The sequence below is a fragment of the Olea europaea genome, unplaced genomic scaffold (assembly GCF_002742605.1).
Source record: "Olea europaea var. sylvestris unplaced genomic scaffold, O_europaea_v1 scaffold809, whole genome shotgun sequence".
NCBI classification, from domain to species: Eukaryota; Viridiplantae; Streptophyta; class Magnoliopsida; order Lamiales; family Oleaceae; genus Olea; species Olea europaea.
Window position 1 is genome coordinate 112740 of NW_019266527.1, and position 72089 is coordinate 184828.

General features: G+C 34.5%; 2 protein-coding genes and 2 pseudogenes across 2 annotated transcripts; 2 read left to right on the plus strand and 2 right to left on the minus strand.

The window, feature by feature from the left end:
* Positions 1 to 20568: 20568 nt before the first annotated feature.
* On the minus strand, positions 20569 to 25998 carry LOC111391617 (annotated as a pseudogene).
* A 4886-nt stretch (positions 25999 to 30884) lies between these two features.
* On the plus strand, positions 30885 to 31847 carry LOC111391618 (pentatricopeptide repeat-containing protein At2g35030, mitochondrial-like). Its single transcript, XM_023016866.1, has 3 exons — positions 30885 to 31067; positions 31167 to 31319; positions 31506 to 31847. Exons 1-3 carry the CDS (start codon positions 30885 to 30887, stop codon positions 31845 to 31847), a joined length of 678 nt encoding a protein of 225 aa, XP_022872634.1.
* An 11999-nt stretch (positions 31848 to 43846) lies between these two features.
* On the minus strand, positions 43847 to 44401 carry LOC111391619 (DEAD-box ATP-dependent RNA helicase 9-like). The gene has a single exon (XM_023016868.1). It carries the CDS (start codon positions 44399 to 44401, stop codon positions 43847 to 43849), a length of 555 nt encoding a protein of 184 aa, XP_022872636.1.
* Positions 44402 to 49503: 5102 nt separating this feature from the next.
* Positions 49504 to 56858, plus strand: LOC111391620 (annotated as a pseudogene).
* Positions 56859 to 72089: the final 15231 nt, after the last annotated feature.

Below are 72089 nucleotides of genomic sequence, written 5' to 3' on the forward strand. Positions count from 1 at the left end.
AATAGAAAGGGAGTTGAAGCTTTGTTAAGTTTAAATTTTTGCTAGTGACACTTTCACGAGCGTTAGGATTAATGGTTCATAACGTAACTCTATGGGAAGGAAGTGGTTCATCAGCTTGTGCACTCTGCTTATACATTGGAAATATGGCCCATCCGACTATTTTATTAATACTAGTTATTGTCACGTGCGTTGCACAAGTTTTGTATTTATTCTGTTTTTATTAGTATATAAATTGTAGAGTTTTGAATATTGTTGAAGAAGTCGAAGCTAGCAGCATTTAGGAATATTGACTAAAATTTATATAATTAACTAAAAATACCAAGTTGTATAAAAGAAGAGATGCTGAAAGTAAACAAATTATTATATAGAAAAGATAACATATTTATGTCAATTTTTAGATGATATAACAAAAAATTCACAACATGTTAAAACTTTTTAAAACCTCACAACAATATTATGTCACTTCCAAATTAATACAAATTATACATAAATAAGATATGAATGAGCTTACATCGATGTTTTATTGGCATAGTTTGACGCGTTTGATACTGATTAACTAATTTCTACACGCTTCATATGATTGAACTCAACTTTAAGATTATGTTTGGAAAATAGGTAGAAGATATCCAAACTTGAGCACAAGTCCTAATAACCCAAGAGGTTCTTCAAACCCTAGCCAAACACATGAGCACCATCTTTCCCCTAACCACATAACACATTGTCGACTGCTCCTATGACAAATGGAAGTGGTAGAACATAATTATTAATATAGTAGCAGCAAATACTCTAGTTAAAAATTTGGGAACTTTATAAAGTCACAAATCATTTGCTGGTTGTCAAAACGGGCCATTACAAAATTATGATTAATTAATTAAAGTTATATAACAACGAAGAAAATACATATCATCCAGTCTTTGTGGCCTTAGAAACCCTCAGGCTTTAACTTCTTTATGGCAATGACCAGTCCGAATCACGGTTTTGCTACAGTAAGGGTGTTTTCATCAATCCATCATTTGAAACCATAACCAAATCCTCCCTCCCCAAGACGACTATCAAGTTGAAATTTCCTGATTGCATTCTTTAACTCATTATATGAGAAGGGCTTAACATTTGGGGATGACAGAATTTCAACTTCAGATCTCGGAGTAGGGAGGCTTTGAACACTACTTTTGCCACTGTAAGAGAGAACGCTCATTCTAGATGGAGCTAATGAACTTCAGGGAAATTTTGAAGCTTCGGCAACTCGCAGAAGAGATAATGAGGTCATAGCATTAATTCATCACCACTGAATTATTTTATACAATCATTTCACAAACGACTTCTCAATCTTAAATTGTAAAACTTGAAGCAATTGATTGAATCTTGATAACAATATAGAAATATATTTACTCCTTAGAAAGAATATCATTCAAGGTAGTCTAGTCCATTCCTTGTGGAGACCAAAACGCATAGACAAATTAGCATATTTTCGAGAAATTTTAACACTAACCAGCATAACTTCAACCACTTCAACTGATTTTTAATAATGCTTCTTTGATATGACATCTAATTAATTGAAGTCCTCCATTGACTTGAAACAAAATAATCAGAACTAAAATTCGAAATATCTATCATGAAAAACTGTGGGTGTAGAATTTGTTATTAGTGACTATTATTGTTATAATTTTTATTGTTTCACTTAAATTTAAAAATGAAAAAGAAATAATCAACTAAAATAATTAATTCCTCAATTTCATAATAAAACAAAAAAAACATAGTTAGATGACTGTCAAGAAATTCTCCAGCTGAATAAAATTGTAAGACAGGGAAAAGAAGAAGAATTAAGGGGACTTATAAACCAATTATACAAAACAAAAATTTGCAAGTAAGGACAAAGATGAATGAATTTTACATCCAAAAATCATGCTAAGAGCTAATAATCGAACACCACCGAAAATACAATATGCACTGAGAGTGGCATCAATTCTTGTAGAGGAACCTACACAATTGCCTAAGATGTGATGCTCTAACAAAGCTAGAACTCTATGACGGAGAAGGATCTGGGAGCTTTCCCATTTCATCAACGATTATGAGAGCTTTTGTAGAACCCCAAATAATTTTAAACACCTTAGTGGCACTAAGACATGAATATTGGATGGCTAAAGTATACTTTAGATTTTTAGTCTCATTTGAGACCCATTTACGACATAGAAAACATTCGATTTGGAAAATGGTATCTAAAGAAAAGTTGTAGCTCTTTGAGTTAGCTTTTCAATGCACTTTGAATTACCTCAATCGGATATCGGAAGAAGAAGATATGATAGAAAGACTAAAGGTTGTACAGTATCAACCGAAGTACGCGGAATATGAAAAGTCAAATTCCTACACGATTTTCTAGCACCTTCTTAAACCTATAACTCGCACATAAATGACACTCGTATTAATGAGTATTAGGCCCTTCACTTGCCCTTAAGTTGTGAGATTTTTACCTATAAATAGGCTCCAATGCATACACATTTTTCACACCAAGACAAAAGCTTTTAAGCACAAAAGAGAGAGTTTTCAAGTCTAGAAAAAAGAGAAAAGAGAGGGAGGAAAATTAGTTTTTCCTAGAAGTTTTGGTGCTATCAAGAAGTGTTTTCCAAGCATCAATTCTCAACGGAGTGTTTTTTTTGAAACATCAAAGGAGTGCATTTTTCAACAAGGTTCAAAGTATCAATCAAGGTAGGTAGAGATGCAAAGTGTAAATTCATGTTAAGTTATAAGTTTCTAGCAAATGAAGATTTATTTTAATGTTTGTATGTCTAATGGTACCTCCGGTATGACATACACGTCCATGTCTAATGGTACCTCCGGGTACGGCATGTACTTCCGATCGAGGCGTCGTGTTAAGTCATGACTCTACGTGTTTTGGATTCTACCCAAAATCCTACTATGAAAAGGTTTCTAAAGTTATAGCTTTGAAATGTATAGCTTGATCATGAATGCACGAATGATATCTATTGAGTTTTTTAACTCACGGGTTTAACCCCTTCTCTACAGATTGATATGATTCTACCTTGGGCCTGGATGATGGAAAAGATGGAGAGTGGTGCAACGAGCCCATGGAAAATTCGGTGAACAAGTTATTTAGATTTATTTTTGTGAACTTTTTCAATGTTATTTCTTTAAAGTATTTGAATAACGCTGAACGCGAGAACAAGTTGTGTTTTGTTCAAATAAATTACATTTCGTTATTTTTTTTATTCAGTGTTTTATTTAAAGTATTCGAAAGATTGTTGTTAAAATTATCATTGTAAAAATTAAACTTCCGCTAAAACATATTCTCCTATGACTAAACCACCGGTTAGTTAAGTAAAATAAGTAGCGTTCCGGTCCACAAGGGATCGGGGTGTTATAGCGTGGTATCAGAGCACGGTTTAGCCGGTTCTATAAACCAAGTATGTTTTTTTTTTTTTTTTCAAAAAAAACAGTTTAGCCGATTTTGTAGACAAAGTATGCTTTTTTTTTTTAAAAAAAATAAAATGAAAACGTCTAAGATACTCCATGACATCTTGCATCCATCCATCAATCTCATCCTACGACCTAGGTATGTTCAAAGTTAATGTTTTTATGAAAAGACTATGTTATGATGCTTTGCGATGCTATGGTACAACTTATTCTTATTTTCAAAGATATACTATGCCAGTTAGAAATGATTTGAAAGATGTGTTTTTTTTTTTTCAAAAGATACTCATTGGGCTAGAATTTATAGGTAGAATGTTATGCAACAGATATGGCTCGTAGAACGGCTAGGGTATATAGAGGAGCATTGAACCGTAGAATCGTCATTCAGTCCTATGAGAATTATGTGACTGATCTGCTCCGTCCACTTGACGAACATATACATGATGTATATGAGAGATGTATGACAGCGGTGAACGCTGAAATGGAGATAACGCATATTGAGGCTATAAATAACCTCATACACTCCCTTCCACCTCAATGGGGAGATATAGGAGTCACGGTTAGAGATGTAATGCTAGAGGAGCACCCAAATATATTTGAGTTTGAAGTGTATTGCCAATCACTCCTAGACCTATGGAGGGAAAATTTAGAACCTCAACCAGAGATAGTAATTGAACTTGATGAAAAAGAAGAGCCTGAAGAAGGGAATAATCCTGAGCCCTAGCCACAGGTTGAGATGGACATAGAATCCGGACCTGAGGCGGAAGACTCCTCTAAAGATGAGGTTCCACCAGAGAAGATCTGTAGAACTTATAGGGATTAGATTTAAATCCCTGTAACAACTTCCTTTATGTCAAGAAATAAAACTTTATCTTCTTTGTTAGAATTTGAAGTATGAAACTAATAAGAAGTATACATTTTGTCTAAAGGAAAATGGCTTGCGCAAACTAAACCAACTTGATAAGAGATCTCCTCCAAGTGGTCCAAGACCTTGGCAGGCAAAACCCGAACCAGGCGCAACCCCTACTACTAGCTCCTAATGCTTCTCCAACCCTTGCTTCAATGGTCGAGTAATTTAGAAGACACAAGCCCCCTACCTTCAATGGAGCAGCTGATCCACTTGCAGCCGAGGAGTGGCTTCGCAAGTTGAAGAGAATATTCCAATTAATAGGGTGCATGGACACCCAGAAGGTCCAGTGTGCTGAGTTTATGTTCCCCTGTGATGCAAGCCACTAGTGGGACTCGATGTCAAGGACGAGGACCCCAGAGCAACAAGCGGAATTGACTTGGGAGCGATTTAAAGAGGAAGTAATGGACAAATACTTCCCACAATCTTTGAGGGATCACAAAGAAAGTGAATTTCTCCAACTCAAGCAAAGGACTATGTCCCTGACTGAGCATGAAAGGAAGTTTGACCAACTTTCAAGGTATGCTCCACATCTGGTGGATACGGAGGACGAGAAAGTCAGGAGGTTTGAACAAAGGTTAAACCCAGATATAAGCATGATACTTATGTCCCATCGTTTCACCTCATACCGTGAAATGCTGGAAAGAGCTCATGCTATCTGGTACCAGAAGACTGGCGCCGAGCAATATAGTCAACTGTTCAATCAGCCGGACAATGGCAGTATGGGTAAAAGGAAATGGAATGGCCAGGACAAGGGAAAGGACAAGTGGCAGAACAAGAAAGCTAATGGCGGAGCCAATGCCAACAAGAGCATTGTGCCAGTTATAGAGCTATGTCCTAAGTGTGGAAAGACGCATCGTGGCGTGTGTTTGCAAGGGAAGAATGTCTGTTTTAGATGTGGCAAGCCAAGGCATATTTTTAAGGATTGCCCCACATTTACCCCGAAAAAGGATGATAACAATGACCAGAACCAGAAAGGGAGAGCACGAGTTTTTGCAATGACTCAAAAAGATGCAGAGGAAAACTCGAACGTCATAGCAGGTACTTTATTGATAGCCAATATGCCTGCTTATATATTGTTTGATTCATGAGCCACACACTCCTTTGTATTGACAACTTTTATGGCTAAATCTAGTATTACCTGTGATAAGTCTGAAGGTACATTAGAGGTTAGCATTCCTTCAGGCAACCCTTTGAATACTGATAGAATAGCCAAATCAGTAAGTATTGACGTTGAGGGAAAACCAATGGAAGTGAACCTATACATGATAGAAATGAAGGATTTTGATGTAATACTAGGCATGGATTGGCTGAGTTGTAATTACGCCACCATCCGATATAAGGAAAGGGAGGTATCATTTCAGAAACTAGGAGAGGAACCATTTTCGTTCCTTGGAATGAAGACGAAACCCCTTATTCGACTAGTATCGGCTTTACAAACAGAGAAGATGTTGAGAAAAGAAACATGTCAAGGATATTTAGTAAACATCTCAGGAGGGAAACAAGAGACGATAAAGGTTGAAGACGTACCAATAGTACAGGAATTCGTAGATGTGTTTCCAGAAGATCTATCTGGTATGCCACCAGATAGGCAAGTGGAATTCATCATAGACCTAATTCTCGGAGCGGCACCAGTGTCAAAAGCCCCATACCGAATGGCCTCGAAGGAACTACAAGAGTTAAGGAAGCAGTTGCAAGAACTCCTAGATATGGGCTTTATACAGCCAAGTGTATCTCCATGGGATGCGCCGGTGTTGTTCATGAAGAAAAAGGATGGAAGCATGAAGATGTGCATCGATTAAGGGAGTTAAATAGATTAACTATCAAGAATAAGTACCCACTCTCGAGAATCGAGGATCTGTTAGATCAACTGAAAGGAGCTAAGGTATTTTCCAAGATCGACTTACGATCGGGATACCATCAATTGAAAGTAAAGTCAAAGGATATACCCAAGACAGCTTTCAGAAATCGTTATGGACACTATGAGTTTACAGTGATGCCGTTTGGGCTAACCAATGCACCTACAATGTTCATGGACCTGATGAATCATGTATTTCATCAGTATTTGGATAAATTTGTCATAGTCTTCATTGATGACATTCTGATATATTCCAAGAGTAAGGAGCAACATGAAGAGCACCTAAGAATAGCATTAGAGGTGTTACGCAAGGAGAAGTTGTATACCAAATTCAAAAAGTGTGAGTTCTAACTTGAACGAGTTGGATTTCTTGGACATATAGTCACTGCCCAAGGAATTGAGGTAGATCCAACGAAAGTGGAAGCAGTAACTAACTGGAAAGCACCAACTAATGTTGGCGAGGTACGGAGCTTTCTAGGATTAGCAGGATATTATCGGAGATTCATAGAAGGATTCTCTAAAATAACTGGACCAATGACGCAACTTACAAGGAAGGGAGTAAAATTTCAGTGGACGGATAAATGTGAACAAAGTTTCCAAGAAGTTAAACAGAGGTTGATATCAACACCCGTGTTAACAATACCTGAAGGTACGGAAGGGTTTGTTATATACAGTGATGCATCCAAGCAAGGATTGGGATGTGTGCTGATGCAAAATGGAAAAGTGATAACCTATGCATCAAGACAATTGAAGAAACATGAGCAGAACTACCCAATGCATGATTTAGAACTTGCGGCGGTAGTACATGCCTTAAAGATATGGCGACACTACTTGAATGGAGGGAAGTACGACATCTACACAGATCATAAGAGTCTCAAATATTTATTCACACAGAAGGAATTGAATATGCGACAAAGACGATGGTTGGAATTGGTGAATGATTACGATTGCACTATCCATTACCATCCAGGTAAGGCTAATGTTGTGGCCGACGCCTTAAGTAGAAAATCAATGGGACGGTTGGCATCACTACCCACTTTTCAAATAGAGTTAGTCGAGGACTTGGAAAAGTTGCAGATCGAAGTCATCGCTCGTCTAGAAATTTTGATAATTCGACCTACTCTTAGAATTCGAATTATAGAGACACAAGGTAATGACTCATTCTTGTTGAAGATCAAGAATGAAATTGGTACTGATAAGAGAAAGGATTTTGGAATAGCTTCGGATCAGGCACTGATGTTTAAGGGAAGAATTTGTGCGCCTAAGGATGAAGCCTTGAGAAACGAGATATTGAAAGAGGCCCATTCCACCCCGTACACCCACATCCCAATGGTATGAAAATGTATCGAGACCTTCGAGATACATTTTGGTGGAGAAATATAAAAAGAAGTATAGGGTTGTACGTGGAAAAGTGCATGGTATGTCAACAGGTTAAGGCAGAACACCAAAGATCGGCTGGATTGTTAAGTTTACTGGACATACCCGAATGGAAATGGGAAAATATCACAATGGACTTTGTGGTTGGATTCCCGAAGTCAACAAGAGGAAACAACACTGTATGGGTAATAGTGGATCGATTAACAAAGTCAGCTCATTTTCTTCCAGTGAAAATGACATTCAGTTTAGACCAATTGGCACAGTTGTACATTAAGGAGGTTGTAAGATTACACGGCGTACCTGTGTCCATTGTGTCTGACAAAGACCCAAGGTTCACGTCCAAATTTTGGAAAAGTCTACAAGGAGCTATGGGAAAGAAGCTGAACTTTAGTACAGCATATCACCCTCAGTCCGATGGTCAATCTGAAAGGACCATCCAAACTTTGGAAGACATGTTGAGAGCATGTGTTTTGGATCTAGGAGGTAGTTGGGAGTCATACATACCCCTAGTAGAATTCCCATATAATAACAGTTTCCAAGCAACTATCGAGATGGCACCGTACGAAGCTCTCTATGGTAGAAGATGTAGGTCCCGTGTTCATTGGGATGAAGTCGGGGAGAAGAGAGTTTTGGGACCAGAAATAGTTGAAAGGACAGTTGAGGCAATCGATAAGATCCGTGCAAGGATAAAGGCAGCACAGGATCGATAGAAGAGCTATACGGATACAAGGAGGAAATATTTGGAATTCAAAGTTGGAGAAAAAGTATTTCTGAAAGTGGCACCGATGAAAGGTGTACTTAGGTTTGGCAAGAAAGAAAAGCTACGACCCCGCTATATCGGACCATTCGAGATACTTGATAGGGTCGAAAATGTAGCCTATCGGTTAGCTCTCCCACCTGAGTTATCGGCAGTGCACAACGTGTTCCATGTATTAATGATCAAGAAATACAGGCATGATCCTAATCATGTATTGAACTATCAGTCCGTGGAAGTACAAAAAGACTTATCCTATGAAGAGGTACCAATTAGGATATTGGATCGAAAGGTGCATAAACTAAGGAACAAAGAAATTCAGTTGGTCAAAATACAATGGAATAATCATGAAATAGAAGAGGCCACTTGGGAAGGGGAAGAGGAAACCAAAAACAAGTATCCAACACTATTCGCCCAATCAGAAGGTAAATTTCGAGGACGAAATTTTAATTAAGGTGTGAGGGATGTAGAACCCCAATTAATTTTAAACACCTTAGTGGCACTAAGACATGAATATTGGATGGCTAAAGTATACTTCAGATTTTTAGTCTCATTTGAGACCCATTTATGACATAGAAAACATTCGATTTGGAAAATTATATCTAAAGAAAAGTTGTAACTCTTTGAGATAGCTTTCCAACGCACTTTTAATTACCTTAATCGGATATCGGGAGAAGAAGTTATGATAGAAATACTAAAGACTATACAGTATCAACCGAAGTACGCGAAATATGAAAAGTCAAATTCCTACACGATTTTCTAGCACCTTCTCTTAAACCTATAACTCTCACATAAATGGCAGCCGTATTAATGAGTATTAGGCCCTTCACTTGCCCTTAAGTTGTGAGATTTTCACCTATAAATAGGCCCCAATGCATACACATTTTTCACACCAAGATAAAAGCTTCTAAGTATAAAAGAGAGAGTTTTCAAGTCTAAAAAAAAAGAGAAAGGAGAGGGACGAAAATTAGTTTTTCCTAGAAGTTTTGGTGCTATCAAGAAGTGTTTTCCAAACATCAATTCTCAACGGATTGTTTTTTTTTAAACATCAAAGGAGTGCATTTTTTAACAAGGTTCAAAGCATCAATCAAGGTAGGTATAGGTGCAAAGTGTTAATTCGTATTAAGTTATAAGTTTCTAGCAAATGAAGATTTATGTTAATATTTGTATGTCTAACGGTACCTCCGGTACGGCATACACCTCCATGTCTAATGGTACGTACCTCCAGGTGCGGCATGTACTTCCGGTCGAGGCGTCATGTTAAGTCATGACTCTACGTGTTTGGGATTCTACCGGAAATCTTACTTTGAAAAGGTTTCTAAAATTACAGCTTTGAAATATATAGCTTGATCACGAATGCACGAATGATATCTATTGAGTTTTTTAACTCACGGGTTTAACCCCTTCTCTACAGATTGATATGATTCTACCTTGAGCCTGGATGATGAAAAAGATGGAGAGTGGTGCAACGAGCCCATGGAAAACCCAGTGAACAAATTATTTATATTTATTTTTGTGAACGTTTTCAATGTTATTTCTTTAAAATATTTGAATAACACTGAACGCGAGAACAAGTTGTGTTTTCTTCAAATAAATTACGTTTTGTTATTTTTTTTATTCAGTGTTTTATTTAAAGTATTCGAAAGGTTGTTGTTAAAATTATCATTGTAAAAATTAAGCTTCCGCTAAAACATATTTTCCTATGAATAAACCACCGGTTAGTTAAGTAAAGTAAGTAGCGTTCCGGTCCACAAGGGGTTGGGGCGTTACGGCTTTCCTCCTCCAATGGCAACTGCTAAAATGCACACCACCCATTTCAATCTCCCCCACCCGTTAAAGAAAAAGGATGCTAACGTGCCTAAGAAAAAGGATGCATGGGTTTTGCTAGTACTCACACACACACTACATAGCAAAGGGTTACAAAATCTGCTAATCCTATGCCTCTCAAGGCACAAAGAAAACCTGAGGTTGCTACTCACCAAGGTCGAGTTTGAGTTAAATTTTCCACTTCAGTTTCCCTATCATGTGGAACTGTTTCCAGCTTTTGCGAAGTATTTACTGAATTGAAAATCAAACGATTAAGAGTAGGAAAATGGAATCATAGACCAACAATACACGAGAAGAGACAAATTATGTTCTGGGAATTTGAATTTCTCAGCTATAATCAAGACTTAATGGAAATTTTGTCAAGAGTTTTCTGTAGCTTCTGGGGATTCTATATACTTCGAAAGAGAGGAGAGGAAAAAGGAGGAAATTGTTGGACCGGTTAACCCATTCCTATTTCCAAAGTGACCTTTGACCGCCTTTTTAATTAAAAAAAAATTGAATTTAAAGCTTAAAATCCCAAAATACCCCCGGCTTCTCACAAAACTAAATAGAGAAAGGTCAGTTTCCTGTCGGTTGTAGAGCTGGCTAGTCCATCGCCGACGAACTACTTCTTGTTAAGGTAACCATTATTATATTGAATACTTGGTTAGATTAATGTTGAGATTTTGGTTAAAGGTGTGAATGATTCTTTTGTGGAAGATTTTTTCAATATATTGTTGTTTATATAAGTAAAATAGGGTTTATATAGTATTTTTAATGGTTGGTTTTTTGAATTTGGAAGTTTTTCTCGTCGAAAATGGTAATTTTCCGACGAAAAATGTTAAAGAAGGCAGCCGGCAATTTTGCCTTGAACCCGACTGTTAACAGTCGAGTTATAGTAGGTTATGGGCCGACAGCTAGCAGTCGATCAGTCGGCCCAAATTAGTGGGCCAACTGTCAGCCCGACTGTGAGCCCACTTTTTTTTTTTTTTTGCCTAATTTTTTTTCACATATAATTTAATTTTAAATAATTTTTATCATTAGTTTTTAATAAATAATAAACTTTTTAGTTTGTCGAATTTAAATAAAATTGTTACGACTAAATTTAAATAAAATTTTTACATTTAATTTTTGTTTTAATATTTATTTTTATTTTCTCATTTTTGGTAAATAAAAGTTTTTTCATTCATCTTGAAATAATTATTTTAATTGTGAACTTAAATTTTATATTTATTTTTATTATTAGTTTTTGATAAATAATAATTTATTTAGTCGTCGAATATAAATAAATTATTTACTTTTAGTTTTATTAATAATTTTGGATGATATTCTTTTCGTTCATCAAATTTAATTAATGTTTTAATTGTAATTCGAAATAATTGTTGAAAATTTAATTTGAAATTTAATATTTATTTTCATTATTAGTTTTTGATAAATAATAATTTATTTAGTCATCGAATTTAAATAAATTATTTACTTTTAGTTTTATTAATAGTTTTGGACGATTTTCTTTTTGTTGATAAAATTTAATTAATTTTTTAATTGTAATTTGAAATAATTGTTGGAAATTTAATTTGAAATTTAATATTTATTTTTATTATTATTATTAGTTTTTCATAAATAATATTATTTTCGTTCATCGAATTTAAATATTTTTTGAACTTGAATTGATTAAAAAAATGTGATAATTGGGAAAAATTGACATTATCCACTATGCCAAGTGGAAAGCATTCGAGGCTGAGTGGCGAAGAATGTTGCCCAGGTAAGTATTGTATGATTTAGTAGACTACCAGAACTCGTATATACTTCGTTTAACATTTTTTCTATTTTATTTCCAGAGCCACACACATAATAGCCGGAAAGACGATATTGGAAGCATACAAGTGGTTCTATGATATCACCACTTATGGGGCTTGGCTCGCCGACGATGTAAGTGAAGTGTTATTGTTACTTTTTGTATACATTATGTTTAATTTGATAAATGAAATAAGTATTTATGTCTTGTTTTCTTTGATGTAGCACATCGACATGACCATGGACATGTTTCGTGATCGAGTTGAGAGATATCCACAATCATTCCACAAGCCTGGCCATATAATATTGAACACCGAGTTTTTTCGTGCCGTTACCATTGAGTATCTATCGCTCCAGCTTCTAGGTAATGAGTACGTGCTTCCTGCGTATATGCTCGAGTGGGTCATCGGGCTGTCACCGAGTGTTGGGAAAAGCCATGGGAGGGTTGTACACATTTATACATTCCAGTGATCGTGAATTAGCACTGCATTGCATTGGAGATCCTGTTCCCCGATTCGACGATATATGTGTATGACCCCGATCATTCATGTCTGACACAGGGACAACTCAAGCAGAACTTAGAGTCGATAACTGTGATCGTTCCTATGATGGCTAGACATGCGGGCTTGACTGTGGATGACAAACTAGCCATCATGCGGGACACGACGACGGCGAGATAGTCTATATCGTAAGTCTTTGTAATCTTTTTTTTTTTAATTTAGTAATCATTTCGTACGTAATTGGAACCGAACTAACACATATTTGTTCATTTGCAGGGACGACTGTGAGATTTTCGCAATCAAATACATAGAATTTTTTAGTATAGTACATAAGATTGATGGAATCAACCAGTCATGGATACAGAATTGACGAAATAAGTTAGCTTGTGATTTATACGAATTTAATTATGATCCATAAATTATTTGTAAGTGATTATTTGTAACTATTTTTCGTAATTGTTTGTAATTATTCATGTAAATATTGTTTATTTCAATGTAAATACTATTCATCTCAATGTAAATACTATTCATTTCAATGTAAATACACAATGCTCTAACTGTCATTTAGGGGAACCTGACTTGTACAAAATTGGCGAGTATGTCCTATTGATTAACACCTGCTACACCTACGCGGTCGGGGAAACTCTCCAGTAGATGGTATTCTAAAAGTACTTGGACGTCCAGAACCATGTGGTTCAATGAGAGGTGGCAACAATATATTGAACGGGCGAATATGATCGGGAACTACCCACTCGGCTTCGTTTGGAAGCGAAAATATGGTTTCAACATACGCAGCTCTCCAGTTTTCAGCAGTATAATAAGAAGAGCACAATGTTCTCACTGCAAATCCTCGATATATAGCCACCGCAACTGTATGCTCCCATGGAAAACTCTCTAACTGAAATTGTTTACTAGTGCATGTTCCATCAGTTAAATCTACCATGTATGCCATATGACGTGCACATTCCATAGAGAAGCGCGATTCGTCTAGTGGTTCGACATTTAACTTTCTCGCAGCCTCTGCAGCCTTGAAGAGCTTTACCTCTTCTGCTGGGGCTAGCACACTTGTGCAATTATATGATTTCGCACGTCGATCGTGAAACCACTGCTGCAGCTTCGTACGGATATTCTCAATTAGTACGAGAATGGGTAACTCTCGATCCCTCTTAAATAATGTATTGAGAGACTCCGCGTTGTTTGACGTCATCATGTTGTATCGACGTCCTGGAAAATATGAGTACGCCCAATGTTCAATCCCCATTTTCCTTAGATAGTCCCATGTCGGGAATGATTTGCTTCCTATTTCAACCATATACCTATTACACTCTTCAATACTGTAAGCTTCGACCGCTCTCCTAAACAATGAAATGATGTCTTTGCCCCGATACTTGGTCTTCAAGTTGCCTTGTATATGGTACATGCAATACACATGATGTGCATCGGGGAAAACTTCAGCAATACCATTTATTATAGACTGTCCCTGATCAGTGACAAATACAAGGTCCTTGACTTCTCTGATTACTTTCCTAAGCTTTGTGAAGAACCAACGCATCGACAGATCAATCTCGTTATCAACTATACCGAATGCAAGAGAGTAAATTTAAATTTGGCATCTTGACATGTAGCAATAATCAACTTGCCTTGGTATTTGGATTTCAAAGTTGTACCTTCGACTAGAATTAGGGGTCGCATAGCATTTCGAAATTCCCAAATGCATTGTCCAAGAGCCATAAAGAAGAATTTGAAGCAGTTCTCGTCCTCCATCTCAATAAAAAATGCCGAGCCAGGATTAGTTTTCTCCATGTTATGGAAATACATGACCAATTTAGCATAGCTTTTCTCTGTCGAACCCATTAAATCCTCCAACGCACATTCTTTGGCCTTTCAGGCCATCTGGTAGCTCATGACTACTCCGTACTTGCAACGAACATTGTTAATGATGTCCGATGGTCTGTAAATTGTCTGTGGATCCTGGTACTTGTGCATTATCTGTTGACCAATAAACCAAGCTCGGCTTGCCTGTGATCATTGCAACAAACTCCCACTTCACAAGTATGTTATCGTGTATATTTGTGAATTACGAAGAACTCATTCGTGTCCATCTTCGTCGCTCGCAAACGCCAACTGCAACTATCATCTTTGCACGATAGCGTCAACAACGACCTATTCGATTTTTTCACTTTAAACTCGAAATTGTATTTCAGTGCAATTAGGTGCACGGCTTCTTGCAAATCTTTCTTCGTTTCAAACAATTGCTCGACATACAAATCCTCATTATCGAGAATCACACGTGAGGAGTTAGAGGACGGTACACTCGATCTAGCCCCCGAAGTCCCACCCCACTCGTGTCTCTGTCGGGATAAAGCAATCAAGTCCTCGTTTGTAAAAGTATTTCCATTTTCGTTCTGTGTGCAACTATCTCTAGAATAATCGCATCATCTTCGCGAGCTATCTCCAACGTATCCCAAAAATCATTAGCATTGTGATCCCCACCTCCCGAGTCTACTTGTTCATCTTCGACGACATCCTTCCTTACTAAAGTCAAGCAAAGAGGAGTCGTGTGCTTATTGTTCAATTCAATCAGATAATTCACTTCATCAACAGAAGAAATCATTATAGGTGGAATCGGAACTGATGCATGCTCGCTGAATTTAAATTTCAATTCCATGTTATACTGAGAAAGATAGACATTCAACTTGTTCTATAAATCATTATAGAGTTCTGCATACGATGTACCTAATGATATGGAAATTGCGATACCACCACGTTTAGCACTTGTCCATTTTCATACCCATTGATCTCTTTCGTCCAATTCGAAATCACCAAAGTAACAAAATGGGATTACAACCATATCTGCATGTCGAAACAGAATTTTTAATTACAAGAAAAACATCAACAACAATAAAAATAACCCAAAAAAGGAAGAAAAAAGAAAACAGTTGATAAACAATCGGCTGTTTAAACCGACTGTTTAACAGCCGGTCAAACAGTCGATTCACCGGCGCCGACATATATGCAGATGAATTTTTTATGGTCAAATGCTTAAAAAATTACAAATCTATTAAATTTTTTTATCTACTAATCACTAAATGTCGAAATACAATATCGATTTAAACAGACAATAATTTAACGAAAACAAGATTAAATTTGCGTCTATAAACTTACTGAACCGACGAGATTGATGTCCACAAATTTTTCGACTTTCAATTTCGATAAATTTTTTAGTTTCTGCAGTTGAAGCAGATGAAGGATGAGAGTGTTTTATTTATCTGTGTTGATGTAAACATATAAGAAAAGTATGAAGTGTTTGGTTTTTATTTGTTAAGTGAAAGGGTATTGATGTCTTTTAAAAAAAACCAACTTTTGTAATTGTATAATGTATTTAAGGGTATTTTTGTCTTTTAACATTGGATAGACCATTTTCATAATATCCCTTTGTTGAGAAGTCAATGTGGAATTTAGATGATTTGACTAGGTCAATTTTAAAAGTACCCCGAGGAAAAAGTATGTCGGGTTTGAGAGAAACAACAATAGAAAGATGGGTTCCCATTTTTATACTTCGCAAAGATATTTGATGAATAGTCGTTGCCATATGAGGCCGAAATACGCAGGGTAATAGAGGAGACCTCTCCGTGCTGCACAGAGACTTGGAAACATAGCCTCCGCGCAACGCGGAGCGAAGAGGCACTATACCTCTCAGTGTTGCTCGAATTTTTTCACTTTTCTCCTTCCTTTAAGCTAAGAATTTCAATTTCCCGATTTTTGGAGAAATTTTGAGGTTGTCCATTTTTTATGAAATTTTAGTCAAATTTGATTGGAAACATGCTAATGAACAAAAATCAGCATTTTTGCCGCTGTCGTAGGACCAATTTTGGGCAAGTTTCTTCGTTTATGCGTTGTTTCCTCTTTTTGGTAAGTTTCGTTTTGGTTATATCTCAATGAATTTAAATTTGATTTGAATTTTGTTTGTAGGAGAATAATCATTAAGATTATGACTCTCGATTTTAATCATTATCTTGATTTTTTCCATTTTTTGAAAAAAAATTCATCTCAAACATTAAGGTAATGAGTGAATATTTCAGGGATTCAAAATAGACTGAGTATATAGTAGGTCTTATGCCGTGTTTAGCCCTATATTCTAGTTCACCTCCCATACAAATGAAGACAAGTCGTGAATATGCATAAAATTACATGTACTTTTGTTTCATCAAGAAACATGTTTAAGCAAAAAACCTAATTTCACAAAATAAACAACAAAAGTCTCAGACCCACCACAGAAAATTTCCAAATAACCAAATTTCCGACCACCCACATTCATCACCAAAAAATCATGGGATTCTTCAAACGTAATGTGATTACAAGAATCCAAAGCACCCGCCCAGTATTTCAATAAAAAAGAACCAAAATATCGCTTATAATTTCAACAAATTTCTACAATCAAGTAACGGAAAGTCATAAAAAAATAGACCCAAAATAAAAATCCGAAAGGGGGTTCAAAAAAATCCATTAAACTTTGTAAAATGAAACACTTGTAGTCACTAAAATCCAAATAAGAAAAAAAGGTACCGGAGTCGCCGAAGAAGAGGAACGAAGAAAGAAGGCAAAGAAGAAATGAAAAGTTATTGCACCGACTGCGTGGATGAAGTGAAGTGGTGTGTGAAAATGGAGAAATATTACGATTGAGGTGATGGTTGTAGTGAAGTGGGATGTGAAAATAGAGAAATGGTTGAAGACAATACGACGTCGTTTACGCTCCCAGATCGGAATAAAATTTGCTACAATGTGATAGAATGGAAGAATTCGCTATTTCTAACTACATTACCTTCCCATTCTCTTTTTTATATAGTAGTGATTCAAATGTTAATTTTTTAAAAAAATCTGTATTCTATTTTTAAAAAGGTATTCATTTAATAAAAAAGGGCATACTGGCCTGGCCTAACACAACTTTTGAAAATATATTCATTATTTAAAGAGAAAAAAAATATTATGCTCAATAGAATATGCTAGATCACCTAATTTAGTGTTTAAGACTTAATCAGCCTATATGCATATTTTATTTCATCAACATGCTTTTATCCCCTTTTTTGAACTTGCATTCTTTCTAATTTTTCTTTCTCAGATGTGCATGTAGTGTCCTCGTTGGAATCTGTAGACGATAGTTTTGACTCATGTAACCATGTCACTTTTTCTCCGTCTTGTCACGAACAATGCAATATCCTATACTAGGAAGAGTAATTGAAATCATACCCCTAACATATGATCAAATCTAATTTCCCCTATTAGTCAAAATTACTCCTTCCAGCTCTTGATCCTAGTACTGGTGTTGGCTGACATTGCATACAATTTACACATGGTATCAACATGAAATAAACTAATCACTTCTATCAATTCAACCACCCCAAACTACTCACAAATATTGACTGAGTGATTGATGTATCTCATTCTACTAATTTAAGAGTGTTTATACCAACTCAAAGATCTATCGTAATAGGGTTGGACTGGTTAGTGGTTGATGAGTTGTGTAACTGTTTATAAAAGGTATTTTTGTTATCTGTTTTATGGAGAGCTAAGACTCTGTAGCTCTTATATAAAAATACGGGCGTGTTATGTTTGTGAGAGAGAAGTAGTTGGGTGAGGATGGATTAATTACCTATTTCTTTTGTTCTCTAACGTGTATTCAAATTATGAGGGTGTTTTACACCCATTTTTATGGAAGATCACAAGAAATTCTTCCCGGAAGAATTTATACCAGTAAAGTGGCAGGATAAGAAGCAGTGTGTCAAGAGGTAAATTGTTTTGAGCAAGTAAAAGTTAGTCATGTTTATGTTCCAATAGCACGAGTTTCTCATCAATAATCCTTCGTTTGAGCTTGTTTAAGTACGCGTTGTTATCAGATTTCTATGCCTGTAGCTTGTGTTTATAAATCACTTGTAAACATTCAAGTCACCTGTTTAATAAAGCATGGCGTCGAAGTAGTCAAGTGCTACCTAATCCACATATAGAGCATGTCGACAATATACTTGTTCACGAAATATTTCTTTCGATTTAACCCACCGCAAGTGTACGGTTCGTTAACAAGTAATAAAGTGGATTTTTAGAGTCCGAATATCGTCCCACAGAGATTGAGTAGTTCAATTTTACCTAGTGTAGCCTTAATCGAAACGAAATTTCTCAATGTGGATATTTACCTAAATAAACCCTAATTTTAGAAAGAAAACCCTATTTTGGAATGCAAACCCTAATTTATGAAAACCCTAATTATGCAAAATTGAAGATTGGAAGGACCTCAGTACGCAAAACGATATTTGATGAATTGAAATGCAAATTATATGTTAAAGCGCAAATTGGTTGTATTCAATGAAAATTAAAAACACTAGGATCACGAATTCCCATGCAATGATCACCTTAAACCCTAATTTCACAAATGACACGCCATTGAATTTTTTTAATGAATCAAAACCCCTAATTCTATCCAATACTCTCTCTCGAGATGTATTGAACCTATTTTTACATACCACCGGTCTATATCTCTATGACAAGTGCATATATAAAATGCATTCGATTTTATGAGCACTTAAAGATTCACATAAGACATAGAGATATATCTCTATCTCCTATCGGACCCTACGATGAATTTATTTCCCTTCTTTCGAACAGATGAAATAAACCACCACATATCACGTAATTATGTGCACTTGATTATGGAAGAAAATCAATGCATATAATTCATTCAAATATTCAAATACGTGCTTAAAGTCAAATTGCAAAACTAGAAAATTAAAGATTACATCACAAGGTTCATCGATCTCCTAGTATATAAAAATATAGCCTAACATGGAGAAAGAATCAAAATACATAGTAGATTGAAGAAAGCGCATCACCGGCTTATGAATTCTTGATAAATCTTCGTGAAATTCTTCGTTACTTGTACTCAAAATCTTCTCCAATATGTGGTTTATTGCCTCCCAATGCATTCTGCCCCGAAATATGACGGCTCTAAATTTTTATATCGCTTCCCAATCGAGTTTCAAAAGAATTATAATGAAAAAGGGAAACTGCAGATTCGCGACATAGATTTTTACCATGCGGCCGCATAGTATTAATCCATGCGGTCGCATGGTAGAGTCAATTGCCTAGATTTAAATCTCGGATGGTGGTTGTGTGGCAGAATGATTATATTCCATGCGGTCGCATGGTGGAAATTTTCTTTTTGCGTCATTTTAGTCCCCAAATTCAATCTTCTTATTTCTTGACCTCTTTTCTTCGACTCTTTTGTTCCATCATCTCATATTGATCTCCAATTAGTACTTGGCATTAGAAATCTTTTGATTGCTCATTTGGCTTATCTTTTGGATATTTGCACTTTGGACCCTGAATTATCACGTTGATTTGTTTTGGTCCTTTTTGCTTCTTTTTCTCGTGAATTCCATCAAATCCATCAAAAAACCCTACAATTCAAGAATTGAACGAATTTAAGCCACAATTCAAATATTTTGCTCGTAATTTAGTCATGTTTGTGCATTAAATAAGTGCACAAAAACGCACTTATCAGTACTAATGAAACTTCTTTCCTGTATGTGACTACTTGAGCTTCAAGTGTGAATACTTCCTCTTCAAGTCCCTGTGGGATTAGTCGAGGAGCGCGTAAGCTGGTTCGGACTTCCTCATGTGTTGGTTGATTTCAATTTTTCATTGGTGCTTTAATGTCGAAATTTTGATGCTCAAGTGACAAAGAATAAAACTCAAGACAGTTGCTTGCTTTCATGTAATGTATAATTCATATACTTATATTTTATCTTCAACTATTATTAGCAAGTTGAACATTTTGAGTTAGTTGGAGAAGCCATGTAATTACATATAAATAATGATACGAAATCAAGCCTAACTGTATTAATCGAACCTTGTAATAGCATTTGCACTCGAAATTCTAATTATTTTCTATAAGTTAATGTAAAATAATAAATAAGGTAATTGGCACAAAATGTCCCTACTTTTCATTTTATGGCATTTTTGTCCCTATTTCCACCTTTCTTGGTGCCGAACGTCCTTTTCACCAATTTTAGACAATTTTACCCCCCATTCAAATAAAATAAAAAGAAAAGAAATAAAACAACAAACAACTAATTGCAACCACAGCCCCCCAATTTTCAAAAAATTACAAATCAGTCACAAATATATACAAAAATTTCAACATAGGTGCCAACAACCATGGAACCCAATTTTCGGCACCAAGGCAACCTACACTGAGCAGTGTTGGGGACATAGCTTGGCCTCTGCGTTTCCCTTTCAATCTTGACAATTTCCTCCATACTCAAAAAAGTAAGAATTTTAAGAAACCTCACGACGTCTGATTCAGGGACAGAGAACAAATACTGGTAGAAACTGGTAAGGAGACAAGACCATCATCTGATTTGCCAAATTTGGTCCCATCACTCTTGAGGAGAAGAGGGTATGTGAGTCCGTAGGCTCTTTCTGCCTGTCAAATTCGACGCATAAGGTCCACTCTTGCAGTAATATTGCCCCATTGATCAACACCTCCAATTTGAACATTAACATCTTCGTCTCGAAAAAGATGAAGGAAATCATACCCCTGCAATAACTGGTAAGTGAACTCGGTGTAACTCATTCCCTACTCTGTTTCGAGCCTCTTCCGTACGCTCTCTTTCGACATCATCACACCCATCCTCGCAAATCTACCTACCTCCTTGAGAAAATCTAGAAGCTTAACATCCTTCCACCAGTCGTAATTATTCGAACTAGTAAAATACTTAGCTCCGTGATTCCGACCCAGATCCGGCTAATAGTAGTCGAAATCCCAGAAAAGTTCCGCTCCAAAGCGAGAAGGTCGAGCTCAGGCCACTCGATGCTTTTGTTGAAGGGATCACCAACCCGATCTGTTGCACCACCGACAAGAGCAACAACCTTATGCCCACATCGGAGGAAACAAGAAAGCACTATTATACCAAAGAGGCTGTCCAAATGGAGACTCTCAGCAGTTGGGTCGAACCCACAATAGACCCTAAGGGTGGGGAGGCTGGGATCAGAACAGGCGGTAATTTTTAAAAAATTTGGGGTTGTGGTTGCAATTAGTTATTTATTGTTTCCTTTCTTTTCTTTTTGTTTTATTTGAATGGAAGGTGAAATTGTCCAAAATTGGTGAAAATGACATTCAGTGCCAAGAAAGGTGGAAATATGGACAAAAGTGTCAAAAAAATGAAAGGTATAGACGTTTTACACAATAGACATGAAAGGTAAGGACGTTTTGTGCCAATTATCCAATAAATTAAATCCCCAGGAAAAAAAAGTAAGAAAACAGTATATCGGCAACAAAATTTATAAAATTTTCCAAAACGATCAACAAATTTCCAGCTTTACACAATTGAAAAACCTTAATTCTTCCAAAATTGCCCAATCGCCGCTCCTTCAACTTGACCTTGAATTATGATAAATGAAAGCAATTTTAACAGATGAGACTCATGGTTCAAATTTTGAGTCAACAAAAAATTAAATAAATAAATAAATTACGTTACCAATTTCATTTTCTTTCATTTTTTTCTCTCTTTCTAAATTGTGTCTTCAAGATACTGACTTGAATATCTTGTGTTTTCATTCACCCTCCTGACATTTAACATAAGGTTTGAGTAAGGCTATTAATGGTGATTTAATATTTCATACGAGACAATAAAAAACTCTCACACTAATGTATCAAATAACAAACTGTTATATATATGCTATGTAGGGCGACTAACAATAGTTCTCACTATTATTCCAATATTATTATTATTATTATTATTATTATTATTATTATTATTATTATTATTATTATTATTATAAGTACATTACCCTTTACTTAGTAACGATCTTTTCTAATTTTTTTTTTTTTTTAACATGTATGGTGTAAATTAGATATGTTGTAAATGTTTTCCTCGAGCTTCAATCAGATAAATATATTTCAATCTTATTTTTTCGAATAACTATATTTTAATCTAATTTTCAAATATCGTCACTTGAATTGACTGAAATCAGTGAAGTGATTTTTTTATTTTAACCAAGGTAGCATTAATTCCACATTAGGAACTAACGACCACATGAGCTAACAATCATTTACTGAATTGGACATAATTAGCTCAATTCAAATTAAATTAAAGTGTAATTATTCGGTTGAACAAAATTAAAATACAGTTAACACTAGAGTGAAAGTACTGTTAATGCGAATGGAAATTAACCTATATATGGATTAAATATTATTAGATCATCATTATTATTAGCCAAATGTACTGTATATTCAAAAGCTAATGATGTATTTAGGACCCGTTTGACATTACTTTTTAAAAAGAGGAAATTGCACCCACTACGTAGAATTTGAAAAATATTCACACAATACTTTTAACTCCTTAATTACTATAAAATCTAACTAAAGCTGAAATGCAAAAAACAACCCAACATCCATGGAAACTAAATTTACTCGGCAAACATGCCCTTCCTATACTTTTGACAAACACCAAAATCCTCAATTCTTACCCTCTCCAACTTTGTGAATGCCAAATCTTCCTCCAACCAAGAAATCTAGAGAACAACCCAAAGATTAATCCTTTACAAATTTACAACAAACACCGTAACCCATAGTATCATTCAAGAATTTGATCTTTTAGATCCCCATTTTGCAGTGATTAGGGCTCCATAGTTCATATATAAACCCTAACCAGAAGTTCCTACATCAAACCACAATGAAATATTACATGTTGTGTAGAGATGTTTTCACTGTATAAATGTTCGTTGTGTATGTTTCATCTATTTGTGTTTCAATTATGTGTTCCATCCATATGTTCCACCAAATATCACGTGCTACGTGTAAACATCGGAGGGGGGGGTGGATAATTATTATAGTCATGAAATAGACTCATCTTTCGTTTTTAACTTTGTTATTCGAATATGCGTGACCCCAGTTCGATGTTGTATTTCATAATTTCTAACTATGAATCAACATCAATTAGATCATGTTAAAAATAATTCAAGATAATTTGCCACCTCGTCTATCCAATTTCCAAGGTAATTAATTTTAACGGACTTTACAAGGGGACATAAATGCTGGAAGAAAACACTTCTAAGCATTCAGATTGAAACAGATTCAAAGAATTTGAAATCAGTGTTTTCACAAACTACTATCAAGAGCACGGGATGCGTGATGTATGTCAAATAAGATTCCCTAAACTGCTCAGCTATTGACATCAAAATCTGCAAAGAAAGATTACAGAGAAAAAGAAAGGAATTCAGTCTGAGGAAATCTCTCAAACCATCTTCACCATTCTTCTCAAGACCCTTTTCATTGAATTATTTGAATTAGCTGAATTTTCGGGGATTCAACTAATGAAGTGTAATATTGGGGGTTGTCTTTAAATGTTGTTAATAGGAGTGATAGTATTTAGAGAATAGGCTTTTTTTTTTTTTTTTTCTAAGTGAGGTAAATATGGTTTTTTTCCCTTTAAAAAATTAAAAGAAGCTTTTGAGATTCAAAAATTATTTTTTGGATTCATTTGACTAATATTATTAAAGTGCTTCATATAGTTGGAAGAATTTTTAGTAGAAGTTTGATCAAATGTGACTTCCTATAAAAGTATTTTAGAAATAATTTTTTTAAAAAATTAGTTTTTAAACAAAACTTAGATAACTTCCTCCAAATACTCTTCTACAGAAAGCTAGAACAAAAGTTATGTCAAATGTACCTCTAATTTCAATGGTAAAGTGAAAATGTGGATACGAAAAAGGACAAGATGGGTTAGATGGAAAGAAAAGGAGGTGTGGGCTAATTTTAAAGTATGTTAAGTTGGGAATGTCGATTTTTTTTTTCCCTTTTTATTGTGGACATGAGCACAAGCATGAATAACGGGAGCGAGTATCAAAGTCATCATATGTGACATATATTTAGCCATTGTTTGAATCACATTATTTTTATAAAAATGTATTTTTGAATGGTGTATTGATGGAAAATGTGGAATTAAAAAATAATGAAAAGTTTTAGATTTGTGGTGTAATATTATTTCATTAAAGAATGTGTAGTTAAAATGATGTCAAATCATTGTTTAAGAATGCATTTTTTCCATGAATGTGACTCAAAGGGGGTCTTAATCCCTTAATCATGGTGAGTACTATTGATTTAAAAATTAAAATAAGTGATTAAATATATGTCATATAGAATGACTACGATAGTCACTCACTTTGTATACCATTACTCTTTCAAAAATTGTGAGACGAATCAAATCAAATTGCAAGAAATAATTTGGTTTGGAAATTGAATTTGGTTTAAAAAAATCCTCCCCAAATCATTTTACCGAAGAATTTAGTTTGAAAATTGACCACAAATCATCTAACCCGAATTGTGTCACCGTGATTTCGTGGAACCTTTCATGGTATATCAGCCACCCTCCTTCAACCATGCACCAACCATCATTACCCTTGCACACAGTGGTTCGCCGACCTCTCCATTGTGACTCTGTCTTCTATGGTGACCTTACCCACTCCCCATTCCCAATTTATCCCTTGTATTGATTTCACGTAATTAAGAGACTTGATTTTGAGCGAGCTAACAGTGCAAAATAAGAAAAAGAGAAGATGAAAAACGTAAGGAGAGAAGAAAACATCAACAACAATAACAATAAAAACATAGCACATAGTAATCGAGTTGCTATAACTTTTTATAGCTTAATCATTTATGATTAAGCTACTCTCATCATTTATGGTCCAAGGCTCACTCAATTAGAGCACTTACTACCTCAAAGGAATTCGCTACAAGACGCTTTTAATCGCTCTGCTAGGACGATCTAGTAGAGAGGTTGTCTAGTCATCTCCGTATCTAAAAGAATTTTACTCATCATACGAGCCTAGAGTTTTATATTGGTAAAAGTTTTGAAAATAAATTTCTCCAATATAACATACTTACAAACCAAGAATTTTTATTTTTTTTTAATAATTTAAAAACTGGACAAGATCAAAGGATACAGCATACCATACTTTTGCATGAAATTCACATCATTTATCCATCCATTAAAAAACACATGAATCTTAAGGAAAAAAGAATTCACGCAATTACTATAATGAAAACCCTAATTGTTCGGTGCATAAGGGATCCAATGCTAGAACAGTACACAATGAATATGATGCATCATAAGTAGAAAAATGAAATCAGATAAAACTAATTACTTTTATGTAAGAAAGGGAAAATAATGTGCCATGTCTTCACTTACTTGGTAAAAAAGTAACTTTTAGACCTAATAAAATATACTCTTATTCAAAAGACTATAAAAAACTGAGGAGCTACTGGATCTTCAGACGGGTGAACTGCCCAAGTACAAGGCTCAATCTCTCTAGTTATAGACACTGGACAGTACCCAACCAGAGTTGCCTTAGCTTCGGAAGAAGCGGCCGAACCGAAGGACATGGCATCCACATATGCGCTCGGTTTAGCTTCTGCCTCACCTTTGGAACCATCTACTGGTTTTTCATTCTTTTTTTGGCCTTTGGAATCATCTTCTTTTCCATTCTTTTCCTTTCTTTTGTTGAACCAAGATAGAAGCCCCATGATTATGATTAACCAATGAAATATGGGTGGAATTTTAGGTTTTCTGAATTTATAGAAGATTAAAAGAGATGACGGAATTAGGGTTTTGCTTATGTAGCATACAATCAAATCTCAAAGGGAAAGTTGATTTATTTGGTAAATTACCTTAGAAACACTCCTAGTATAATACAGTCTCATTCAGTTAAGATCTTTTAGAATAACTTATTTATGTTTTGGGCTTACACGTACCTTAATCCTTACCAAACCATGATGTGAAAAAGTATAAAACCTAATTTCATAACCCTGAAAAAACTACAGGAGAATCCTCGACTATGATTTTAAAAGATATTATAAACTCTAATGAAATTTCAAAAGATTTGTTTGTATGTGTTTTATCCAAATCTTTTAAAATTCCTCTATTACTAAAATCTTTATAAATTCACTAGTTATGGATAACTAAATTTTAAAGGATTTCATTGGATTTCGTTAAGATGGGACACCTAAATTTTAATGAATTCATTAAAATCTTAATCAAAGACATCTAAATTTAAAGATTTTTAAAATCCATCGGAGGACACACCTTTCAATATGAATAGGTGGAAACCTAAACAGTCGCCAGTGAATCCACCTCACAGCCGCCGCCGCAGCCACCATACCAGGCGGCCGGGCTTTGAGAAGCCTTCCACACTCTGCAATCCCAAGTCTCCAGCTTCCTCTAGAAACCCCCAAACCTCTTCTTCAACGCTTGCAGCACAAAAGCTCACTGAGCAAATGTTAGTCCAGATCGGACTTGAGATGCTTTTATGAAATTATTCTACCCCAATCATCTTGTTTAAAATACAAGAATGAAATTAAGGGAGTTGAAGCGTAAAGACACGATCAAGAATTATGTTACAGAGGTCAAAACCCTTATACTTCAAATCCCTACTGTGTCGGATGACGATCTAACTGAATTAGCATATGAACTTCAATATTGGGCAGAGGAAGAATTCAAGTATTCTAACAAAGAATCTTGCTATGTCTGACGAGGAAATTGGAGAAAGATTATGTAAAGTTATTGTTTATAATATCAAATTTTCTGATGATGAAAAGTAGCCCGGATGGCTTCGTGTACAAATCAAATGAAAACAATTCTACGTTATTTCTTTAGGCAGATGCTAAGAATTATGCGGAGCATGGCCTAATATATGCTTCTTATTTTTGCAGAAATTACTTTTTTTTTTTTTTTTTGACACATCAATATACACATCTTGTTTAATTTTACACGAATCCTGTAGGTTATGAATTTTAACATGGCAATCGAGCATGTTAGCTTGATACCGGAGGTGAAAAATGCATTAGAGGTAAGAGTTTGAGCAAGCACTGATTACTTATCATTCTAAAAAATTAAAATTTTAACTAAATATTCTTGTGTAATAATTTTCTGTAGATTAAAAAGGACGCTGATCTTTCTTGTGAAAAGTTTCAGGAGTTCCTCAATTTCATAATAAAACAAAAATACATAGTGAGATGACTGTCAAGAAATTCTCCAGCTGAATAAAATTGCAAGACAGGGAAAAGAAGAAGAATTAAGGGGACTTATAAACAAAATATACAAAACAAAAATTCGTAATTAAGGACAAAGATTAATGAATTTTACATCCAAAAATCATGCTAAGAGCTAATAATCTAACACCACCGAAAATACAATATGCAGTGAGAGTGGCATCAATTCTTGTAGAGGAACCTACACAATTGCCTAAGATGTGATGCTCTAACAAAGCTAGAACTCTATGACGGAGAAGGATCCGGGAGCTTTCCCGTTTCTTCAACGATTATGAGAGCTTTCCTCCTCTGATGGCAACTGCTAAAATGCACACCACCCATTTCAATCTCCCCCACCCCTTAAAGAAAAAGGATGCCAACGTGCCTAAGAAAAAAATGCAAGGGTTTTGCTAGTACTCACACACACACTACACAGCAAAGGGTTACAAAATCTGCTTATCCTATGCCACTCAAGGCACAAAGAAAACTTGAGGTTGCTACTCACCAAGGTCGAGTTTGAGTTAAATTTTCCGCTTCAGTTTCCACATCATGTGGAACTGTTTCCAGCTTTTGCAAAGTATTCACAGAACTGAAAATCAAACGATTAAGAGTAGCAAAATGGAATCATGGACCAACAATACACGAGAAGAGACAAATTATGTTCTGGGAATTTGAATTTCTCAGCTATAATCAAGACTTATGGGAAATTTTGTCAAGGGTTTTCTGTGGCTTCTGGGGATTCTATATACTTCGAAAGAGAGGAGAGGAAAAAGTATGTCGGGTTTGAGAGAAACAACAGTAGAAAGATGGGTTCCCATTTTTATACTTCGCAAAGATATTTGATGAACAGTCGTTGCCATATGAGGCCCCTCCTCTCCGTGCTACACGGAGACTTGGAAACATAGTCTCTGCGCAACGTGGAGCGGAAAGGCACTATACCTCTTAGTGCTGCTTGAATTTTTTTCTTTTTTCTCCTTTCTTTAAGCTAAGAATTTCAATTTCCTGATTTTTGGAGAAATTTTGAGGTTGTCCATTTTTTATGAAATTTTAGTCAAATTTGATTAGAAATGTGCTAATGAACAAAAATCAGCAACTTTGCTGCTGTCATAAGACCAATTTTGGGCAAGTTTCTTCGTTTATGCGTTGTTTCCACTTTTTGGTAAGTTTCGTTTTGGTTATATCTCAATGAATTTAAATCAAACTTGAATTTTGTTTGTATGAGAATAATCATTAAGATTATAACTCTTGATTTTAATCATTATCTTGATTTTTTTCCATAAGATTTTTTTCCATTTTTGGAAAATAATTTCATCTCAAACATTAAGGTAATGAGTGAATATTTCAGAGATTCAAAACAGACTGGGTATATAGTAGGTCATATGTCATGTTTAGCACCTATATTCTAGTTCACCTCCCATACAAATGAAGACAAGTCGTGAACATACATGTACTTTTGTTTCATCAAGAAACATGTTTAAGCAAAAAACCTAATTCACAAAATAAACAACAAAAGTCTCAGACCCACCTCAGAAAATCTCCAAATAACCAAATTTCTGAACACCCACATTCATCACCAAAAATCATGGGATTCTTCAAACGTAATGTGATTACAAGAATCCAAAGCACCCACCCAGTATTTCAATAAAAAAGAACCAAAATATCGCTTATAATTTCAACGAATTTCTACAATCAAGTAATAGAAAGTCGCAAAAAAATAGACCCAAAATAAAAATACAAAAGGGGGTTCAAAAAAATCCATTAAACTTCATAAATTGAAACACTTGTAATCACTAAAATCCAAATAAGAAAAAAAGGTACCGGAGTCGCCAAAGAAAAGGAACGAAGAAGGAAGGCAAAAAAGAAATGAAAAGTTATTGCATCGACTGTGTGGATGAAGTGAAGTGATGTGTGAAAATGGAGAAATATGATAGTTGAGGTGATGGTTGCAGTGAAGTGAGATGTGAAAATGGAGAAATGATTGAAGACAACACGACGTCGTTTACGCTCCTAGAACGGAAAAAAATTTGCTACAATGTGATAGAATGGAAGAATTCGTTGTTTCTAACTACAGTACATTCTCATTCCCTTTTTTATATAGTAGTGATACAAATTTTTTTTTTTTTTTTAATCTGTATTCTATTTTTAAAAAGGTATTCATTTAATAAAAAAGGGCATACTGGCCAGGCCTGGCCTAACACAACTTTTGAAAATATATTCATTATTTAAAGAGAAAAAAAAAATATTGTGCTCAATAGAATAAGCTAGATCTCCTAATATAGTGTTTAAGACTTAATCAGCGTATATGCATATTTTATTTCATCAACATGCTTTTATCCCCTTTTTTGAACTTGCATTCTTTCCTATTTTTCTTTCTGAGATGTGCATGTAGTGTCCTTGTTGGAATCTGTAGACTATAGTTTTGGCTCATGTAACTATGTCACTTTTTCTCCGTCTTGTCACGAACAATGCAATATCCTATACTGGGACGAGTAATTGAAATCATACCCCTAACATATGATCAAATCTGATTTAGTCAAAATTACTCCTTCCAGCTCCTGATCCTACTACCGGTGTTGGCTGACATTGCTTACAATTTACACATGGTATCAACATGAAATCAACTAATCACTTCTATCAATTCAACCACCCCAAACTACTCACAAATATTGACTGAGTGATTGATATATCTCGTTCTACTAATTTAAGAGTGTTTATACCAACTCAAAGATCTATCGTAATAGGGTTGGAAATGGGGCTAGATCAGGGACCCTGTACCCGCCCCATTACCCGTTTAAGGCAAGGCAGAACGGGGTGGGGCGGTTGCCCCTTTTATATACCTGTTTAATTTTTTTTTTTTAATATTTTTTGATAATTCATTTTATTGTCCTCATTCATTCAAGTGAAAAAATAATATAGTTATTAAAATTTTTAGTTAATTTATTTATTTTTAAAAGTCAAATTATTGGAATATATTTGATAAATTAATGTTTTTATTATTTATCATATTTCTTAAATAATATTAGTTGCCATCTTCTATTCGACTTAATGAAATTTCATGGAGTTTTTCCATTTTAAAGTATTAAATTCTTTAAAAATAAACGGGCGACGATGGGGCCCTTGTTACCCGTACCGGCCTCGGGACAAAATTCCTCGGCCCATACCCAAGGTGATTACCCGATTAAGCGGGTAATCCCCACTCTATTAGGAGCGGGGCCCACAAGTATCAAGTTTGATGAGTATTTTTGTCATGGGCAAATTAGGCCCAATGCCCTAAAAAAATTACTAATTTGATTAATACCCTATTTAATTAATAAAATCATTCAACAACGTAATTATTACGTTATAACCTCCCCCAAACCTCCAAACTCCTGAAGCCTGCGTGAATGAGGAGAGTAGCATTGCCACAGTCATTCACAACTCAAATCGATTCCACCACTAGATTCCCAATCGAGAGCCCGCTCGCTACACCAACTGTACTCGTGAAGTGTCTCACCCTTCTAGGCAAATGCTGCCGCACTATCGTCTGCAATGGCTGTTGCGATGTGGTCCTCGGTGGAATTTGGAAAGTATGTTGCACGAGCACCTGAAGCACTTAGCACTTGATTATGTTTTTGTAATGTTGTTTTTTGTATACAAATATGGTTTTTGTAATGTTGTTTGTTCAGACTGCTCTGGAGGACTTTTACTCGAAAATGGGTCATATGGACATTGCATGCGGGCGTTCGATGGAATTGAAGGAAAGAACATTGTTTTTGGAATTAAATCGAGGAGATTTAGCAATGGCTCAGAGTGTGTTCGACGAAATGCCAGAGAAGGAGGTGATATCTTGGAATGCAATGGTTTCATCAATACACCATCCCCTTTGGAGCACCTCGTCTCTCTCTACATCTCTGTCTTTCTCTGTCCAGAAACACATTCTAAATTCTCAACTATTCAATTTGTTTAGCAATATATATACTCCTTTTATCAATTTGCTAAAAGGTAAAAGCTAAATTTCTATCCAGATCATAACTTTAGCAATTGCTCAAAGTGTGTTTGATGAAATGCCAGAGAAGGATGTGATATCTTGGAATGTAATGGTTTCTAGTTATACAATGGGTAGGAATATGGAGCAGGGATATGCATTGTTTCGACAGATGCCAGGGAGTAGTTTTGCTTCCTGGAATGCTATGATCTGTGGGTATCTAGATTGCAGGAAGATAGAATTAGCATGCAGCTTTTTTGATGCGGTGCCCCAGAAGAACAATGTTTCTCATATCACAGTGATTTTCGAGTACTCAAAATGTTGTCCGAGTTTGGTAAACTGTTCGGTCAATATGCAAACTGTAGGATATGTTATGATTTGAAGACCGCAAAAAATATTATTCAATTAACAGTGATGAGCGTTTATAAGATTGTTTGACATTTACATCTTAGTTTAGTCATCAATTTTTATTAGTTGTGACTTGTGAGCTTACTGTAAACTTGGTTGCATTTAAATTTTGGATTATGATCATATTGTCCAAGTTGTTAGTTCAAAAATTTTTAATTTGTTCATTAGCTGTGAACTTATTAGATAATTTGTCTATATCGAAAATTGTGGATTGCGGTTTGTAATTTTTTTTTTAATTTGTGTCACTTTTTTTAAATATTTGACATTTTTTTGAGTTTGTCACTTTTTTTGAATTTTGTTACTTTTCGAGTGTTTGTCATTTTTTAATCCGTGTAACTTTTTTTTAAAATTGTGTCACTTTTTGAATTTTCGTCACCTTTTTAATGTTTGTCATCTTCTTGATTTCTATCTCTTTTTTAAATTCGACACTTTTTTAGTGTTCGTCACTTTTTTAAATTTGTCACTTTTTTTTTATTGTTCGTTACTTTTTTTAAAGTCAACTTCTTGAAATTTTTATCACATTTTCAGTGGCAAGCATCATTTTTTTTTAAAATAAAAGTGATATTGTATGTCATTTTTAATATAAAAAAAAAGTGACACTAAACTTTTAATAGTGACATTGTGTCACTTTTTTGAGTTTTTTTGTCACCTTTTAAGTTTTTGTCACTTTTTTAAATATTTGTCACTTTTTGAAGAAAATAAAAAAGTGACATAATATGTTATATGTTCCTAACATAATTAGGACATTAACAATCCACATGTTGATTATGTTAAGAACTGCCACTACGCTCACGTGAATTGTCATAGATATGCTGATTATGTTAAAAATGTGATTAGTGGTGCTGTCCAAATGGATGTTTCTATTTTGGTGTTTCTCACTTTTTTAGCGTTCATGTCACTTTTTTTGAGTTTAAAAAAAAAAGTGACAATTTTTATAAAAAAGTGACATTGTGTCACTTTTTTCATTTTACACAGTATTTTTTACTTCCTAACAATTTTTCATATGATTTTTCAAAATACCTCTAATTTTAAGGGCATTTTTGTAAGTTGCCCTTTTGTCATTGCTACATGTATTATGCAATATTTTCAAAACTAAATAATGATAACTAAAAGTGACTATGTGCTCAATAATATGATCTTACATAGATAAGCATGATACAAAAACAAACTCAAACAGAACCATTATATCACGTATCATAAGTCAAATAAATTTCGAGCATAAATAAGGTGATGTTATCCAGCAAGTTACAAGCATGTCTTGTGAATTTTTTTCAGAATTTCCAATTTCTTTCAAAAAGTTTCATTTTTTTTTTCCAAAATTCTATAAAATGTAAAGCAATAATAAACAAGCACACATTTGACTCACAAAGTCGACTCTACATAAGGTTACATTGTCCTTAATGTAAGTACAAAACATAAAGTAGGGTAATATATGAAGGGGCTCGAGGAAGATTAGTATTAAAATACTCGACTTGGAGCATGTGAGGCTACATGAACCTTCATGCAACTACCAGGGAACAGTTATCAATATTGATTGCATCATGCATCGATATTGCTGTTAGGAATCTACTTAACATGTGCAGCGAAAAATTAAAATAGATTTCGATTCCTACCAGGAATCTTTTTGTGTTTAGATAGAAATTGTGAAAAAATTGTATCTTTTCCAAATCTGCAAATTTCTTTGTTATTCTTTTCGTCTCAGCAATATTGATTCGCCACCCACAGCTATCCAATTGTCCAGCCTCCAAGAGTGATCCACACAGAGAACAGATTGCAACTACTAGGTTTCTCTTCTTGTGTTAGCAAGAAATTATGAGAAAACTATATCGATTGAAAACCCTAACCACGTATTTATATAAACCCAAACGGGCCTGGCCTGGCCTGGCCTGGTCTGGTCTAATATTTAATTAATCCATTTAATTAAATCCGGTTCCTGAATTAATTAATCTAATTAATTAATTCGGACCTATAAATAACCAACCCAATTGATTAATTTATTCGACGATTGTTAAATTAATTAATTGACAAATAGCAATCTTCTAATTCTCTTTTGTGTGCGACCCATCAAGTTCCCGATCACCATGCCTAACGATGTGAAATATTATTTTGATTTAATCAAAATTGATAAATTAAAATACTATTTTAATTTATCACCAATTCACACTCGGCGTTCCAGATTGATATCTAACAATGTGTCAGGGCAATACATGTGACGGGGAATGTCATGTGGTATGACAAAACCAAACTTGATCAAGGATTTCGTTATCGACTTAATTGAATGAAACGCAGATAATAATCTCCTACTATCTAAGAGTTACGAATCCTCTATGGGTCATTCGCAACCTTCATACGATTCTTAACATACTCGAACGATCCTGTATTAGCGGCCCTTGGCAAAGCAACATCCAACACTTTCAAAGTATGACTGTCCTCATATAAAATACTACGACGACCTCAAGTCAAAGGACCAATCACATTACCGAACATTAGATATTAACCATTGACACTCAAATAATTATCCATGTGGAATCTCTCGGTAGCTCTCCAATGTTTTGTTCTATAACAAAACATCCACGTGCTCATTCAAGTGTCGCCACACTTTAACTTGTGAGATCAGCTACTTACTTCACAAGTAAGAAATGTCACACGTGATGATCTATCATTAATAGCGATATCCGTATCTCGTTATTACTTACGACCACGGACGATTTAAGTTTCAATCATAGGTAATTTGTATCTCATAATCACAACTCCTTGCGATTAAAAAATTACAAAGATTTGAATCTACGGACTCTATTATTTATTTAATTGTCTATTAATTAAAAAATAGATCTGTCATTAAATTGCATTAATTATATATGAAAAGTATTTATGTCCAGGGTTGATTAGACCTAGGACATAATACATACAATTGCGACCTCAACAGACTTGGCCTTCAAATAATGTTTTTCCTTTTTTATACCATGATTTGACCCCATCTTTATGAAATGTATGTCCGAACTCCAAATAATTTAACTCATTAATGATCAGTGTCCTAAAAATCACGTTTAGCGCAGACAAAACGTCTAGACGTGCTTTATTCATTTTTGTTAGTTTTTCCTTTTTTTTAAAGCCTTTTATTTGATATAGTTTCAAGTTTTTTCTTTGAAAATTATATAATTGACTAATTGTAGGAATTATTAATTAAATATAATATTTTATAATTTTAGTTGTTTGGTATATAATATTTTAATTATTAAATGACTTTTTAGAATGATTAAAAATTTAAAATAATATTAAGAATAAGAAAATGTTTTTTTGGCCTAGGTCTCTAGCCTAGACTCGTAAAATTTAAACCTTGATCTCCACGTCTAACCATGATTTATGCTTTTTGAAACGGTTCTAATTATAAGCACTTAACACTATGATGCTTGAGAAAGTTTTGCTAAAGGATTAATTGTTGGGAACTTAATTAACTTGCACAGCGAAAATTAAACGAAAATTTTCAATTCCTACCATGGATCTTCTTTGTACTTAGAGAGAAATTGTGATAAAGAATTATGCCTTTGATGAATTCTTTGAAGAACATTTCTGATTTGCAATCTACAACTATTCAATCGTCCAACCTCCAATGAAAACCTACACAGAGAACAAGATAGAGAGAATTAGGGTTTTCTTTTCTTTTTTTTTCTTTTTTTGTACTAGCGAGAATATGAATTATGTATTCTCTTCTGATTTTTCAAACCCTGGCAACCTATTAAAATAAGTCCAAGTGGATTTGGCCCGTCTCTTAAATTTAACTCGATTCAATATTTAATTAATCCAATTAATTAATTTGGACATATTAATAAGCAACACAATTAATTAATTTTTCAACACTTGTTAATTAATTAATTGGTCAATTTCATTCTTCTAGTTATCCTTTTGTGTGTGACCCATTAAGTTTTAGATCACGATGCCTAACGACATGAATTATTATTTTAATCTAATCAAAATCGAATAAATTAAAATATCCCTTCTTAATTTACCGATGATTCATATTTGTCATCCCAAATTGACATTTAGCAATGTGTTTGGGTAATACATGTGACGAAAAATGTCACATGGTATGACAAAAAAATTCATTCATTTACCGTGAAATTATAATCATTTTGTCAATATGATCTAATCAATTACGAGATATGAATATGTATTAATTTCAATTATCGATCGTATCTTTCATTCCACTATTAAGTCAACTTAATCAAAAACTCTTTTTCGACTTATAAGTACACCTTAGCCAAAGATTTCGTTATCAATATAGCCCCCGTTTGGCCTCCATTTTGTGGTAATGAAAATGAGTGGAATAGTATTTTATTTTTTTTAAATAAGTGGTTGAAAAAGAAAGAATTTTTTTTATTTACATATAATATTATTTTATGGAAGATTGTATGGTTGAAAATAGGAGAGAGAAAAATAGAATGTAATTTAATAGGGGGCCAAACAAGGGCATAATTAAATAAAATGTAGATCATAATATTTTATTATCTGAGAATGATGAATCCTCTATTGATCATTCACAGCATTCTATGATCTTGACATACCTAAACGATGCCATAATAGCGACCATTGACAGAGCAACATTCAAAATCATCAAAGTATGTATGTCCTCATATAAAGTACTATGATGACTTCAAGTCGAAGGACCAGTTCCACTACCAAACGTTAAAGATTAAACACAAATACTCAGATAATTACATATGTAGAATCTCCCTAGCTGGTCTCCAATGTTTTGTTCTATAACAAAATATCCACATGTTTATTTAAGTGTTATCTCAATTAATTTGTGAGATTAGCTACTTATTTCACAAGTAAAAAATGTCACAATTGATCTACTCATAATAATTATATCCATAATAACTATATACATATCTCATTATTACTTACGACCACAAATAATTTATCATTCAGTCATATTGTAATTTGTATTTCAAATTCACAACTCCTTGTGAATAACAAATTACTATTACTTAAATCTACGGATTCTATTATTTAATAATAGATCTGCCATAAATGAAATGCATCAATTATATATTAAAAATATTTATGTCCAAAGTTGATTGGACCTAGAGCACAATACTTACAAACTCTCACTTGTACTAAATCCAATCATTTATGTATCTAAATTCATAAGAGTCTACATTACAATCAGGAACCGTGTGCTGATTATCCTCTAAAGGTAAGTTTTCTTCTTCCTTATGTAAAAAGAGAATAAATAAATCAATCAAATTTAGACTTTATGCTATTACAACTCTTTGTCTATGGATCTGTAATTTAATAGCTTGTGGGATTTCGTTCTTCATTTACATTATTTCTTTGTATTATTTCTCTAATAAGATGATATCGCCTTAACACATATTTAGTCATTAATGAAACCCTAATTTCTTTGCTTGCGCAATGGCTCCATTGTTATCACAATACAAAGGTATGTGATCAATAATGGTAGGACCTACTCTAAGTTCATTGTTGAACTTCCTCATCCAAACCACAACCTTTGTTGCTTCTAAAGCAATAATATATAAGACTTCTACTATTGAATCGACGATTGTTTCTATTTGGAACCACACCGCTCAAGAGTAACCCAATATCCTAATTGAGATTTACGATCATTCTAGTCTGACTAGAGGTTAGCTTTACTGTATCCATGAACTCTCAGTTCATTTTCTTTATGTAAAATATTCTCAAGATCTCATCTATGTAGATTGGGATGAACTAAACAATCTTCTAAATCTATCTCCACATATCAAGTTGTTTTTCCCAGATCTTTCATAAGAAAATCCTTTAACAACCATAATTTAACAATTGAAACGTAGGGATATCGTTTCCTATTAATATGTTATCTACATATAATATCAAAAATATGACAATGCTACCACTATCTTCTTATAAACATATGGACCTTCTTCATTTTTGATAAAATTAAACATCTTAACTTTCTCATCAAATTGAAGATTTTAACTCCAAGGGGCTAGCTTCAATCCATCTATGAATCGATCAAGCTTGCATACCTTGTAAAGTATATTTGGATTCAAAACTTTTTGAGTTGTATCATATACACTTTCTCTTGATAGTTCCTGTTAAAGAATACAGTTTTGACATCATTTTCCCATAACTCATAGTCATGGTATGTAGCTATGTCATGTATTAGTTTTTTAAGTCGTAGTTTATTTCGTTCAGATTAAAAACTAATTAAAACTTAAATTAAAGTCAATATTTAATTTTAATTATACATTGAACTCCTATTTGAGACCCATTTTTATGAAATAATAATTTTTTGGAGAATGTGCAATTAAAAAGTAAGAAAAAGTTTTGAATTTACTCTAAAATTATTTTATGAAATAATTTGTTGCTGAATGAATTTTTAAAAATTGAGATTTTGAAAAAATTGAGCCCAAACAAAATTTAATGTGGTCCACAAATTTTCAACCATATATTTCATTAACTTTTATGAAATTTATCTAAACCAGACAGGGACTACATTTTAAGCATGTTATTATTGGCCATTTTTGGTAATTGATGAATGAAGGTGAATTAAGTGATGAAGAGAAACACGCTAAAAGAATATAGGCAAATGAATCAAAAATAAAATTGTAATTTCAAAATTCATTTTCATCTTTCTTCTTTCACTATATTATTTTCAATTGAAGGCACTTTTGAGCTTTGATTTAAATGCAAAACAACGATAGGTTGACAATGTACTATAGGATATATTCTCAATAATTAAACTTTAAGACTTGGGTATATTACTGCAAGGCACTTGCTATAGTATAGTTGGCTAGCTGATAGCAAAAATAAAAAATAATAATTATTTGTGTTAAGCATTAATTCCATCAAATTTAAGCATATGTTGCTAAATGTTTCGAGACGATAACATTGCAAAAATGATGGACCTCATTGCCGAGAAAATTTGTAAAAGATCATCAGTTATTGGATTAGAAGACGAATTAAATAAGATACACAGTTAGACTACTAACTTGCCCATAAACAAATTCTTTGGTTTACCACTACAAGCAATGCATTAGGTTTCCAAATTGATGGTTGTACATGCTCTCATCATCCTTCTGATATCAAATCTGAAATATCTTGAACTTCCAGAAAACATTTCATTTGCATCTAAATTTGATCCTCTACGCGTTGAAATACCAATGCTTTTGTATCGATTCAAGTCCTTAAATACCAAACCCTAACCCTTCAATCAAGAACGTTGACTCCCTCCTGCCTCTTCTCCATCACCTTCGATCCGTCAATTCCATCTCCATCCCAACTCGAAATCACCGTCAAAGGTTGAAGAAAAACAAAGGAATGGGCTGCGTTTTTGAAATGGCCTCGCCAAACCCTCCAATCACTTAAGTCTAACTTACTAATTATTTGACCTTATGATTTCTTCACAAGATTTGGATTTTTCAACACTACAAAAAGAATATTTTGTTTAAATCTTTGAATATTGCAACAAAAAAACACATTATCTATCATACTATAAGCAAAAAATTTAAAATTTGACCAAGTAAAATGAAGATGGAAATGGAGATGGATGAAGAAAACTTGAAGAATGGAGAAGGAGATGGAGATGAAGAAATCTTGAAGAATTGATTTTTGGTAGAAGAGAATTTCTTGACTCTTCAAATTTTTAAGAGTGTGTTTGATTTCAAGTATGAAATTTACATTAAAAAAAATAAATTCTAGACAATTTACTTATTTGCATGAAAATTGTCAATTAAATGTGTTTGATTAATTTAATTTTTTAATTTGAAAAATATTATACTTATTTATTTTTTATTGGAGGTAGATGAGATCAGAAGAGAGAGAATTACATCGAAAATAAAAACATACTCCTCCTAAAAATCCTTTTTTTTTGTTTTTAAGGAAAATATAGTCATGTGACCAAAAGTAAAAAAAAAAATACTTTCTATGGAAAAAAATATCAATCAAATAGCTCAAAAAATAGAAATTTGAGTAAAAAATAACATTTTCTATGACAAATATTAACAATCAAATGCACCATAACATTCTTCAAATTCCTAATGTTCAAAATGAGGGAAAAATGTATATTATGAATTTCTTTAATTTTTTTTTTTTTTTTTTTTTTTTTTTTTTTTTTTTTACTTAAATCTGGTCAAAAGCCATTATGAAAAATAGGCGGACGACCATTAGCCACCAATTCCTCTCGATACCGTGGAAAAGTGGAGAAAGACCGAAGATGAGAGAAAATGAATAGGAATCCAAAGTAAACGATGTCATTTTAGCCCTTCCAATTAAAGAAAAAATGGAATTAATGAGGAAAAAAAGTAATTTAACATGCGTCCCTTTCAATAAACAGGAATATTTCTAAGTAATATCTAACACCTGTAGAATATTTATTTCAATTAATTATATTTAATTCATCTTCTTTTACAAACCTAAAGAAGATTTACATATACAGTCAAAATCAAACCTTAATTTTAATTATTCGTTCATAATTATTATTTATTATTATCTGCCCATTCTCTGGAAATTACTATTTTTCTTCATAAATTATTTATAAATTTACCTAACAAAAGTTAATTTGTCTTACTGACATGAAAATCCTGTTGGATTTTTATATCAATACGTCAAGCCAGTCTTCTGTCCACTTTAAAAGTCTACTCGAGAGTTTTATTTTCATCAGTTTTAACTAATTTTGATGGCACCATTTACGAGAAATTTAAAAAAAATAAAATCGTGATTGTTAGTTTTTTGGGCATTGTTTTTGGATGGTTAAAAAGTCAGCCAAAAATGGTGCAGTGAAATTTTTATCGATTCTCTCAACTTGTAAAATCGACGATTTTTTACTGTTTCTTAAATTTGCTTCTAATTTTACCCTTTATAAAATAATTATTTTGAACCAATACATTTTGTTTAACACTAACTTATACATAAAATATACTAACTAAAAAATTATTTATAAGCAAAAAAATGTACATTATAATTAAAAAATTACTTATAAGATTAAAAAAATTATATTTGTGTAAAAAAATCACTCATGAGACAAAAAATACTTATAAAATATAAAAAGTTACATATAAATAAAAAATTCACTTATGTGTAAAAATTATTTAAAAGTGCCTTGTTTCAGCCCATTTTGGAGGGAAAAAAATGAATTTTTGAAGGGTCAAAGAAATTTTTTGAATTGTGTATAATATTATTTTATTGAAAAATATGTAGTTGAAATGATATCAAAATACTGCAGAAGAATGCATTTTTTTCTAAATAATAGGACTCAAACAAGTTGTAACTTATAATTATAAAGTTTTTTATAACTAAAAAATACAAATATAAAATTTTTAAGTATATATTTAACTTATAAAGTTAAATATATATATATATATATAACCTTACATATAAGTAAAATGTTACTTATAAGTAAAAAAAAAAAAAAAATTCATACAAAAATCTAAAATAAAAATTTTACTAAAGGACATATATAAAAAACCTTACATATAAGTAAAATGTCATTTTTTATTTATTTTTTAAAAACTTTAAGAACCGATGTATAATAAACTCCCAAATATGGGTTGGAACAGCTATTAAAACCACTCATAATCCATTCGTTCATATAAGTTTAAAATCGATACTTTAAAAAATGTTCATAACCGATACATCGAAACTCCCATACATGCCCTAAATTACCTTGATGTTGTGTCAAAAGACAACATTATAGTTCGACTAAGATTTGAGAGTTCTATCAAGAGATTAATTGGAAATGTAGGATCAAATTTAGTTACATTGATAATTGTCCAAATTATTTGTAAAATCCCCCCACCCCGCCCCAAGAAAAATTCCCAAATTCCCCATAACGGCGTGTGGACGAATTTCTTCATTAATACCCTTTCTTGCCCACAAAGCCAAGATCCGCATCTCCCTAATGGCAATCGAGATATTTTCAAACCTGATTTTTATATATTTAGCCTTTATTTGAATCATATTATTTTCATAAGAATATATTTTTGAATAGTGTATTGATGAAAAATGTATGATTACAAAATAAGGAAAAGTTTTGAATTTACGTGTAATATTATTTTATTGAAAAATGTGTGGTTGAAATGATGTCAAATCATCATTTATGAATGTATTTTTTTGAAAAAATGTGGCTCAAATAGGGCTTTAGGAGGGTGTATTATATTGGGACTTTTGAAAACTTTGATGAACTTTTTTTAACTGATGATTTCTATGAATTTTGTGGATCTTTTATAGATTTGTATGAATTAGTGGAAGTCTTTCATAGACTTTTAGAGACTTTTATTTATAATTTTTTATGGACTTTTATAGAATTCAAAAGACTTTTGAAAACTTTCATTTGAGATAGAATTTACGTAGATATAGTACAACGATGTGAAATTCTCACATACGAGGTGTTAGTTCCCACAATTTCCTTTTTCCTTCTCCGCATTCTTCCCATATAATTAAAAAAAATTAAAGAATAAAAATCTAAGATCTTAATTAAAGCTTTGTTTGGTACACGTTAATGTAAAAATGAAAATGAAAAATATAACCGTTACAGACCTCATACAAGAAATAGAAAGTCAAATATGATGGCTTAATATGAGGGATAACAGTCATATTTTTCATTTTAATGGGCAAATAATGGGAAACAAATGGGGGCTAAAAAATAATAATCAAAATTATACATATATATGATAATCAATAAATGTAATATTCAATATTATTAATATAATATACTTTTAAAAATAAATAAAAATAAATATTTTTAAATTTAATTATAAGTTTTTCATATAAAATTTTATAATTTAATAAAAAAATATTTTTCACAAAAAATAAGTGCAAGAATAAAAAATAAACTTACAAGAATCCAATTTACTTTTTCATGAAAAATAAAGATAAAAAATAAGAGAGAAAGAGGAAGAGAGAGAGAGAGAGATATAAAGATAAATGAAAATAAATATAATCAATAGAAAAAATAAATTTTAATCATACCTGTCCGTGGCAGGAAAAGGGAAGAAATGTTGGAAAAAAAAAACTTTTCTTTTAAAAAAAGTCTATCAAAATTTCGTAATTAATGAGCGACAAAATTTTAAGATTTTATGTAAGTACTTTCTGCTTAGAATTTAGTACTCCAAAGACTTGTATAAAAGTCGATACAAGTTATTAAAATTTAAATATCTCAAAATTTATAGAGATTTCTAAAAAGTTTTAATTGAATACACTGTAACTTTTAGAGACTTTTTAAAAGTTTATAAAAATCTCAATTGAATATACCATGACTTTTAGAGATTTCTTAAAAGTCTCAATTGAATATATCAATACTTTTAGAGACTACTAAAAGTCTCAATTGAATACCTCTAAACTTTTTAAATTCCAAAAAGTCATTTAAAGTCTCAATTGAATACACACATTTAATGTTTGTCGATCCCATTATTTTTAAAATTCATTTTTTATCTTATTTCAATCGCACATTCTTCAATAAAATAATATTACACATAATTTTAAACTTTTTCTTTCATTTTAAACCACATATTCTTTAATTCGTCACCTTCATCGTCTTCCAACAAAATCATCTATAGAACAACCCTAAGAGTAAAGGGCTTTGGGCTAGCCCACTAATAATACCAGTCCAACTAGATAAAATAGAAGATAAATGGTCCACTTGAGTGAAGTTAGCCATGACATCCCTCCCACTTAAATTAACCTTGTTCCTAAGGTTCAAAGTCACGATGTCTTCTTTGTATGTTGTTAGCAGTTGCCTCATTCTCTTCATCATCTTTGGATTAAGCAGGTAGTGCAAAATGGGCACATGCCTTATTAGCAACAATCTTCTCGATCAACCCAGGAATTCCATACAATTCCAATTGTGTACTCCAACCAGATTGAATCTAAAGAAATGGAAATAGAGATTGATGAAGCTACATTCTTTGCATCAAAAAACATAATGCTAAAGTTTTCATCATAAGGGTTGTTATCCTCTACAAAAGTCTTGGTAGTCTAATCATCATCAGTAGCTACTAACATATTGAATGGTCCATCTCGAACCCCAGAGAGAGTTCTTTTCATTTCTTTTTGAGAGATATCACCATGTAAGGCTTCAGAACTAAAGTGTCTTTGCCTAGCAGATGCCAACTGATCAGCATTACACTTTGTTTTGGTAAAAACAATACATTTACCTACTTTTGCATGCTCAGTTATAAGAGTTCCAATTATAGCTGGTTTCTCTCGCATTTCTGATGAAATTGCAAATAGTGAAATTTGAATAAAATCTCCCGCAAGGTCAACATTAACTGGATTTTTGAAGAACTTTTGTGTAAGTTTTATTATCGAATTCAACATTGTAGCTAAAATCATGATGGTCTTATGCTTTTGCGACATATATCCCTGGATTGTCTCAACATCATCCATGAATCCCACGTTAAACATCTGATCAGCTTCATCTAGAACCACAAACTGAACCTCTAATAAACTCAAAGAACCCCTCTTAATCAAATCTATAACCCGACCAGGAGTACCAGCAACTACATCAACACCTTGCTTAAGGGGATCCATTTGACATGAATTTGGCATGCCCCCATAAATGCATAGAGTGTTTAAATTTAGAGTAGACTGATAGAATTCTTTTTCCACTTGGCAAGCAAGTTCTCTGGTTGGAGTCAAGATTTATCAGTTACAATTTTTGTCATTATGGACCTCCCAACATCTCTTGAATCGGGTGAAATTCCACTTATTTCAACCACTAAATTACCATATACTACCATGGGACTAATTTACTCTCTTCTGAAAGCTCCACTGAGCTCATTCTAAACATAGGTTCCACAACTCTAGACTTGGTTTTACCAAAATCATCAAAATCAATATCAAACGAAGATAATTTCTTGATAATTTATCATCACTAACCTCGAATTCCTTGGAATCAGACTTCGAATCTATACCAACAAATCCAAGCCCAATTGGCGAGGAACCTCCACCTCAGACCCTAAAACTGGTCCAAACCTGAATTCCATGCCCAAATCCTCTGGGAGAACCGAATTGAACTCCCAAGTTGGGTGGTCTAGAAAATAGGCTTCACGAGACTCGAATATATCGGTGACAAAATTCATTTGTTCCTCTTTGGAGGTTGATTGATCCTCAATCATTTTAGTCATCATTGAGATCATCAACTCCTGCTTTCTATTAAATTCTTCCATTGCTTGTTCTATCATGTCCTGCTTAGTACATACCACTTTCAACTGTTCCTCCCATGATTTTGCAACTACAACCAAATCTGATACTTTTCTGCCTAACATTTTCAGATGTTCTTCAATTGAATTGCATCTAGTTTCAGCCATACCCAGATTGATTGAGTCATCATTGAGATCATCAACTCCTGCTTTCTATTAAATTCTTCCATTGCTTGTTCTATCATGTCTTGCTTAGTACATACCACTTTCAACTGTTCCTCCCATGATTTTGCAACTACAACCAAATCTGATACTTTTGTGCCTAACATTTTCAGATGTTCTTCAATTGAATTGCATCTAGTTTCAGCCATACCCAGATCACGTTGCTGCTCTGATACCATTTGTTATTGTTAAAGCTCAATTTCTATAGAATTCAACCAAAATCAACAAACAATTGGATATAATCAGCTGGGAATCAATAACCCAAGCTGTAATTCTATTAATTAAGTTGAAGCTTACACGAAAATAACAAAATGGTTGCAGCAGAAGACAGGAAGAAGAGTGGAAGAAGGAGAAAGAAGAGGAAGAAAACAACAGAGAAGAAGAAGATACCACAGAAGAAGAAGAAAAAGAAAGAGAAACAGTGAAAAGGAGGAGGAACCCAGAGGAAGAGAAGAAGAACAGGTAAGAGTTAGCAGCAGCAAGACTCGATTCAATTCAATTCGTCCCCTTCATCGTCTTCCAACAAAATCATATATAGAACAACCCTAAGAGTAAAGGGCTTTGGGCTAGCCAACTAATAATACCAGCCCAATTAGATAAAATATAAGATAAATGGTCCACTAGAGTTGGCTAGCCCAAAGCCCTTTACTCTTAGAGTTGTTATATATATGATTTTGTTGGAAGACAAAGGACGAATTGAATTGAATCGAATCGTGGCTTGTTGTGTCTTGTCCCTATTCTCTCCTCTTCCCCGGTTTCTTCCTCTTCTTTTTCTCTCTACTGGTCTATCTCTTCACTCTACTCTGGATCTATTTTGAATCTGAACCGCTTCTTACTTTTCTAATTTTGCCCCTTCTTTTTTTGTTTTCTGTTAGCTTTGTAATTTCTATGTAAGTTTCAGTTCAATTAATATAATTACAGCTTGAGTTATTGAATCTTGAGTAATTACAATTTATATTCCGCAGCTTGAGTTTATGGCTTCTTGTTATTGGTTGAGCTCCACCCATAACAATTATGTTTACGTTTATTCCAGCTTTAGGTCTGTTCTTACAGATTACGTTTACGTCTCACATTTTTTGCATAATATTTTCTTGAAATATTGAGTAGAATATTTATCAAATTTAGGGGTCAATAGGATGGTTAAGGGTTGGGGAATCGTTGATTTCTTGTTAGGCAAATATTTTTAGTAGTTAGGATTCACTATTCTGGATTCATATTGTTTTGTACGTAGATTTTGGCATTATAATGGATCGGATCTTAAAGGCTGTTTGCATCTATGAAATTTACAGTATATTTTGTTAGTCATATAGATTTAGGTTGCTATCAAATTCTCAGTTTTGTGCAGTCAAGTTTTTATGACATGAACATGTGTGTAAATAATGGAGGACTGGAGTTTGGAGATCTTAATCATATATAAAAAAGGTAAATAATTTTCTTATTTACCTTTTTTAGAATTCTCAATAATCACATTTATTTATTTTATTTTGAATTATAGGTTTCTTGCACATGCAACTATTAGAAAATTTTAATTACTCATCTTTCATGATTAGCAGCAGTGATTCTTCAAAGTTTGATGGATTGTGCTGGGCTAGGAGAATGGGGGCGCATTTTCATGAGCCTTTTTGATCTATGTATATGTATATTTCAATGATATAATTGTTCGGCCCCAGTTATTGATTTCTTAAAGAATAAAGTAAAATTGTTGTCTACAACTGACCACTCTTGAAAAAATGAAATTTCTAGCACAGTTAAGAGTGTTTGATGCATTGGTTAACCTAACTGCCTTCTTTGTCTGATATGTGACATTCTTATTGCTTTGCAGAGGGTTATATAATTTGGTTACTTGTGTTTCTTCTCTTTCACATTTTTCAGTTTAGGAAGTGCCTAACAGTTGAAATTGTTTCTCTATACTGTCAGGCTTGTTAGATTTTGATTTGAAGAGATCAATAGTATTTTGGACATGGAACAAGTACGCCTTTGGTCTGATTGCTACCAGCATCAAGTTTTTTCATTCCGGGAAGTTCTCGATTGGCGGTTTCTCACCCTTGGAGATTTCCTTCTTGTTTCCTACGTGAATTGCACTTAGTGAACAACTTCTAAATGTTCAGTGTAAAAGGCCACATGCGCATTTCTTTTAAAATAGACGTTGAATCTTTAGGGAGCTTCTTCACGTGAGTTGCATATTAAAATTTATTCTGAAAGCTTGTTATGATTTTGATTAAGACCACACTCTTAATCTTCTTAAGAAAGCTATTTTGTTTTTAGTTCATTGGTGATACATGTCACAATTTCAATTTACTCATTTAATTCTACGTAAAAAGATTTCAAAATTTTGTATACTTCGTGAAGAGAGAAGACTTTTGGTAATTTATAGAGTATGGCGTAGGCAAGCATCAATTGATAATTAAAAATTTTCTTATATACTTGGTTACATTACAAAAAGTATATTAGAGACTAGTAAATATACAAAAGTTGCATTACAAAAGTTCTCCTACCAAAAGTGGCACTATGCAAAAGTCGCCTTAAGCACCATATCGTACTACGATAACTAACCAATTTGTATCAAAATTTATACATCAAAGGCCACCGGACACATTATTTTTCCAGGAAAACTATCCAAAAATAAGTATATCATAGTGGTGGCTTCAAAATAGTCGATGTAGTAGCGGATTCCTACAAAGTGGTTAAAGCCCAAAAAATCTGGATATGTCATCCACGTGTGGATTTCTTTGACAAACATGCAATATTTGCCACCTTCTGAAAACGTCCATTCTCCAGAAGTAAAATCAATGTATTCGACCGTGATCATCTACAAGAAAAATAAAAAAATAACGTGAATATATTTATTCAACGAGTAGTCTATACCATAATCTTTCTTTAATTTGAATAAGAAAGGAAAACAATGGGCCCCAATTATAGATGTTGATTCTTACCTGTGCACGCAATATGAAAATAACAATACATGAGCTCAATAGTCAATTACACCAATTTGGTGTAAAAATAATAATATCAATCACTATCCAATGCAATGCGAATATCCAATGTCAATATCAATGGGTAGAATCTTGGATCTATAACTGATTTGAAAAGCAAGAAGTAATCCAATAAACATAATTGAAATAAATATGTTTGGAATAAAAGTAGGTATAGACTACTCACCTTCAATGTTGCAAGACAATTAAAGTGCTACCTTTGTAAAGTTACTTGACTTTTGTTTTGTTGTATGCATTTCCCTTTCTCACCCTATCCCCTATTTATAGTAGTAATTTAGAATTAAATTAACAATTAAGTTATTTTTCCATAATCATTATTTTGCCACACTTTACCTTATCATGTCATTTGGCTTTGTAGTATTTAAGGTGGCAAAATGATAAGTGTAGAGTTAATGAAAGGTAGTCACTTTATTTCCTCAATTTTACTACATGGTTTTTAAACCAAAATTTTAATTCAATTCTTTTCATAAGATTATAATATAATTAACAAACTTTTTATTATGTTACATAAAATGTACAACGCATTATAAACTTACTAAAAAAAATGTACATCACAACACAAAACTTACTAAAGTCTTCGGATGTCACAATACAACATCCATTTCAAACCCTCTGAAAACCAATTTGCCAGTTAACTTTTAGACACTATAATTAATTTTAGCTTTGGAGACTATGCTCAGTTTTTTAAGCTGGTGTTCTTTTTCTTTCTACTTTTTACCACAGAGCTGAAGTCCGCAAGTAAACAAAGAATGCTTGTTACGTGGTTTAATATGTAGCACACTTGCTTGTGCAGAGTTTTTAAGTATTAGATAATGTCATTTTCTTTCCACTCTCTCCCTGGTGGCTCATTAAGATTGACAAGGTTCTATTGACTCGAGATTTAAATTGGATTCTGTTTCAGTGTAGTTTTTTGTGTGGAAGCTTTCATTGATCATGTAATGCGCTAGGCATTCCATCTGTTGGGTTGAACTTCGGCATGTTCTCAATTTTTATTCTGTATCAAGATGCTCCATAGTTCTTCCTTGCCTTGCTGTCATCTGGGGATATATGATATGGTATATCTTATGAATAAGGTTGTGAAGCCCGTCCATCATAAAGTCGTCGGTATTTATCGTGTGCAGAGTATAACAGAAAATTAGTGGTGGATTTTTTATGAATCGGACCGAAATTTGCAAGATTTGATATACAGTCATCTGTTGGATATACGAGCACTGCTTTTCTTTTATGTCTTTACTCATTTTTCAATTAAGTTTCGCGGGTAGTTGAAGTCGTGAGAATGGAAAGGTATGTTGTTTTATGACTCCTGAGTTTGGTAATTTGTTAGTGTCTTTTTTCTATTGGAGTTATCATAGTAGTAAATGCAGGTACAAGATTATTAGGGAGGTTGGTAATGGTACATTTGGAAGTGTCTGGCGTGCTCTGAATAAGCAGTCTGTTGAAGTGGTAGGTATATTTTTCATTTAGATTCTTCTAAAGTTTAAATCGATTAAGTTGGTTTTATTTCAAATTAATATTTACTTCATCAGGTTGCAATAAAAAAGATGAAGAAGAAATATTATTCATGGGAAGAATGCATAAATTTAAGAGAAGTCAAGGTAACATAATTTACATTTTTATTGATTTTTTGATTTCTATTTGTGGAAGATAAACGATTGTTTTTCTTCTTGACAGTCACTGTGGAATGAACCATCCAAATATAGTTAAGCTCTAGGAGGTTATTAGAGAAAATTATGTCTTGTACTTTGTCTTCGAGTACATGGTATGTGTTGCTTATGTCATCTGTAGATGTCTTTAGCTTTTCTGATAGCTTCTCACTCTGTATATTAGCTTGTAATATCTGCTATTTTTTTAGGAATTCAATCTGTACCAGCTTATGAAGGATAGGAGAAAACTTTTTTCGTAAGCAAAATTAAGATCTTGGTGCTTCCAAGTTTTTCAAGGTCTAGTGTACATACATCAATGTGGATACTTCCATCGTGACCTCAAGCCAGGTGATTACACAAAAAAAATTAAATAAATTAAATAATTGCAATGTCATTCTTTGTGTTAGGAGTATGATTCAAATATGAGTCTTTTGAAGAGGCGTATTCGACTTGGTCTAGGAGAATATTAACCACGGGTTTAAGGAAACTAAGTTGAATAAGAAAACAAAATCCTATTGAAATTGGGTCTCCTAATTGTAATATATTTTCTTGCCTCTTAGGACTCTTCTAGGGTTGGCCTATAATACGAGGCTCCTCGGTCAGTTTGTAGAGAGTAACATAGAAGCAGTATTGCTAGTCTATATTGTATTCTCCATATTGTTCAGTTTAATAAACATCGTTCTCTACCTTAATCTCTTTGTTCTTTCTTTACAAATTTAATCTTGTGTTTTCCTGTGTGTGATCTAGTATACTTCAATATTGTCATTAAATCTCGTTCTTTAGAATCCAATTTGGAGTAAAGTGTGTTATTGGAACTTCCGCCCCCAACAAGTGGTATCAGAGCTTAGGTCCTTTCGTAGATTGGTTGAAATTTTTTCAGGATGGCTGGGTTGAAGTATGATATCCCGCAACTAGAACGCAATACAAGATTTTCTTTATGGCAAGTAAAGGTGAGGACTGTTCTGGCGCAATTGGATTTGGGCGATGCGTTGCTAGATTTTGAGAAGATGCCAGCTGATTGGACAACGGAGGAGAAATAACGGAAGGATCGGAAGGCTGTGTCGTTAATTCATCTTCATTTATCTAACAATATTCTGAGGATGTTTTGAAGGAGAAGACGACTGCTGCTTTGTGATTGAGACTAGAACAGTTATGTATGACTAAAAATCTTACTAGTAAACTGGCTCTTAAGTAGAAGATGTATTCCCATAGCATGACGGAAGGAGGATTGTTGGAAGATCATATTGTCGTGTTCGAGGAAATAGTTGCAGATCTGGAGACGTTGGAGGTTAAGTACGATGAAGAGGATCTTATCTTGATCCTGTTGTGTTCTCTGCCTAATTCTTATGCATCGTTTCAAAATACTATCTTGTATAGTCGAGATACTCTGACTGTAGAAGATGTCTATGATACTTTGCATTCAAATGAGAAAATGAAGCATTCGGTTGGAGCTACATCAAGGGATGGAAAAGCTCTTGTATCTCAAGGTGGTCGAAGAAGAGGCAGATCGAGAGTTAGATTTAGCAATGTGACCTGTTACTACTGCAAAAGGAATGGACATATTCGAAAGGATTACGATATGTTGCAGGCTAAAGGTGATTTAACTGCAAATCATGGGGTGCAACCTTTGAATTCAGACGAAACCAATGTAGTTGAGAATTGTTTAGATAGCAAAAATGTGATGTTGACCGTGGTATCTGATGTGGAGTCTAGGCCTGACGAGGAGTGAATTCTTAATTTAGCATGTTCGCACCATATGCGTTTCGATAGAAATTTATTTCAGACGTATGAGGCTGTTCAGCAAGGTGGAGTTCTAATGGGAAATAACTAGTCTTGTAGTATTACTAGGATTGGTCCAGTCAGATTGAAGCTGCGGGATGGAACATTTAGAACAATTGATCAGGTTCAACATGTTCCTGACCTAAAAAGAAATCTCATTTCTCTGAGTACCCTAGATACAAAAGAGTATAAATTCTCTGGAGGATGTGAAGTCTTAAAGGTCCGAAAGGGAGTTCGAGTTGTACTGGAGGGACGGAAAGATCCCAGTTGTACATTTTGCAGGGAAGTGCAGAACCAGTTAAGAAGAGACATTTGGACAAGTTTAGTACCGTGATGGAAGTTCGGTTTGGTATAGTATCTCTTGGGTTGGGCTCTAAGTCGATTCACAACACTACTAGGGAGAGCGTTGGTGATTCCGCTTTGCCACCAATTTCAATGAGTACACTATGTTCGATTGCTGGGGTAGGACTCATCGAGCGTAGGTACCGTGATGTCAGCAATGTCTGGGATGCTTCTAGGGACGTTAAAGGCGATAGTTCTAGCAAGGGGCCTTCTGATCAAGCATCTGGTTTGGTTTTTGCTACACGACGTGCTTCGGCCCTGTGTCATCAATATTAATTTTTTGGTGGAATTGGGAACCCTGGGGATTGGGTTCCGGTGTCGGTTGTGGACGCCGAGCAGAGGACGGGTGTTTTGGTTTATATGAAGTGGTTATTGTGTTGAGGAAATTCGTCCAGTTCATTTTGTTGCAAACGTATTTGAAATCTAGGAATTTCGTTTGTAGCACCGAAATTTGAATCAATGTGGAGATTGTTAGGAGTATAACTCAGATAGGAGTCTTTTGAAGAGGCGTATTCAACTTGTACTAGAATAATATTAACCTAGGGTTTAAGGAAACTAAGTTGAATAAGGAAACAAAATCCTTGTTGAAATTGGTTCTCCTAATTGTAATGTATTTTCTTGCCTTTTAGGACTCTTCTAGGGTTGGCCTATAAATAGAGGCTCCTCTGGTCAATTTGTAGAGAGTAACATAGAAGTAGTATTGCTAGTCTGTCTTGTATTTTCCATATTGTTCAGTTTAATAAACATTGTTCTCTGCGTTAATCCCTTTGTTCTTTCTTTACAAATTCAATCTTCTGTTTTCATGTGTGTGATCTAATATGCTTCTATATTGTTATTAAATCTCGTTATTTATAATCCGGTCTGTAGTCAACGTGTGTTATTGGAGCTTCCGTCCCCAACGCTTTGTTCTCACTGTGACATATTGTTGAATATTTTGCCAATAACCTCCATCTTCTAGGTTTGAAATGCCCTTCCCGTTTTCTGGCTTGAGTTTTTCTTATGAAATTCAAAGTAACTTATTGAAAAAGTAATTAAAAGATGTGTTGCTTTATTCTACGTGCTTGTGAACTTTTAGTTGCATATCTTATTCAAATTAGGTAAATGTATCCTTACTCTTTAGAATATAGGGATGGCAATTTGAATCGTCAAAATCGAAAACTGCGGTTAACTGAATCGAATAGAGCGAAAAAAACCAAACCAATAGTTCAATGGGGCGGATATGATATTTGATTTTAATGAAATGATTCGAAGTGGTGCAGATATGGTATTTACGCTGTCGTCCTAAACTGAACTGATTACCCGTTAAATTTATTTTTTTCGATCTAAATAATAATCCAATGCAAAATGTGTATTAAAAAAATCTAATTTTGCAAACTCCACAGGGGCCTTTTTTATTCATTTTTGCAACACACATGATGGTTATCAACTCACTCGTTTTGAAGCGCACTCAACCAACAATTTTAGTTTCAAAAAACTTATTCTCTTACAGTAAATTTGATCATTTGATTAGTTTTAGGTATTTGGTTTGGCTTGAATTTAGTATACATAGTCTTTGCCTTTCTTGATTTTGTTAACAGTAACCTAGATATCACCCTTGGTACCATAAATCGTCGCCTTTTTACAGATGTACCCTCTATCGGTCCTTTGTACAATTTTAATATGGTAAGAGATCAACAACACAAATTGTTTGAAGTGCTCCAATATAATTCACTCGACTATCAGTTGATAACCATCATGTGTGGCTTTTTTTGTAGATTGCTTTTTTCAATTTGACAACTAGACCTATGAAAAATAATTTATTTTCATGGTTATTAATTGCCCCGAACCGAGCCGAACCAAAACCAACTTACGTGGTTATGGTGCGGTTATGATATAGCAAAAAAATTGATGGTTCGATGATAATTTTGGCCAAACCGACCCGAACCGAACCGTTACCAACCCTATTAGAATTTGAATATGTTTCAATTTGGATAAGTAGACTTCATGATTGATTGCATATTTGCTTATTATTATTATTATTATTATTATTATTATTATTATTATTATTATTATTATTATTATTATTATTATTATTATTTTACTTGCTGTTTTTTAAATCAAGTGTGGTTATCTTGTGCCAACTAATATCCTCAAAATTGTGGCTGTCTATTTTTTTGCATTTATACGTTCATTATTCTCTTTCAAAGAACTTCTAGTCTCAAAGGATATCATAAAAGTTGCTGATTTTGGTCTTGTACGGGAGATAAACTCTCAACCTCCATTCACGGAGTATGTCTCAACACGCTAGTGGGTGGTTATCTCTATCTTTTCTATTTACTTTTGACACGTACATATTTTTTTATACTAAAATGTACACATTGTAGGTACCGGGCCCCTGAAGTTCTACTCCAGTCACCAACATATGGTCCTGCAGTTGGTGAGTAGATGATGAAAAAGGAGATTTTGTTTTTGGGAAGTTTTTCATGTTCTAATCTATTTGTTTTTTAACTTTCAGACATGTTGGCTATGGGCGCAATAATGGCTGAATTCTTCACCCTTTTTCCTCTACTTCCGGGCTCAAGGTAGAATAACTCTCTTTAAGAGGCAGGGCTGTTCTGGGATGAGTTGTTTACCATTCATCTTATCTGCTTGATATTTTATGCCCAATGTAAAATAGATAGTCACTCTGAATATCGTGTATCTTGGACCTGGGCGTTAAACTATTACCATTCAAATCTCAAATAAATAAGTGCAATTCTAAATAGTTCATTCCCATCATGTGATTTCTAGTTTTGATTCCTCGTACTGAGCATTAACTTAAACAATTCTTTGTTTTTTGGGTGCTGCGAAGCCGATGAAATTTATAAGATATGCTGCGTAATAGGCAGCCCAACTAAAAATAAATGGCCCGAGGGGCTTGAACTTGCTAGTGGCATCAATTACCAGTTCCCAAAAGTAAGTTTTGTTAAAGGAATAAATCTCACATCGGTTAAATACTCAAATATTGACCAACTTAAATAGATCTTGGTCACTCCTCTTAATAAGGTTGACTTTATTAAGATGGACCCCAAGTCTTAACATGGTCTCAGAACCCAGTAAGCTCCAACGAGCTATTCGATCCGATTAAATCTAAAAAATGAGCACACGAATTTCAAGATTGGTCTGCTCAAAAAGAGCCACAATCTTGCGAGGGCATATTAAGGGAATAAATCTCACATCGATTAAATACCGAAATATTGACCAACTTAAATAGATCTTGGATCAACCTTATTAAGATGAACCACAAATCTTAACATGGTATCAGAGCTCAGTAAACTCCAACGATTTATTCAATCCGATTAAGTCTCAAAAATGAGCATACGAATTTCAAGATTGGTCTGCTGAAAAAATAGCCACCATCTTGCAAGTGCATGTTAAATGAATAAATCTCACATCGGTTAAATACTGAATTATTGACCAACTTAAATAAATCTTAGGTCACTCCTCTTAATAAGGTTGACTTTATTAGGATGGACCCCAAGTCTTAACATGGTAATGTTAAGGGAATAAATCTCACATAGATTAAATACCAAAATATTGACCAACTTAAATAGATCTTGGGTCACTCATCTTAATAAGGTTGACCTTATTAAGATGGACCCCAAATCTTAACATGGTATCAGAGCTCAGTAAACTCCAACGAGCTATTTGATCCAATTAAGCCTCAAAAATGAGCATACGGATTTCAAGATTGGTCTGCTCAAAAAAGAGCCACCATTTTGCAGGGGCATGTTAAAGGAATAAATCTCACATCGGTTAAATACTGAAATATTGACCAATTTAAATAGATCTTGGGTCACTCCTCTTAATAAGGTTGACTTTATTAAGATGGACCCCAGATCTTAACATGTCGTGCAAAAATTTTCCATTGTTAAGAGAAGTGTTTCTTGAGTTCCAGGTTATACGCATGTTTTGGTAGCGTTTATAAACACTTCAAATTATTAATAGATAGAAATGAGTGGTGGATAAGTGACAATTCTTGTGGGTGACAGTGGGTCTCTGGATAATTTATGTTTTCTCTACATATTAAAATATTTGGAGAAAATGGAAAAGTATATCTATTACCCACTTTTGTAATGTTACTTATCACTTTCTGACCTCCTTGCCATTATAACGGGAAACGAGATGGTGAAGAGATGGTCACTTTTAAGTTTAAATATATGGACTGCAAGGATTGTTATATTGGGGTGTCTTTTTTTCAAGCATGATTTCTTTACGTATGAGATCCGGAATCTATCTTTTGGTGATCATATGTTCTTCGGATAAATAAAGTTGATTAACTATCTTGAACCTGTCTGCATGTTTTGTTGTTGAGGTTGCTGGTGTCAATCTCTCTTGTTAATACCGGGTGTTAGTGAGGATGCAATTAACCTTATTACAGTAAGTGATGCTAAAAGCCTGATGCCATTCTCTCTCTCGTCTTTCGCGACTCCCTAATTTGTCTAAAATTTTTGCATGCCTTAGTTTTCTCAAAATGGAAGCTTATTTTATAATATGTTCTGAATTTTTGTTTAAGGATTTCCTTTTCCTGTTAAATGTAGTCACTTTGTTCATGGGATCCATGCAAGAGGCCAACAGCCTTGGAAGTCCTTCAACACCCTTTTTTCCAAGTTGTTGCATTACCAATATTCTAGATTTCCATTATTTAACAAATTTTGTGGTAATAATTTTGTCATTATGGCAGAGAAGTTCAGAGATTTAACTGTTTCTTTAATGTTGGAGAGTTGCTATTATGTTCCACCATCACTTCACTCTAAAGCTGCTGTTGCAAGCACACCTCCTGGTAAGTCCTTCAAAGTCTGATATTACTTCCCTTCAATCTTATGTGAACCTTTATGATATCTATTTATTACAGCTAATACTAGGGTATCTTCGGAACATAAATATGGTAGGAGATATCCTGGGGGTTCATTGAACCCGAAGCCCGTGAACAATTTTTCTTCTGCCAAGCCGCTTCCAACTTTGAAATGCAGGTGTTGTGTTTACCATATGATCTTTGTAGTTTTTGGTGGTTAGTAGTTGTCGAGTTGTGTAATTGTTTATAAAAGGTATTTTTGTTATCTATTTTATGGAGAGCTAAGACTCTGTAGCTCTTATATAAAAATACGGGCGTGTTGTGTTTGTGAGAGAGCAGTAATGGGGTGAGGATGGATTAATTACCTATTTCTTATGTTCCCTAACGTGTATTCAAATTATGAGGGTGTTTTACACCCATTTTTTATGGAAGATCACAAGAAATTCTTCCCGGAAGAATATATACCAGGAAAGTAGCAGGATAAGAAGCAGCGTGTCAAGAGGTTAATTGTTTTGAGCAAGTAAAAGTTAGTCATGTTTATGTTCCAAGAGCATGAGTTTCTCATCAATAATCCTTCGTTGGAGCTTGTTTAAGTACGCGTTGTTATCAGATTTCTATGCCTATAGCTTGTGTTTATAAATCACTTGTAAACATTCAAGTCACCTGTTTAATAAAGCATGGCATTGAAGTAGTCAAGTGCTACCTAATCCACATATAGAGCATGTCAACAATGTACTTGTTCATGAAATATTTCTTTCGATTTAACCCACCGCAAGTATATGGTTCATTAACAAGTAATAAAGTGAATTTTTAGAATCCGAATATTGTGTCACAGAGATTGAGTAGTTCAATTTTACCTAGTATAGCCTTAATCGAAACGAAATTTCTCAATGTGGATATTTACCTAAATAAACCCTAATTTTAGAAAAAAAAAACCCTAATTTGGAATGCAAACCCTAATTATACAAAATTGAAGATTCGAAGGAACTCAATACGCAAAACGATATTTAATGAATTGAAATGCAAATTATATGTTAAAGCGCAAATTAGTTGTAGTCAATGGAAATTGAAAACACTAGGATCACGAATTTCTATGCAATGATCACCTTAAACCCTAGTTTCAGAAATGACACGCGATTGAATTTTTTTGACGAATCAATACCCCTAATTCTATTCAATACTCTCTTTCTCTCTCAAGATGTATTGAACCTATTTTTACGTACCACCAGCATATATCTCTATGACAAGTGCATATATAAAATACATTTGGTTTTATGAGCACTTAAAGATTCACATAAGGTATAGAGGTATATATCTATCCCCTATCGGACCCTACAATGAATTATACCATGTTGCCTTTATTTCCCTTCTTTCGAACGGATGAAATAAACCACCACATATCACATAATTACATACACTTAATTATAGAAGAAAATCAATGCATATAATTCATTCAAATATTCAAATACGCGCTTAAAGTCAAATTGCAAAACTAGAAAATTAAAGATTACATCACATGGTTCATCGATCTCCTAGTATATAAAAATCTAGCCTAACATGGAGAAAGAATCAAAATACATAGTAGATTGAAGAAAATGCATCACCGGGTTATGAATTCTTGATAACTCTTGAAAATTCTCGTGCAATTCAAAATCCTCTCCAATATATGGTTTCTTGCCTCCCAAAGCGTTCTGCCCCGAAATATGATGGCTCTAGGTTTTTATATCGCGTCCCAATCGAGTTCCAAAAGAATTATAACGAAAAAAGGAAACTGCATATTCGCGACATATATTTTTACCATGCGGCCGCATGGTTATATTCCATTCGGTCGCATGGTGGAAATTTTCTCTTTGCGTCATTTTAGTCCTCAAATTCAATCTTCTTGTTTCTTGACCTCTTTTCTTCGACTCTTTTGTTCCATCATCTCATATTGATCTCCAATTGGTACTTGGCATTATAAATTTTTTGATTGCTCCTATGGCTCATCTTTTGGATATTTGCACTTTCGTCCCTGAACTATCACGTTGATTCATTTTGGTCATTTTTGCTTCTTTTTCTTTTGAATTCCATCAAGTCCATTAGAAAACCATACAATTCAAGAATTGAACGAATTTAAGCCACAATTCAAATATTTTGCTTTTAATTTAGTCATGTTTGTGCATTAAATAAGTGCACAAAAACGCACTTATCAAATCCACCAAACTTGAACTGTTGTTTGTTCTCAAACAAGATAGTGACTTAAATCTCAACAAACATGGCTTAATAGCCTGCCTTATCTCAGGATTGGAATTCAGTAATTAACAAAGAAAACAGTTTCAATAATGCGAGAATAGAATTTACCTTTACTTGTCGGGTGCAAAACTCATCGTTTATGTGAGTACTCATATCAACATAGCAAGCTCATGATTGGTTCAATCCCGACCCAGAATTGTCAAATATGTTCTTACTTCGCTCGAGAGATATATAACTCCCCAAACTTATTTTTTTCACTCAATCATCCAGGGGTTGTGTTTCTAAAGTTTAAGGCATAGGTGACAGTAGTCCTTACCCCCTCTTTGTTTGGATAGATCTCACCATTACAAGTTCGCGTGTCAACAAGTGAAAGCTCTCCTAGATTTGATTGCTTTAACACTTGAGATTCAACTAAGTTACTTGTCTCACTTTGAAAGTGTGATTCCTATCAACCGAATGTCCAAGGGCTTTATTCATACCATTATATTCTGTATTATTAAATTATTATTATTATTATTATTATTATTATTATTATTTTGTCATCTTCTCATTTGCTTTCTGTATAAGCCCTATAACGAGTTTTAGGCCGATGACTCCCAAATCAGTTAGCTTTAGAGCACCAGGTTTTAAATCATTGCAAGCTTATTCACTCGATTATAAGGCTCGATCAGACGACTTTTTATTGACTTCTTTCCCTCTTACTTTTTATATGACCCATGTAGCGAGCTTTAGGCCAATGACTCCCAAATCAGTTGGCTTTAGGACACCAGATTTCGAGATATCCTTAAAGACTTACTTGCTCGAGTCATAAAGGCTTGGAAAGGTGTCTTATTTTCATAACCTAAATTTATGCCCTGTAACGCCCCATTTTTTTTTTATAAATACCGGAACGTTACGAAAAACTTACTTTTCCTTAAGTTAAATGCAGAAATATAAAAATAGAATTCTTTAATAAACAATAACAGCAATATTTATAAATCTAAATTTGAATATACGAAAATCGTATCTAAACATAAACAGAAACTCTTAGCAAATTCAAATAACACATTCTGAATAAATTAAACTAACTGATAAATTTTAGAAACGGCAAACTTATTTCTTTTTCTCTATTCTTTATCCACTTGACAGCCCACATCACCAATTAGCCACTGTTCTAATTGACCCGAACTAGCCTGTAAAATTTTGTAAAAGTGAGTATTCGAAAACACCCAATAAGATACGTGCAGTTTCCATACACAATTACATAACAATAAAATTTACACTTCATACCGCTCTTCTCTTATGGAGTATATCGGTGACCAAACGACACACCCATCTTAGGTCCTCTTAAATTTCCGTAAAAATATCATATCTCTTTCTCTAGAACCCGAAGGTCCACTAATAATCCATGCATATTAATTGTATATAAGAGTATAAGGAAAATTAAAACACTTTGCACATAAATGTATCTTACCTTGTTATTGAAATGTACACGAAAAATATTTGAATGCACGTTCCAAAATTCCTTCCTCTACTCTGTGAATGATTTATTGATCGACGGTGATAGTTGATGTATGACAAATTTCTGTTTTCACACACTCTTTCCTCTTTCTCTCTCTCTTTCTTTCTTCTCTCTCTTTCACGTGTGAATATTTTTTGGTGTGGTAAAATATGAGATCATTGCCTAGTATTTATAAGTGTAGGCTAGAGTAGTAGATAAATTAAAACTTTGATTTGATAGAGTCAAATCCAATGTGGCACGTATCATAAAAAGATTGTACTTTATCATTATTTTATTCCATCTAAAAGAACTACCATTCCTATCTAATAAATATGTGGCAGCCAATCAATCAAATTCAAAATGGGTTAATATTAAACTTTAAAAAAATAGTAAAATTAAAAGACCCACCTCCCATGTTACTAGAGAGAGAAAATGAATTGGATTAAAATTATATAAAATTATATTTATCTTGTTTTCTTTTATTTGGCATAACTTACTGTGTCCTTATCAGAAATAACGTTTTCTCGAGTCATAGACTTCTAATTAATTACGACCTTCGAAAAGAGTCAAATATCGATATACTTATTATTACTTTATCAAAATTCCAATTATTTGTTCCAAAATAATTTAAAATATATATTTCAACTTAATCTCTCAACTGTCAAATTAATAAAATTTAATATATAAAATAAATAAATATTATTCTAATTTAAATTTTTTTTTTTTGGGATGCTACATGCCCCTTTATTATTTTCCTAGACATTGGGTTTCTGGAATCAACCCCCAATTTAAGACTTTCTCCTAGTTTTCATCTTTCTTATCTAGGCAATCCACATAGCGTAATTCATGCACAGAGCCCCCACTTATCTCAGTGTTCCCTTGTAATTGTTAAACCGTCTCCAAACTATGTATTAAGGCATTTTAAGTTTATGGATCTATGTTATGGCTAAATCTAGTCAATGTTTTCTGGTTTCTTCTGCTTTATCAAACCCAGTCACTTACCTAACATATATGGTATGAGTGGCGTGCATATGGAACGTTAAATACTACCCCCAGTAAGTATCAATTAATTAAATTCTGCACTATATTCACAGTTTCTAAAACATACATATTCCATTAATCACATTATTACCAGCAAGACTATCAAACCCACACAGGCATGCAACGACCCTAATACAGCATATTAAGGCAGTACTCACTCGTCAAGCACACAATGTTCAACAGTGTCAAAGAATTGATGGATTGTTTGAATCTTTTCAAATCAGAAAATTTTACATTACATGTCGATAATTGTAGTTTCGAAAGGGTCACGTTCAAAATATGCCACCACCCCTAAACTTATACATTACATTGCCCTCAATGTGAAAAATAAAAGTTTCAAAAGGCATAATTTTGAAGGACAAGTGTAATTTAAAACAGCAAAATAAGTTAAATAAAACTCCTCTGATCAATATGGAGGTGGTGGTGGGAAGATGTTTCCTGCTGTACCATCATCTGGAGGTAGAGGTAGGTGCGCTAAAATCTCTCTCATCATCACTGACTACTACGCCGTCTCATCTTATATTTCGCCAACACGTGTCTCCATGTGGCCCAGACACTCCCAAATCTCATTCACTCACATCTAGATGCCATCCACTTGGCCCATATACATACTTAGTCGACCGTTCATAGTTTCCATCTCCCTGCTGGCTGCCTGGGCATCCAGGCGAGCAGCTCGTAACATATCAGTGGCAATGCGGATGTCATGTTGGGATATCTACATGTTAGTCGTCAAAGCCCCCATAGCCTGCTGGAGACCCTGTATGCCGCGGCTGGTTCCCGTGGTAATGGCGAATATCTGACGCCACAACTGTATATTCACCTCAATATGTGGTGGTAGAGCACGTGCCATTTCTTGATCTGCAGGCACCTAACCCTACTCTTCCTGTCGCCTGCGGCGCTCATTCTATTGCTTCTCCCTATGCTTTATCCTGGCTCTATCTTGAGCCTCCAGTGTACTGCGCTTTATAGGAGGCTGGGTTTAGCAAGTGCCTCCCCCGATACGATATTGATGCCAGCAGCCATGTATATGCCGGAGATGAGGCTGGGAAAATCATTGAACTGTGCTTGTCTCCTAGAGTACCCACATGATGGATCTGATTATAGCAGAGAGTGGTGAGATCGATCTTATTTCCCCGCACCAAGTGATAGATAAACCCTGCTGTGGGATCCATGAATGTGGTCCTATGCGAGGTCGACTCAATGTTATGGCACATAAACATCCAAAAGATGGCTATTATAAAGATGTTATGACTCAATGTTATGGCACATACACATTAATTACCATGTAGGCATTTTGACAAACACCTTGTGTGCATACTTTTGATTCTTCTCAATTTTAGAATCTCCAGCAATACTATTAGTATCCAAAGCCAAAGCATAGATCACACAGTTGGACAACCCATCCTCTACCTATTCCCGTTCTCCACAATCGCAACGCACAAATTGAAAATGTATTCAACATTCTAGCGTAATGGAGGGGGAGGTGATGAGAGACATACCTTGAGATGGGTTGAATGGTGATGAATGTGTGATGTTCTTGACAAATTCGTATGCCAAGCTTGAGATGATGATCGAAATTATGTGAGATGGATATATTTGTGCTCTAAAGTGCATGAGGTGAGTGAAGGGGAAAGATTTGAGGAATGGAAATAAAGGGCCAGTTACGGGTTTAAAACCCGTAACTTAGTGTACCATGCGGCCGGATGGTGTTAATCCATGCGGTCGCATGGCTTTGACAATTTTTCTCTTTTGGTTTTCAGTATGTGTCCATGCGGCCGCATGGACACTTTGTCTATGCAACCGCATAGACAATTTTATTTTATATATATATATATATATATATAAGATAAAACAAAACAAAATGAAATACAAAAATTGATTCCCTCTCCCCAAAAACACGACCTCAATCAAATTTTGAACTCTCAAGCACACATTGGCCCTTTAAATTTTTGAAAACGTCCTTTTATCTTGAAATACGTGAAGTATACGCCCAATCACCCAAAACCATTTCAAGCTTACTGAACATGTGTTCTATGCCTAGGAATTTATGTGACGATTAAACAAAATAAAGGATATAGTGGGTTGCCTTCCACTTAGCGCTAGTTTATACTCTATAGCTCGACTCCTCCACTTCTACTTCAATTAGGCATTTCGAGTTGGACGGTGGATTTTTGTTTTGAAAAGTCCCCACCCCAGTAGTGTTCAACCTTTGCCTATTAACTGTGAATGTCCCTTTTATTTCATGACTGACCTGTATAGCTCTATATGACAGAACTTTAGTGACAGTGTAGGGGCCCGACCACCTTGAACTTAATTTTCCAGGGAAAAGCTTGAGCCTCGAGTTATATAACAGGACTTTCTACCTACTTCGAAATCTCGTCTCTGAATGTGTAGATCATGCCACATTTTGGTGCGTTCTTTGATAAGCTTCGAGTTTTCATATACTTCCATTCTTAATTCATCTAACTCATTGAGTTGCAATAAACGCTTTTCATCGGTAGCTTTCAAATCCATGTTCAATTGTTTCATAGCCGAGTATGCCCAGTGTTCTATTTCCAGTGGAAGATGGCATGCTTTTCCAAAGACTAGGCGGAATGGAGACATGCCTATCGGTGTCTTGAATATTGTCCTATATCTCCACAATGCATCATCCAACTTTTTTTACCAGTCTTTTCGGGATGAATTTACTGTGACCTCTAATATTCTTTTCAGCTGCCGATTGGACACTTCGACTTGCCCCACAGGTTTGTGGATGACATGGGGTTACAACTCGGTATTTAATCTCATATTTACTCAATAATTGCTCAAATGGACGATTACAAAAATGTTTGCCTCCATCACTAATTATTGCCCGCGGTGTGCCATATCTGGTGAAGATGTATTTCTTCAAAAATCCAATTACCACCTTCGTGTCATTCGTTGGCAATGCAACTGTCTCCATCCATTTTGACACATAATCAACTGCTACCAAGAATACTGATTTGAAAACGATGGGGAAAACGGTCCCATAAAATCAATTCTCCAGACGTCAAATATCTCTACTTCTAATATATTGTTCAGCGGCATCTCATTCCTTCTTGAGATGTTCCCAGTGCGTTGACAACTATCACACCTCTTAACATATTCAAAGGCATCCTTGAACAACGTAGGCCAATAGAACCTTGACTGTAAAATCTTAGTTGTGGTCTTTGAAGCCCCCAAATGTCCCGTATAGGCAGATGAGTGACAATGTTCAAGAATTTCAGGTATTTCATCTTCAGGTATACTCCTTCTCACAATCTGATCAGCCCCTCGCCTATAAAGAATAGGATCTTCCCAGAAATAATATTTCAACTTGGCAAGAACTTCTTCTTCTGGTGACTTGAGTAATCTGGCGGTGGTATTGAGCTAGCTAGATAATTGACGATGTCTGCATACCATGGGGCTTCTTCTGCACTAAATATCTACTCATTTAGAAAGATTTCATTGATTTCCACTGACGTTTCTGGTTCTTCTTGTTCTAATCTCGATAGGTGATCTGCTACCACATTTTCACTGCCCTTCTTGTCCTTAATTTCAATGTCGAATTCTTGCAACAGCAATACCCAACGGATCAACCTCGACTTGGCATCTTTCTTTGTCATTAGATACTTCAATACAGCGTGATCTATGTAAAATATGACCTTAGACCCCATGAGATAGGTGATCTGCTACCACATTTTCACTGCCCTTCTTGTCCTTAATTTCAATGTCAAATTCTTGCAACAGCAATACCCAATGGATTAACCTCGGCTTGGCATCTTTCTTTGTCATTAGATACTTCAATACAGCGTGATCTGTGTAAAATATGACCTTAGACCCCATGAGATATGATTTGAATTTGTCAAAGGCATAGACCACTGCCAAGAGCTCCTTCTGAGTGGTCATGTAGTTGATCTGGGCATCATTCAATGTTCAGCTTTCGTAATATATTACGTGAAAAATCTTGTTCTTTCGCTGCTCCAATACTGCACCTACGACATGATCATTGGCATCGCACATTAACTCAAAAGGTAACTCCCAATCAGTGCTACAATCACCGGCGCTGATGTGAGTTTCTCCTTCAAAGTGTTGAAAGCTGTCAGACATTCCTCATCAAACTCAAAGGGCACATCTTTCATTAACAGGTTGTAGAGGGGCTTGCTGATCTTTGAAAAATCCTTTATGAATAGCCTATAGAATCCAGCATGTCCCAAGAAAATGCGAACCCCTTTAACTAATGATGTGGTTGCAACTTTTCAATCACTTGAATCTTTGCTTTGTCCACCTCAATCCCTTTTGCTGAGACCCAATGTCCAAGTACGATCCCCTCTTGCACCATGAAGTGGCACTTTTCCCAGTTGAATACTAAATTGGTTTCCCTTCATCTTTGTAATACCAGATTCAAGTGTTCCAAACACTCGTCAAATGAAGACATGAAGATAAAGAAACTATCCATAAATTTCTCTATAAATTTCTCTACCATGTTTGAGAAAATTCCTATCATACAACGTTGAAAAGTGGCAGGGGCGTTGCAAAGGTCGAAAGGCATCCTGCGGTATGCGAAAGTGCCATAAGGGCACGTGAATGTAGTTTTCTCTTGATCGTCTGGTGCCACTGGTATCTGATTGTAACCTGAATACCCATCAAGGAAGTAGTAATGTGAATGGCCTACCAATCTCTTCAGCATTTGGTCTATAAAAGGAAGAGAAAAGTGATATTTCCTTGTTGCTGCATTGAGTTTGTGGTAATCAATGCAAACCCTCCATCATGTAACTGTTCTGGTTGGTATCAACTCATTCTTCTCATTGGGCACTACCATTACTCCTCCTTTCTTTGGCACCACCTAAACTGGGCTAGTCTATGCACTGTCTGATATCAGATAGATGATTCCAGCGTCCAGAAGTTTGAGTACCTCTGCTCTGACTAGATCCTTCATGTTTGGATTCAACATTCGCTGACTTTCTATGGTTGGCTGGAAGTTCTCTTCCATGAGAGTCTTGTGCATGCACAGTGAGGGGCTGAATCCTTTGATATCTGCTATGTTCCATCCAATTTCTGTCTTATTTTCCCTGAGTAACCTTAGCACTTTCTCTTCTTCCACTTCACTGACTGTGTTTGAAATGATCACAAGGAGTGTACAGGATTCTCCCAAGTAAGCATATCTAAGATGTGGTGGTAATTGCTTGAGTTCTAATTCCGGTGGCTGTTGAATGGATGGTAGTGGTTTTGTAGGTCCTATTCTAAGCTCCTCAAAATGCCTTTTTCGCGTATAAGGTGGGTTGGTGTCCAAAAACCTTGCACAAGTTTCCATCTCCATTGAATCGGACTGCGTTGACTGCGAATGTACTATGCAAGCTTCGTATGCATCTGATGGGTTGTGTAGCAAAAATGAGTCTTGGATCACCTGATCAATCACGTCGATCTGGAAATAGCTATCTGTCTCTATAGGTAGTTTCATTGCCTTGAAAATATTAAACGATATTTGCTCTTCTCCCTTTCTCAATATTAGTTGCCCATGCTGAACGTCGATCAAAGCTCTTCCTGTTGCCAAAAATGGTCTGTCAAGTATCAATGGAATAGCCTTGTCTTCTTCCATATCCAAGATTAGGAAATCAGCAGGAAATATGAATTTTTTCACCTGGACAAGCACATCGTCAATTATTCCCCTAGGATGTGTTAACGATCTATCAGCTAGCTGCAGCGTTACAGTAGTCGCCTTAGCCTCTCCCAATCCAAGTTTTCTAAAAATAGATAGAGACATCAAATTAATGCCTGCACCAAGATCACACAAAGCTTTATCAAAATGAACTTCACCAATAGTGCAAGGAACAGTAAAACTCCTTGGATCTTTCAATTTTGGTGGGAGCTTTTTCTTAATTCTGGCATTGCATTCATCTGTTAGCATTATTGTTTCATGATCCCCTAGCATTCCGCTACATTCTCCATGAATTTACCGATCAACTCTTCTAATTGAGGCTTTTTCTCTGGCTGCTGATATTGACCATGCGGTTTATTCTAATTTTGATTGCTCCAAGAAAAATTTGGGTGCTTTCTCCAACTTGAATTGTATGTTTCCCCATATGTATTATTTTGCTATCGTTATCCCCATTAAGCAGAATCTGCCTACTCTACTCCCTGTGCCAAAATTGGGCATTCTGTTGTTACATGTTCAGCTCCACATTCTTCGCAGGTGGCCTTCTTCGACTGTGCTGCGGTAGTTGACTGTGTCATGTTTTCTACCTTGTGAAATAATGAATCAATTTTTGCTGATAAGGCAGAATAAACATCCACTTCATAAATTCCTGACGTCTTTTTCTGAACTGCTCGTTCCAATGTCCACATAGCTGAAGTGATAGCCATAGTCTCGAAAAGTTTCAGGGCCTCATCAATTGTCTTTATGGACAGTGATCCATTTGATGATGAGTTAACCATGCTTTTAAAGCTTGGAAGTAATCCTGCATAGAAGTATTGGACCTGAAGCCCCTTGCTAATCCCATAGTGTGGACACTTTCGTAGCATACTCTTGAACCGATTCCAAGCTTCATCGAAATTCTCGGATTCGCCTTGGCAAAAAACAGAGATGTGGTGCTTGAGTTTTGCAATCTTAGCAGGTGGGAAGAACTTAGTAAATAATTTCTAGGCTAGATCATTCCATGTGGTGATGCTTGCGATTGGTTGTGAATCCATTCAATTGCCTTGTCGCGCAGTGTATATGGGAACAACCTTAATCTGATTGCATCGTCTAAGACTCCTTGATACATAAAGTGCTGGCACATTTCTAGAAAATGAGAAGCATGTGTGTGTGGATTTTCTTCGGTCCTTCCATAGAATTGATGGCCATTTTGAAATAATTGTATTACATTCGTCTTCAGTTGGAAGCTTGGCTATCCAAACGATGGATACACGATGCTTAACTGGCTTTGAATTACCTGAGGGGTCATGAAATCTCCCACGAGCATGTTTCCTTCATCCGCTGCCCCTTTTTCATTGGCCTGAAAAATTGGATTATTGTGCAAGTTAGCCATTTGTTGATGTGCCTCTTTGTTTTCTCGCTGCCTTCGATGGAAAGTTCGTTCAATTTCTGGATCAGCTGGTGTAAATTCTCCTTCAGTAGATCTTAGCATGCAAATCTGCGGGAAGGGTTAATAGGAGTGCTTAGATGTTAAAATGAAATAATAACTAGAACAAACCAAAATGAAATCAAGTGAAATAAAACACAACAAAATAATAGGAAATGTAAAGATGGATGTCCGAATTAATGCCAATATAGATAAAATTAAACGAATTGTAAATCCCCTACAAGGCGCCAAAAACTTGTTCACAAAATATTTCTTTCGATTTATCCCACAGCAAGTGTACGGTTCGTTAACAAGTAATAAAGTGAATTTTTAGAGTCCGAATATCGTTCCACAGAGATTGAGTAGTTCAATTTTACCTAGTGTAGCCTTCACTGAAACGAAATTTCTCAATGTGGATATTTATCTAAATAAACCCTAATTTTAGAAAGAAAACCCTAATTTGGAATGCAAACTCTAATTATGCAAAATTGAAGATTGGAAGGAAATCAGTACGCAAAACGATATTTAATGAATTGAAATGCAAAATATATGTTAAAGCGCAAATTGGTAGTGTTCAATGGAAATTAAAAATGCTAGGATCAGGAATTCTCATGCAATGATCACCTTAAACCCTAGTTTCACAAATGACACTCGATTGAATTTTTTTGACGAATCAATACCCCTAATTCTATCCAATACTCTCTCTCGAGATGTATTGAGCCTATTTTTACATACCACTGACCTATATCTCTATGACAAGTGCATATATAAAATGCATTCGGTTTTATGAGAACTTAAAGATTCACATAAGGCATAGAGGTATATCTCTATCCCCTATCGGACCCTACGATGAATTGTACCCTGTTGAATTTATTTCCCTTCTTTCAAACAGATGAAATAAACCACCACATATCACATAATTACGTGCACTTAATTATGGAAGCAAATCAATGCATATAATTCATTCAAATATTCAAATACGAGCTTAAAGTCAAATTGCAAAACTAGAAAATTAAAAATTACATCACATGGTTCATCGATCTCCTAAAATATGAAAATCTAGCCGAACATGGAGAAAGCATCAAAATACATAGTAGATTGAAGAAAATGCATCACCGGGTTATGAATTCTTGATAAATCTTGAAAATCCTCGTGCAATTTTTCATTACTTGTGCTCAAAATCCTCTCCAATATGTGGTTTCTTGTCTCCAAATGCATTCTGCCCCGAAATATGATGGCTCTAGGTTTTTATATCGCGTCTCAATCGAGTTCCAAAAGAATTATAACGAAAAAAGGAAACTACAAATTTGCGACATAGATTTTTACCATGCGGTCGCATGGTAGAGTCAATTGCCTGGATTTAAATCTCGAATGGTGGTTGTGCGGCTGCATGGTGAAAATTTTCTTTTTGCGTCATTTTAGTCCCCAAATTCAATCTTCTTGTTTCTTGACCTCTTTTCTTCGACTCTTTTATTCCATCATCTCATATTGATCTCCAATAAGTACTTGACATTATAAATTTTTCGATTGCTCCTTTGGCTCATCTTTTGGATATTTGCACTTTGGACCTAAACTATATGTTGATTCGTTTTGGTCATTTTTGCTTCTTTTTCTCGTGAATTCCATCAAATCCATCAGAAAACCCTACAATTCAAGAATTGAACAAATTTAAGCCACAATTCAAATATTTTGCTCTTAATTTAGTCATACTTGTGCATTAAATAAGTGCACAAAAATGCACTTATCAGTACTTACGAAACTTCTTTCCTGTATGTGACTACCTGAGCTTCAAGTGTGAAGACTTCCTCTTTAGGACCCATGGGATTAGTCGAGATGCGCGTAAACTGGTTCGAACACCCACGATCATAAAAAATAAATAATAATAATAATAAAGTGTGAAGACTTCCTCATGTCTTGGTTGATTTCAATTTTTCATTGGTGCTTTAACATCGAAATTTTGATGCTCAAGTGACAAAGAATAAAACTCAAGACAGTTGCTTGCTTTCATATAATGTATAATTCATATATCTATATTTTATCTTCAACTGCTATTAGCAAGTTGAACATTTTGAGTTAGTTGGAGAAGCCGTGTAATTACATATAAATAATGATAGGAAATCAAGCCTAACTATATTAATCAAACGTTGTAATAGCATTTGCACTCGAAATTCTAATTATTTTCTATAAGTTAATGTAAAACAATAAATAAGGTAATTGGCACAAAATGTCCCCACTTTTTATTTTTTGGTATTTATGTCCCTATTTCCACCTTTCTTGGCGCCGAACGTCCTTTTCACCAATTTTGAACAATTTTACCCTCCATTCAAATAAAACAAAAAGAAAAGAAAGAAAATAACAAATAACTAATTGCAACCACAACCCCCTATTTTTAAAAAATTACAAATCAGTCACAAATATATACAAAATTTTCAACATAGGTGCCAACAACCATGGAACCCAATTTCCGGCGCCAATGCAACTTGCATTGAGAAGCATTGGGGACATAGCCTAGCCTCTGCATTTCCCTTTCAATCTTGACAATTTCCTCCATACTCAAAAAAGTAAGAATCTTAAGAAACCTCACGACGTCTGATTCAGGGACGACCGGACGGAGAACAAATACTGGTAGAAACTGGTAAAGGGACAAGAGAGAAGGGGAAAGTCAAATGGCACCATCATCTGATTTACCAAATTTGGTGCCACTCTTGAGGAGAAGAGGGTATGTGAGTCCGTAGACTCCTTCTACCTATAGAATTCGACGAATAAGGTCCACTCTTGCAGTAATATTGCCCCATTGATCACCCCCTCCAATTTGAACATTAACATCTTCGTCTCGAAAAAGGCGAAGGAAATCATACCCCTACAATAACTGGTAAGTGAACTCAGTGTAACTCATTCCCTACTCCAATTCGAGCCTCTTCCGTACGCTCTCTTTCTACATCATCAAACCCATCCTCTCAAATTTACCTACCTCCTTGAGAAAATCCAGAAACTTAACATCCTTCCACCAGTCGTAATTATTCAAAATAGTAAAACGCTTAGCTCCATGACTCCGACCCAGATCCGGCTAATAGTAGTCGAAATCCCAGAAAAGTTCCGCTCCAAAGCGAGAAGGTTGAGCTCAGGCCACTCGAAGCTTTTGCCGAAGGAATCACCAACCCAACCTGTTGCACCACCGACAAGAGCAACAACCTTATGTCCACATCGGAGGAACCAAGAAAGCACTATTATACCAAGGAGGTTGTCCAAATGGAGACTCTCAACAGTTGGGTCGAACCCACAGTAGACCCTAAGGGCAAGGAGGCTGGGATCAGAACAGGTGGTAATTTTTAAAAAATTTGGGGTTGTGGTTGCAATTAGTTATTTATTGTTTCCTTTCTTTTATTTTTATTTTATTTAAATGGAGGGTAAAATTGTCCAAAATTGGTGAAAAGGATATTCAGCGCCAAAAAATGTGGAAATAGGGGCAAAAGT

Coding starts and splice junctions, on each gene's coding strand:
- LOC111391619 (XM_023016868.1), bottom strand. CDS start 44,401: ATGGATCCCCTTAAGCAAGGTGTTGATGTAGTTGCTGGTACTCCTGGT.
- LOC111391618 (XM_023016866.1), top strand. CDS start 30,885: ATGAGGAGAGTAGCATTGCCACAGTCATTCACAACTCAAATCGATTCC. Junction 31,068..31,166: donor TCCTCGGTGGAATTTGGAAA/GTATGTTGCACG, acceptor TTGTTTGTTCAG/ACTGCTCTGGAGGACTTTTA. Junction 31,320..31,505: donor ACGAAATGCCAGAGAAGGAG/GTGATATCTTGG, acceptor ATTTCTATCCAG/ATCATAACTTTAGCAATTGC.